At 46.4% G+C, this 72,089-nt stretch overlaps 1 protein-coding gene across 1 annotated transcript; it reads right to left on the bottom strand.

The window, feature by feature from the left end:
• Positions 1–35,095: 35,095 nt before the first annotated feature.
• Positions 35,096–63,707, bottom strand: LOC115461773 (B-cell differentiation antigen CD72-like). Its single transcript, XM_030191818.1, has 5 exons — positions 63,606–63,707; positions 63,381–63,488; positions 48,775–48,873; positions 41,775–42,107; positions 35,096–35,184 (listed from the first exon to the last, which is right to left on the bottom strand). Exons 1-5 carry the CDS (start codon positions 63,682–63,684, stop codon positions 35,096–35,098), a joined length of 708 nt encoding a protein of 235 aa, XP_030047678.1. The 5' UTR covers positions 63,685–63,707.
• Between the last annotated feature and the right edge of the window lie 8,382 nt (positions 63,708–72,089).

Below are 72,089 nucleotides of genomic sequence, written 5' to 3'. Positions count from 1 at the left end.
GGCTTGGCGTATGGGATCAGGGAGTTTATTCCAAGCATAGGGTGAGGCGAGGCAGAAAGGGCGGAGCCTGGAGTTGGCGGTGGTGGAGAAGGGTACTGAGAGGAGGGATTTGTCCTGTGAGCGGAGGTTACGAGTAGGAGCGTAAGGAGACATGAGGGTAGAGAGGTAATGAGGGGCTGCAGATTGAGTGCATTTGTAGGTTAGTAGGAGAAGCTTGAACTGTATGCGGTACCTGATTGGAAGCCAGTGAAGTGACTTGAGGAGAGGGGTGATATGAGCATATCGGTCTAGGTGGAAGATAAGACGGGCAGCAGAGTTCTGAACGGATTGAAGGGGGGTTAAGTGGGAGGCCAATGAGGAGTAGCATACTTCTCAATACCCTGTCCTCACTTGGATTCCAGGGCTCTGTCCTTTCCTGGTTCTCTTCCTACCTCTCCCTCCGCACCTTTAGTGTTCACTCTGGTGGATCCTCTTCTACTTCTACCCCTCTGCCTGTTGGCGTACCTCAGGGTTCTGTTCTTGGTCCCCTCCTCTTTTCTATCTACACTTCTTCCCTTGGCTCATTAATCTCATCCCATGGCTTTTCCTACCATCTCTATGCTGATGACTCCCAAATCTACCTTTCTACCCCTGATATCTCACCTTGCATCCAAACCAAAGTTTCAGCGTGCTTGTCTGACATTGCTGTCTGGATGTCTCAACGCCACCTGAAATTAAATATGACCAAAACCGAGCTTCTCATTTTCCCCCCCAAACCCACCTCCCCGCTCCTCCCGTTTTCTATTTCTGTTGATGGCTCTCTCATTCTCCCTGTCTCCTCAGCTCGAAACCTTGGGGTTATCTTTGACTCTTCTCTCTCCTTCTCTGCTCATATCCAGCAGATCGCCAAGACCTGTTGTTTCTTTCTTTACAAAATCCGTAAAATCTGCCCCTTTCTTTCTGAGCACTCTACCAAAACCCTCATCCACACCTTTGTCACCTCTCGTTTGGACTACTGCAATCTGCTTCTTGCTGGCCTCCCACTTAGTCACCTCTCCCCTCTCCAGTCGGTTCAAAACTCTGCTGCCCATCTCGTCTTCCGCCAGGGTCGCTTTACTCATACTACCCCTCTCCTCAAGTCGCTTCACTGGCTCCCTATCCATTTTCGCATCCTGTTCAAACTTCTTCTACTAACCTATAAATGTACTCACTCTGCTGCTCCCCCCCAGTATCTCTCCACACTCGTCCTTCCCTACACCCCTTCCCGTGCACTCCGTTCCCTGGATAAATCCTTCTTATCTTTTCCCTTCTCTGCTACTGCCAACTCCAGACTTCGCTCCTTCTGTCTTGCTGCGCCCTATGCCTGGAATAGACTTCCTGAGCCCCTACGTCTTGCCCCATCCTTGACCATCTTTGACCATCTTTAAATCTAGATTGAAAGCCCACCTCTTTAACATTGCTTTTGACTCGTAACCACTTGTATCCACTCGCCTCCACCTACCCTCCTCTCCTCTTTCCTCTACACATTATTTATTTATTTATTTTTGTTACATTTGTACCCTGCACTTTCCCACTCATGGCAGGCTCAATGCGGCTTATATGGAGCAATGGAGGGTTTAGTGACTTGCCCAGAGTCACAAGGAGCTGCCTGTGCCGGGAATCGAACTCAGTTCCTCAGTTCCCCAGGACCAAAGTCCACCACCCTAACCACTAGGCCACTCCATTAATTGATTTGTTTGCTTTATTTTTTGTCTACTAGATTGTAAGCTCTTTGAGCAGGGACTGTCTTTCTTCTATGTTTGTGCAGCACTGCGTACGCTTTGTAGCGCTATAGAAATGCTAAATAGTAGTAGTAGTAGTAGTAGGTTGCAGTAGTCAAGGCGAGAGGTGATGAGGGAGTGGATGAGAGTTCGGGTGGTGTGCTCGGAGAGGAAGGGACGAATTTTGCTGATGTTATAGAGAAAGAAGCGACAGGTCTTGGCTGTCTACTGGATATGGGCAGAGAAGGAGAGGGAGGAGTTGAAGATGACTCCGAGGTTGCGGGCAGATGAGCCGGGGAAGATGAGGGTGTTGTCGACTGAAATAGAGAGTGGAGGGAGAGGAGAAGTGGGTTTGGGTGGGAAGACAATGAGCTCGGTCTTGGCCATGTTCAGTTTCAGGTGGCGGTTGGACATCCAGGCAGCTTCACCATAGATATTCTTGTGAACCATTGTGCAGATCTTGAAAGCAATGCGTTCTTTAATTGGGAGCCAATATAGTTTTTTGCGGAGGGTTTTTCTGAAGATAAGTCTGGCTGCCGTATTCTGAGCGGTCTGGAGTCTCTTTAAGGTTTGTTCTTTACATCCCACATAGATTCCATTGCATTAGTCTAAATGGCTTAGTACCATTGATTGTATCAGATTGCGAAATGTGTCCCTCGGGAAGTATTGTTTCACGCGTTTGAGTTTCCATATTGCGTGAAACATTTTGTTCGTTGTGGATGCTGCTTGGTTCTCTAGTGTTAGGTAGCGGTCTATTGTGACGCCAAGGATTTTCAGGCTGTCTGAGATAGGGAGGGTGTGGTCTGGAGTGTTGATATAATGTAATCAGTATTTTACATCATTGGATGCAATCAGATAAATTAAAACTTAATGCAGAAAAAACAAAATACATCCTTATCAGCAATACAGTAGTAAAAGAGTAATATGAGGTGATTATACTTTTTCCTCAACTATTAGAATTCTGGGAGTTTTTTTGTTATGTGTAACCTTCAATGTGTTCCAAAAATATTTTGACCAGGAAAACTTCCAGCTATTAGTGCAATCTCTTGTTTTAAGTCTTCTAGATTATAATATCATTCATCTGGGTTGCCTCAAACAAGTATTTAGAAAGCTTCAAACCATACAAATTATTGCATTACACTTAATCTAGTCCTTGAATAAATATGACAGTTTATCATCTTACTATAGAAAATCTCATTGGTTTCCAATATATGCCAGAGTCTTTTTAAACTGTTACATAAGTATTGCTGTACTGTGACAGTCCGAAGGTCCATCAAGCCCAGCATCCTGTTTCCAACAGAGGCCTATCCAGGTCACAAGTACCTGGCAAGTTCCCCTAAAAGTACAATACATTTTATACTGCTGATCCTAGAAATAAGCAGGGGATTTAAGTCCATTTTAATAATGGTCTATGGACTTTTCGTTTAGAAAGCCATCCAAACTTTTTTTTAACCCCGCTAAGCTAACTGCTTTTACTGCACTCTCTGGCAACGAATTCCAGAGTTTAATTACACATTGACTGAAGAAATATTTTCTCTGATTCATTTTAAATTTACTACTTTGTAGCTTCATTGCATGCCCCCTAATCCTAGTATTTTTGGATCAGTTCACATCTACCCATCCCAGTCCACTCATTATTTTATAGACCTCTACTATATCTCCCCTCAGCCGTTTTTTTCTCCAAGTTGAAGAGCCCTAGCTGATTTAGCCTTTCCTCATAGGAAAGTTGTCCCATCCCCTTTATTTATTTATTTATTTATTGCATTTGTATCCCACCTTATCCCACCTCTTTGCAGGCTCAAAGTGGCTTACAATACATCATGAGTAGTGGAAGAATGTTAGTAGATAAATATTTGGTATTGCAGGATCTTGGTCAGCATGATGTTAATAAAACAAACAAAATAAACTAAGTCATAGTATACAAGCAGATATCATGAAACAGTTCTGAATATAGATGTGCGCGTCAGTGGCGTAGCCAGAATGTAATTTTTGGGTGGGCCAGTGGGTAGGTTGGGTGGGCATGCATTTCTTCTTCCCTTCTCTACCCCCCCCCCCCCCCATGAACTTTAAAAGTTAAATACTATAAATTTGAACCCCTCCCCACCACGACATCCCATCTGAGCCCCCCTGCACGACCCAGTCCCCACCTGCCTACCAGCTCCACGATCGACGAGCAGACGACCCTTGTCTTCCATCCGGCATCGAGTCTTAAAAAAAAAAAGCCCGGAGAAACGCCTCGCGTCTGCTGTGTACTGCTGTAAAGCAAGCAGCAAATTGTCTCGTCGGTCCTTCCTTCACTGTGCCCGCCCTTGCGGAAATAGGAAGTTACATCAGAGGGCGGGACACAGTGAAGGAAGGACCGACGAGACGATTTGCTGCTTGCTTTACAGCAGTGCACAGCAGACACGAGGCGTTTCTCCGGGCTTTTTTTTTTTTTTTTAAGACTCGATGCCGGATGGAAGACGAGGGTCGTCTGCTCGTCAATCGTGGAGCTGGTAGGCAGGTGGGGACTGCAGTGCCAGCAGAGCACCCCCCTCCCCACCTGCTGACACCCGGGGCTGGGCAGGCCTGGAGGGAAACTGGCTGGGCCTGGGCCCGTCCAAGCCCACCCGTGGCTACGCCCCTGGTGCGCGTTGTGCATATTCACATTGGTTGATCTTTGTGGTACGCTTTATTAAAGAGATGTGTCTTCAGTAATATGCGGAAGTTCGTTCTTTCGTATATCGATTTCAAGCTGCGTGGCAGTGCGTTCCATAACTGTGTGTTCAGGTAGGTAAAGTTTGACGCATGCATTATTTTGTATTTCATTCCTTTACAGCTGAGGAAGTGCAGATCAAGGAAAGTGCGGGATGATCTTTTGGCATTCTTGGTGGTAGGTCTATCAGGTCTGACATGTAAGCTGGTGCGTCTCCATGGATAATTTTATGAACTAGAAAGGCATATTTTGAACATGAGGCGTTCATTTTCATCGCCCTTCTCTGTACCTTTTCTAATTCCACTATATCTTGGAGCGATACAAAGGCATTATAATAATGTCCTCATTTTTGTTTTCCATTCCTTTCCTAACATTCCATTTGTTTCTTAGCCACTGCTGCACACTGAGCAGAGAGTTTCAACGTATTATCAACAACGACACCAAGATCCCTTTCCTGGTCAGTAACTCCTAACGTGGAACCTTGCATGACGTAGCTATAATTCGGGTTCCTCTTTCCCACATGCACCACTTTGCACTTGCTCACATTAAACGTCATCTGTCATTTAAATGCCCCAGTGTCTCAGTGGCGTAAGGTCTTCTTGTAATTTTTCAAAATCCTCTTGCGATTTAACAACTTTCAATAACTTTGTGTCATCAGCAAATTTAATTACATCAGTAGTTACTCCCATCTCTAGATCATTTATAACTATGTTACAAAGCAGCGGTCCCAGCACAGACCCCTGGGGAACCCCACTATCTTCAACCCTTCTCCATTGTGAGTACTGACCATTTACCTTCCCTCATTATTTAATACTTCTCTCTGAAATAGTAGTAATGAAAAAAAAGTGCATTTTTATAATATATCACTGCATTCCACCAAACAAAAAGAGTAAGCTGTCATATGCCATCTTTTTCTTTTGATGTATGCACAGAAAAAAAAAGATGTCAAGTGCTCCCAGTTTTCAACCTAATTAATGTTTAAAAAAAAATTGTGCCTATAAATAGTAAGTCCGATTGTGGAGCACCTGATTCTCATAACATGATGATGTCTATTTTGGTGGCTCTTTCCTAGGTGAAAACATCTCTGCATGAATACAGGGAGTCCCTATAACCAGCTCCTCCAAATGACACGATTGCGTTTTAGAACTAATTACTACTCTAACCGACAACTTACATGAATGAGATAGGCAAATGGCTGTCCTATATAATAATTCTCACCTCCAACGTTCGAATGTGCCTGGGACCGTGCCTCCCTCGGAGGTGGTCTGCTAGGCAGGTACACACTGACATCAGTGACAGCTGGTTCCGAGTCAATGGGAGGAGTACCTACTCCTCCCCCTGCCTCGGAATCAGCTGTCACCCCACGTTATGGCCCCCTGGACCCCCCTTCCACGACCCTGTCGACCCCCCCCTTCCCACCGAAAACTGCCCCCGTCTGCCGTTGTCGACTACCTGTGCTGACGGGGGACCCAAACCCCCGACAGCCAAAGTCCTGTTCTACCCTTCGCACCGTTGGTTCCTCAATGATCTTCTCTTCAAGTTTCTGTGCGTGCGACAGAACATCTGACGTCAGATGCACGCACAGAAACTTGAAGAGAAGATCATTGAGGAACCAATGCCGCGAATGGCAGAACAGCACTTCGGCTGTCGGGGGTTTGGGTCCCCCGTCAGGTAGTTGACAACGGCGGCGGGGGGCGGTTTTCGGCGGGAAGGGGGGGTCCATGGGGCCGTAATGCGGGGGCAGGGGGGTTGAAAACGGAGGGAGGGCACACTGTGGAACACCGAGGGATGGTGGGGGATTGCCTGCCTAGCACCCGTTTCATTGGTTACAGAAACGGGCCCTTTTCCTAGTTATCTAATAAATTAGCCCTGAATGTTGATATGACAGAAATTTTGATTGTGGGGAGGGTTATAGATGAATGTTGGCCCCAGAATATTCATGTAGGTGAGACTGATGTGTTTGTGAAGAAGGAAATAAAGTTGTTGGGTGTGATCTTGAATGCTCGACTCACAACGAAGGAACAGATTGCTTATGCAATTCAGTCAGCTTTCCATCAGTTGCGACTGTTTTTTCATTTGAAGCCTATGTTGTGTCTGGCTGATTTTAGGAGTGTGTTACAAGCTATGGTCTTGTAAAAATGTTATTATTATATTCCTCCTCATATTCTGGGATATAGGCTTAGAGCATTACAAACTTTATTTTTTTCTGACTTTAAAATAAAGTCCAAACTTCTCAACTTTCAGGCTAGAGGTTATTTGGACCCCTGCACACTAAAGTAAATTCTGACTTTAAAATAAAGTCCAAACTTCTCAACTTTCAGGCTAGAGGTGAGATACCTGATTCATCTCTTAAATTTAATGCTTATTGCTTAATTAATTAATTAATTAGCCCTGTGAAACCTTTTCTTTCTTTCTATCTTGTCCTGCCAAGCTCTGATTGATAGGAAGAGAGAGGAGAGGCTGTTAAAACAGCATTAAATTCATTTGAGACTCAAAAGTAACATTTTACACAGCTGTAATTATTGGGAATATTTAGATTAAAAAGTTATAATTCTTAGACAATTTTAAAGGTTAATTCAATTGGAAATTCTTTGGTCCTGGTCCCACCCAGCTAGAGAATTCCCTTGATAAAACAGCAGTTAGCTGACACTTGGGGACTTATAATCCCACCCACCCCAGGGTTTTCCACTAATTTATAGCCAAACCAAACCTCATTACCTTTACTCCTCAATCATACACAGGCAGTCTTGCAGGCTGATACTCCAACATAGTACACCTGTTCATACCCATTTCAACCAATCAGGATGACTTTTATTGTCTGCAATAATTGTGCTGCTTTAGTTTCAAGGCAAATCATCTGGAGACTGAAAGCTTGTCCTATCTGTCTTCAGCTATCTACTTTAAAACAAGAGCTCTATAAAGTAATGCAAGAATTAGATACAATTAAAGCAACTTATAGGACTGTGCAGAATCATAACTTCTCACCACTGCCTCAGAGAATAAAACCACAAAGGAACAGATGGTTCACAGTAGGCTCAGGCAGACTTCGTCATGTGACACAAAAGCATCCACCAGCACAAGTGTTACCACTACAAAATTCTTTTGCTCCACTACAGCATTGCGATGTTCCTGAAAATAAAACTGAGGCGGAACAAAAACCAAGGAAGGTGGAACAAAAAGATAAGAAGGTACCCAAAGAGAAAAGACACCCCCAAATCACTAAAACCAAAACACATACTAGGAAATGTAGATGGAAAGCGATGACTGTAGATAGAATGTATTTGGATACAGGCAGCAGATGATGTTTTGTATATTCCTGAGAATCTAGCATGTGATGTTTTTGTTCTTTCCTGAGAAAGTAGCAGAATAGCAGGTGATGTTTGTACATTCCTGAGCAGGTTCACGAGCTGTTCATGTAGAGTTGTTCTTGTAAGCAATGCATGATCATGGTTGTGTAAGCAAAATGTAACCAATAGTAATGATAATACATGTAATATCCATGAATATTCATAGAGTATATAAGAAGGGGATTGACTCCCAAATAAAGAGTTTTTTGCCCAGACACACGAGAGGAGAGTTATTTTGCAACATCTGGTGATCCCCGACGTGATCGGTGAAAACGTGACGTACTTACTACGACTGGAACAGTCAGCGCGCCATTCCTTCTACGGAACACTGTAAGTATGGGGGGAAATTTAACATCATCACATAAACAACATGCACAGGAGCTATATACTATAACGCAAAGATATGGTTCCTCCCGAAATCCAATAACTCTTAAAGATATAGAGCGTTTAATTGAGGAAATAGTTTGTCAATGTCCCTGGTATCCAGAGAAGGGATCATTCGATCCTCAAACATGGGAAAAGATAGGGCAGCAGTTTCGTTTAGAGCCTAGAGTTTCGACTCCTATATTATTGACTTGGAGAGAGATATATTCTACTATAGTAATTCTCTCTTCTGGATTGACAGGCATTACTAACGAAAATATATCCAACAAATTGCCAGGCAAGACCTGGTCTCTTTTACCTCCCGCGACTCTTGGACCTACACCTTCTCCTCCTTCTTGTCGGCTGGCCACCGATATGGGAAGGGAAGAGCAAAACAAACTCCTGACTTTACTACTACTACCCCTAATAAACCAATTGAAAATATCCAAAACAACAACGCTAATGATAGCGTTATTATTACCAAAACACCAAAGAGCGTAGAACGACCTAGTTTAATTCAATTAGGTATACAGCAAGCACGAAAAAATGGTGAATTCATTTGGAACGATGATCTATGGGATAATTCGGAACCTAATCCTAATTTATACCCAGTTACTAGAACTACAACAATAGAGGCAGGGAACGAAACACATCATGCAGAATGGACTGCTCTACCTTATCAAGTTTTGAGAGAATTACGTAGAGCTATCGTAGAATCAGGTTTAAAAAGTTCATTTGTTCAAGGCATGATAGAAGGGATTAGTAACGGTTACTTAATGACTCCAAAAGATTGGAAAGACCTTTTCCGTATGCTGTTAACTCCTGCGCAATATGTAGTGTGGGATAATGAATATAAGCAAGCAGCACAACTTATCACTGGACTAATTTGGTGCCTGATCAAATTTATGGATCGGGACCATTTTCAACCCTTGATATGCAAATTCAACAAAACGATACCTGTTTTCAAGCCATAGGCACTTGTATCTTGCGAGCATTTAAAAGAACACCAGAAGGGAATAAACCAACAAAATCTTTTGCATCAATTAAACAGGGTGCAACCGAATCTTACCTTCAATTTGTTAATCGATTGCAGGAAGCTGTAACTAGGCAAATTGATAATCTTGATGCGCAAACAGAGTTATTGATTAAATTAGCCCAAGAAAATGCAAATTCAGATTGCAAAAAGGCATTGCAGACTGTAGCTCATCGCCCAGGAATTACTTTAGCAGATTTATTGAGCGCATGTGCAGATGTGGGGACTCATGGTTATTCTATGAATTTGTTAGCAGGAGCTATACAAAAAGGTAATAAGCCACAGGGGACGTGTTTTAATTGTAAGAAACCAGGACATTTTCGAGCTCAGTGTAGAGCCCCAGGAGGGGGTGCCAACTTTGCAAAAGGACCTTCTCGACCTTCTCGAAAATGTCCTCGATGTCAAAAAGGATATCATTGGGCCAATCAATGTCGCTCTAATCCAATTAATTCCACACCGCCACCCCCAAAAAACTTTGCTCCGGGTTAACTCCTAACCTCGGTCCAAAGGGAGTGCAAGGGTCTTTTGCTCATAGTACTACTGCTACACAAGGTAGTGCAGGAATTGACCTTATTGCAGCGGAATGTAAAACTGCCATCTTACCTCATGAAGTTTTGGTATATAATACTACCTTTAAAGGACCCATTCCAGCGGCTACTGTAGGTTTAGTATTACCTCGCTCCTCTGCATCGAAGGCAGGTATTCATGTTATCCCTGGAGTTATTGATGCTGATTACACAGGCATTGTTAAAATTCAAGTATGGTCCTCATCACCTTTAACAATTTCTCCCGGGGACTCGTGGGCACAATTAATTATTTTACCATATTTTACAGCACCTATTCCTTCTACTGTCTCTCGTACAGGGGGCTTTGGATCTACGCGACAGGTAAGTGCAGTTTTAAAACCGGTTTCTAATGCACGACCCACTGCTCAATTTTTATTGCAACAAAAGCCCTTTGTTGGTATATTAGATACCGGGGCGGATGTTTCTGTCATAGCTTATAAACAATGGCCTGTGGAATGGCCCATTGAAGATACTTCACATGTGACAGGAATAGGGGGAACTCAGTCAGCCTCCCAAAGTTCTCAATGGTTATCTATTACATATCCTAACGATACCAAGGTTCTAGGACATATTAAGCCCTGTATTTTACAAGTACCCTTTAATTTATGGGGTCGTGACCTTTTGGAACAATTAGATGCATCATTGATCCTACCTGATTAACAGTTCATAAATATGTCTTTTTCTCTTCCTTTGGAATGGAAAACTGACAAACCTGTTTGGGTAGAGCAGTGGCCGATTACCAGAGAAAAACTGTTGATTTTACATCAATTGGTGGAAGAACAATTACAATTAAATCACATTGAGCCTACCAATTCTCCATATAATACTCCGGTATTTGTGATCAAGAAAAAATCCGGAAAATGGAGATTTTTACATGACCTACGAGCTATTAATGCGATTTTAGAACCAATGGGCCCGTTACAATGTGGTATTCCAAATCCTAATTTGATTCCTTATGATTATCAATTAGCTATTATAGATCTGAAGGATTGTTTTTTTTCAATTCCTCTCCAGGAAAAAGATTATAAATACTTTGCTTTTACTGTCCCTGTTTACAATAATGCACACCCTACTACTAGGTATTGTTGGAAAGTTTTGCCCCAGGGAATGTTAAATTCACCCACTATTTGTCAATACTATGTTCATCAAGCCTTGCAACCATTTCGTGCCTATTTCCCTCAACTTTTGGTATATCATTATATGGATGATATACTAATTGCAGGGATAACTCTTCCCCCTTCTTGGAAATCTACTTTAATTTCTATCTTGGCCTCCTCAGGATTAACAATTGCCTCAGAGAAGGTTCAAGAAAAGGAACCCTATTTATATCTAGGTTTCCGTATGACTAAAGCTGCAGCCCAACCTGTCGCTCCTCATCTCAATTTACAGTCTCCCACGACATTACATCAATTACAAGAGATTTTAGGAAATCTCAATTGGTTACGTCCCTACTTGAAACTTCCTACAGAATTTTTACAACCCCTGTTTCTCGCATTAAAAGGTCATAAAACACCTGCTGAATTAATTACACTCACTGCATCGCAACAAACAATTCTGTCACAATTGGATCAAATCTTACAAACAAAATGGACAGATAGACGAGATGCATTTGCCCTTTTTGTTTTTTGCGTTCTCAAAGACCCCACCCACCGACAACCGTTTGGTGTCTTATATCAAGATACAACTCCTCCGAAATTGATAGAATGGGTCTATTTACAGAATACTCTCCATTCTACTATTACACAATGGCCCCAGCAACTAGCCTTGCTGATTACTAAAGCTCGAGAGCGAGCAACATTCATGACTGGTTTCGACATTCTTAAACTCATCATTCCTCATTCTTTGTGGCAGTGGGAAAAAATGATTCAGTTCTCCGACGACTTGCAATTTATTTTAGCCACTTATGTTGGTATTATAGATTGCCACTATCCTAAAGACCCTCGCATACAGGGCACATCCATTTTGCCAATCACTCTTCATGATCCCATTTCTTTACGTCCACTCCCTACTGCTCTCACCGTCTTTACAGATGGTAGTCCCACTCGTGGGGTGGTTACTTGGTACAATCTGAACAAATGGCACGTCAAATTTACCTCTCCACAAACCTCTGCTCAACGTTCAGAGCTTGCTGCCATCATCCTGGCTCTTTCTTTATTTTCAGATCAACCACTGAATCTTATTGTTGACAGTCAATATTGTGCTAATCTTGTCCGTCGCATGCCCGACAGTTATGTATCATTCAAAATGGATGCCTCTTTTTATGCTTTACTGTTAACCCTCCAAGGTTACTTGGAGAATCGCCTTTCTTCTCTCTTTATAGGTCATATCCGCAGTCATCAACCTTTTCCTGGTGGTCTGTCTGAAGGGAATGCTCGAGCGGATCGCCATCTTCATTTTTTCTCCACAGCACACTGCAGTCATGAACTTCATCATCAAAATGCACCTAGCCTAGCTCGCCAGTTTCAAATTTCTTTAGAAGAAGCTAGAGCTATTATCAAAAATTGTCCACAATGTTCCTTTTCAGCTCCTACTACCTTTTTTCCTGGAGTTAATCCTCGTGGTCTGGAAGTTAATAGCCTCTGGCAAATGGACGTTACTCACTTTCCCCCTTTTGGTCAATGGTCTAAGCTTCATGTGGTTGTTGATACTCATTCTGGATTTTTGTGGGTCACTGCACAAAAAGGGGAAACTACATCTCATGTCCGCTCTCATCTTCTCCAAGCTTTTGCGGTCATGGGTGTTCCTAAAACTCTCAAGACAGACAATGCCCCTGCTTATACTTCCACCTCCTTACAGGAGTTCCTGACCCTCTGGCATATTGAGCACCTTTTTGGTATCCCCTATAACTCCACTGGTCAAGCTATTGTTGAACGTGCTAATCGCACACTGAAAACTGCTTTAAGTAATCTGACTACAAAAAAAGACGGTATTCTCCGTCATAGAGTAAGCATTGATGAATGCTTAGCACAAATCCTTTACACACTGAATCATCTCAATCTCATCAATAATCCTGCTACAAAAACTTTTTCTTCCAGATTTGAACAACATTTTCGTACTCCTGCCCCACCTTTATCTCGTCCTTTGGTCATATACCGACAACTACCCTTCTGATCAGTGGAGTTCCCCTGTGCCTCTCCTTACCTGGGGTCGTGGTTACGCTGCTGTTCAAACAGATTCTGGCCCGGTGTGGATTCCAGCAAAGTGGGTGAAACCTCATGTCGTGGCATCAAGGTCTTCACAACCCAATTCCCAATTTCACACTCACCCTTCAAGGACCGCAGATGCAAACACGCAAACGGTCAGTGACTCGTCAACCTAATGCTCCTGTTACTTGGGGACAAATTAAAGCCTTGAGTCAACAAGCTACAGAGACTTTAGAAAAAGCTCATATTGAAAAGACTGATGATAACTTCGTAGTGGCTATTATTGCAGCGCTTAATGCTAATTCCATTACATTGCTTCTACTGTGTTGTTGTTTGTACATACCTTGTGGACAGTCACAATTACTTCCCACAAAAAATATTTGGGAAGCGTTTGCAATTTCACTGAACCAAACTGATTTCTGTCTTTCTCATCAAAAGGCAGTTGGAGAAGTTTTGGCAACTTGCCTGATTCCAGTATGTCATGATCCTAAAGATATGCAAAATGATACTTGGTTTTATTCACAGCTTCCTGTTAATTCATCCTATCGAAATGCTTCTTATGAATACCATAATTGGGGAACACAAACCCTGTTGCCGCCTACTTTGGCAATGCATGTGAGAACCAATCAAATAGCTAGTATCAATATGACATGTGCTCGTATGGTTAATTGTACCCGATCAAATTGTGTTAATTTTGGACCAACTTTGTTAAATTGTAGCTCCTACGAAAATGTTTCATATATTTATAAATTTACTCATTTACCCCCTGGTTGGTTTTGGTCATGTGGAATGTATACCTTTAATTATATTCCAGCTAATATATCTGATGGTACTACATGCTGTCTAAGTCGACTCACTATGGTACTTCCCAGTAAACATATTTTATTTTCTAACTCCTCACATATGCGATCCAAGCGTATGACCCTTGCTGCCAATTGCAATGATAATGTTAAATTTCTGAGTCAAACTGAATATCTGGCACTTGCATTTTCATTAATAGGTGTCCCTGCATTGGCAGCGGCAAATGCAAAAAATATTCGTGAATTAGCCTGTTGGGCAATTAAATCAATCAATGCAACCTCCACTGCTATTAGTTTACTTAATGCTGAGCAACAGCAATTACGTCATGGAGTTTTACAAAATCGAGCAGCCATTGATTATCTTTTATTACTTAACCATCATGGTTGCGAAGAGTTTCAGGACATGTGCTGTTTTAATTTATCTGACAATTCAAAGGCCATTGACAAACAATTAGCTTTCCTACGGAATTTAACTACTCATATTACTATTCATAATAACCTACTCTCTGATGTATGGGATCAATTGTGGCAATGGATCCCTTGGACCTGGCTCCGCCCTATTATCCAGTATTTAGTCATTGGTATTTTTGTTTTCACTATTTTTTGCTGTTGTATACAATGCATTCCTAACCTTTTTTCTTTATGTTTTCCTCGTCCATTCGCTCCAACACGTCACTCTGCTCAATATGTTTATAAGCTATTACAAACATCTCCACCTCCATCTCCAGCTGGCACACCACGGAGATTTCATTAAAAAAAAAAAAAAAAAAAAGGTGGAGATGTAGATAGAATGTATTTGGATACAGGCAGCAGATGATGTTTTGTATATTCCTGAGAATCTAGCATGTGATGTTTTTGTTCTTTCCTGAGAAAGTAGCAGAATAGCAGGTGATGTTTGTACATTCCTGAGCAGGTTCACGAGCTGTTCATGTAGAGTTGTTCTTGTAAGCAATGCATGATCATGGTTGTGTAAGCAAAATGTAACCAATAGTAATGATAATACATGTAATATCCATGAATATTCATAGAGTATATAAGAAGGGGATTGACTCCCAAATAAAGAGTTTTTTGCCCAGACACACGAGAGGAGAGTTATTTTGCAACAGATGACCACAAATGTTCACAGTCTAAGCAATAAAATTCATGACCTTCAAGCCCTGATTTTGGAGGCTGACTTGGACATAGTTGCAGTCACAGAGACATGGCTCAATGGTTCCCATGAATGGGATGTAAACATACCAGGCTATAATCTTTTTAGGAAGGATAGAGAGGGACGTAAAGGTGGAGGAGTAGCTCTGTATGTGAGAAATGATATCCCAGCGACTGAACTGACAGGGAACTGGGGAAAGGAAGAAGCGATATGGATCACCTTAAAAAGAGAGGATAGAACCTTGGTCCACGTGGGTGTTGTCTATAGACCCCCGACACAATTGGAAGAACTAGATAAAGATCTGATCGCTGATATTCAAAAGTTGGGGAAGAAAAGAGAGGTGCTGTTGTTGGGAGATTTTAATCTGCCAGATGTAGATTGGAAGGTTCCTTCTGCAAAATCGGAAAGAAGTAGACAGATTGTGGATGCTTTCCAAAGTGCTCTGCTCAGACAAATGGTGACGGAACCCACGAGGGAGGGAGTCACGTTGGATCTGGTGCTCACGAATGGGGATAGTGTGTCAAATGTCAGAGTGGGTGCACACCTGAAAAGCAGTGACCATCAAACGGTTTGGTTTGATATGATGGCTGAAGTGCAGGGCGGACACTCTAAACTCAGTCCTGGATTTCAAGCGTGCTGACTTTAGTAAAATGGGCGAATACCTGAGAAAGGAGCTGATGGGCTGGGAGGACGTACGAGAAGTGGAAGGACAGTGGTCCAGGCTGAAAGAAGTAATAAATAGGGCCACAGACCTGTATGTAAGGAGAGTAACTAAAAGCAAAAGAAAAAGGAAACCGATATGGTTCTCCAAGCAAGTGGCTGAGAAAATAAAGGCTAAAGAGTTAGCGTTCCAGAAATATAGAAAATCTCAAGAACAGGAACACAGGGAGGAATACCGGATGAAACTGAAAGAAGCCAAGAGAGAGGTACGTCTGGCGAAGGCGCAAGCGGAAGAACAAATGGCTAGAAATGTAAGGAGGGGAGACAAAAACTTCTTCAGGTATATTAGTGAAAGGAGAAAGACTAAAAACGGAATTGTGAGACTAAAAGATACAACAAAACGCTATGTAGAAATGATGAAGAAAAAGCCAATTTGCTAAATAGATACTTTTGCTCTGTTTTCACAGAAGAAAATCCTGGAGAAGGACCGCTAGGGACTGGCAAAAGTACACCTGAGAATGGAGCGGATAGAGCACCATTCACGGAAGAGAGTGTTTATCAACAACTTGGAAAGCTAAAGGTGGACAAAGCCATGGGACCGGACGGGATCCACCCCAGGATATTGAGGGAGCTCAGAGAGGTTCTGGCGGGTCCTCTTAAAGATTTGTTTAATAAATCCTTGGAGACGGGAGAGGTTCCGAGGGACTGGAGAACGGCGGAGGTGGTCCCTCTTCACAAAAGTGGTGATAGGGAAGAGGCTGGAAACTACAGGCCGGTAAGCCTCACTTTGGTTATTGGTAAAGTAATGGAAGCCATGCTGAAGGAAAGGATAGTGAATTTCCTGGAAGCAAATAAGTTGCAAGATCCAAGACAACATGGTTTAAAAACATTTTTGGTGGTTTAATCAGCTCTTTTTGTTTTTGTAGCGGCCGCTGCTGCTCAACAAGAGAAGCAGCAGTGGCCGGAAATGGGAGCTGGCGCCGTGTGTTTCGCGGGAGACTTGGCAGGTCTGTGTTGGGTGGGCGGGCCTGGAGGGAAAGTGGCTGGGCCTGGGCCTGTCCAGGCCTGCCCGTGGCTACGCCCCTGAGTAAGATTCCATGGTATTTCAAGTCAGTGATTGGTTAGTTGTTCTTTGATAGAGTGTTGATGTCTAACTTTACTAAACAATTGGCTGTGGATTTAATTACTACCATTCAGTATACTGTGACAAGAGCTTTAGTGTTTTCCATAGTGGGACCATTGAATGCAATGTGTCACCTGGCCAATTGCGTTATGTGCGAGGTTTCTGCAATTTAAGAAATTGTTAACAACGTAGCTTTTTGTACAGGCTTTCTTACCTGACTACTAGGAGAAAGTATATATGGCAGTATCCTGATGGTGATTTATAATGATGGAGAATGTTTATGGCAGTATTTTTGTTTGATGTGTATGTATGGGTTTTAATATGTATGTTTTATATGGTATCTACTTTGGTTTTTGGGTTCTGCCAGGTTCTTAGGGCCTGGATTGGCCACTGTCAGAGACAGGATGCTGGGCTTGATGGGACCCTTGGTCTTTTCCCAGGATGGCGGTGCTTATGTACTTATGTACTAATTAATCGAGTTGCCAACTGGATCCAGATTCATCCGACAGGGTTGATCTAGTCCTGGGTTTACCCCAATGTATACACGGACTTGTAGCCTTGCTTTTCTTAAGGAATCCAGTGGGGAAATCAGAACCACAAGTTCCTCCATGCAAAGGGATAAGCCCAGGACTGGATCAACCCTGCCAGGCGAATCTGAATCTAGTTGAAAACCCTATGCCTTGACTACTGTTATTTCCTTTATTCTGGCCTTACTCTTCAACTGAAGCACCTCCAGCTCATCCAGTCAACTGCTCTTAAACTCCTGCACAGTGCTACTTGTTTTGATCATGTGACCCCTCGCCTCCACTATGAACATTGGCTCTCGATCGTCACTTGCATCAAATACAAAATCTTCCTTCTTGTCTACAAATCCCATCATAAGTACATAAGTATTGCCATACTGGGAAAGACCAAAGGTCCATCGACCCAGCATCCTGTTTCCAACAGTGGCCAATCCAGGTCACAATATACCTGGCAAGATCCCCAAAAAGTACAAAACATATACTGCTTATCCCATTGACCAGTAGCCTCCTATCTTGCTTCTCTCATAATTCCCTACACCCCTCTCTGCTGTCTCTGCTCTGTAGATCAAAATCTATTGACCCTCGCCCCACCCTCTGTCCTTCATCTTAAAGTCTCAAGGAATTCCACCTTTAGATACATAGGACCCAAACTTTGGAATGACGTGCTCCTCTCCATCAGCATCCTGCTTCCAACAGTGGCCAATCCAGGTCACAAATACCTGGCAAGATCCCAAAAATGTACAAAGCATTTTATACTGCTTATCCCAGAAATAGTGGATTTTCCCCAAGTTCATTTAATAACAGTCTATGGACTTTTCCTTTAGGAAGCCGTCCAAACCTTTTTTAAACTCCGCTAAGCTAACCGCCTTTACCACATTCTCTGGCAACAAATTCCAGATGGAGGCAAGATGGGAAGTACAAAATTAATTGGAATAAACGGGTGGCTAAACTCAAGGCAAGTTATATGTTCAGTTAAACAAAATATGAGGAATTGGTCTAAGTTACAAGGGGGCCCATACGAAAGCTTCACAGTTGAGCGAAATTGCCGCAGCGTGCTATAATCAATGAGCATACACATGACTGACACATTAAAACTGCAGCAGTAATATGCAGGTCATTCTAAATGTCACCTTTCCTGTCAGTGCTTGAGCAGTGATTAGCTCAGTGTCACACCTCGACCTGGCTTTCTGCTTGGCCCCTATCACTGGTAGTTAAGGGCCTCCCTCCCTCTTCCCTTCCCTCTTCCCAACTTCCCAAATTCCCATCCACCAACAGTAAGAAATAAAATACCTGGTAATCTAGTGAGCACCCTGTCTGCCCCACCCCCACCCCCACTCCCAACATCAACACAAAATTCCCTGGTAGTCTAGTGGGCCCCTTCCCTTTCCACACCCTGAGAAGCTCACCACTAACTTAGAAACCTCCCTGGTGTATAGTGGCACCCCCTATAATCCCTGACCCTTTTTTCAAGCCCCCAGACCCAATGCCCACACTTGTTCCTGCCTCTGGAACCACCTGGAGAGTGGAGGAGTGGCCTAGTGGTTAGAGCACCAGTCTTGCAATTGAGAGGTGGCCAGTTCAAATCCCGCTGCTGCTCCTTGTGATCTTGGGCAAGTCACTTAACCCTCCGTTGCCTCAGGTACAAACTTAGATTTTGAGCAGAAGCGTAGCTAGGTGGGGCACAGGGGAAGCAGTCACTCCCCTAAACAGCTGTTTTGAAAAAATGGTGCCTTTGCGCCTCGTGGCAATAAAATATTTTTTTTCTGCTCCCTCCCTCCCGAGTCCTCTTCTGCCCGTCTCTCCCGACCCGTCCGCGTGGTCACTTTTTACATCCCTGAAGCTTTCTACTACTACTACTACTACTACTACTTATTATTTCTATAGCGCTACTAGACGTATGCAGCGCTGTACACTTGAACATGAAGAGACAGTCCCTGCTCGACAGAGCTTACAATCTAATTAGGACAGACAAACAGGAAAAACAAGAGATAAGGGAATATTAAAGTGAGGATGATAAAATAAGGGTTCTGAACAAGTGAACAAGGGTTAGGAGTTAAAAGCAGCATCAAAAAGGTGGGCTTTTAGCTTAGATTTGAAGACGGCCAGAGATGGAGCTTGACGTACCGGCTCAGGAAGTCTATTCCAGGCATATGATGCAGCAAGATAAAAGGAACGGAGTCTGGAGTTAGCAGTGGAGGAGAAGGGTGCAGATAAGAGAGATTTACCCAGTGAACGGAGTTCCCGGGGAGGAATGTAGGGAGAGATGAGAGTGGAGAGGTACTGAGGATCTGCAGAGTGAATGCACTTATAGGTCAATAAGAGGAGTTTGAATTGTATACGGAAACGGATAGGAAGCCAGTGAAGTGACTTGAGGAGAGGGCTAATATGAGCATAACGACACTGGTGGAATATTAGTCGTGTAGCAGAATTTTGAACAGATTGAAGAGGAGAGAGATGGCTAAGTGGGAGACCTTTGAGAAGCAAGTTGCAATAGTCTAAGCAAGAGGTGATAAGAGTGTGGATGAGGGTTCTGGTAGTGTGCTCAGAAAGGAAAGGGCGAATTTTGCTGATATTATAGAGAAAGAAACGACAGGTTTTAGCAGTCTGTTGAATATGTGCAGAGAAGGAGAGGGAGGAGTCGAAGATGACTCTAAGGTTACGAGCTGATGAGACAGGAAGGATGAGAGTGTTATCCACAGAAATAGAGAACGGTGGAGGAGGAGATTACCAAAATTGGCTTCACCCTGTCTTCTGCCCGTCTCTCCTGTCCCGTCCACGTGGTCACTTTTTACATCCCTGAAGCCTTCTCTGTCTCCCTCCTGCGCAGCACCTGCGATTCGATTCACAGTCAGCCTTCTGCCAGCGTCGGGGCCTCTCTCTCCTCAGGTGCGTCCCGCATACTCTATTGCAACTTCCTGTTTTCCGCAGAGCTGGGACGCGCCTGAGGAGAGAGAGGCCCCGAAAGCTGTTTCAGATAATAGAATATACTGAAATTAAATGGAAGTAGAATTAAACTCTCCTTTCATTGGGGCACACGGAATCATATCTTCATCTGTGTTGTAGAAGTTTACCTTTTAGATACACAAATGGATTATTTTGGTTTTTTGAGCATGTTTCAGGGGCATGTGATTTTATAAGTCAAAATAAAAAGAAATATTTTGTTTCATCAGATCTCTTTTTTTTTTAACATAAATGGGCTATAAGCCCCTAATGCAGTCCATTGGTTTTCTTATATTTTTTGCTTGTGAAGACTGTGCCAAAACTGAAAACTCTTATCTCTCTGTCTGGTCGATAATAAAAGGAACACTATCCACCCTAAAAAGTTGTTTTTGTGGCTATGGATGAGGAATTGTGATATTGAATAAATAAATGTATATTTGTGTCCCTAGTCTTGCATCGTACGCTTATATAATCCTTTCAAGAAATCCAGTTAATCATTTAACATTAGTGGAACAAAGCCACAGAGGCATGGTATGGTTGCATTTTTAATAATGGTAATACTAGGGCCCATCTAAGGAACAGGTTATTTTGAGTTAGTCTTCACTGGATCAAACTTGCTTTCCTTGTTCCATCACTATCCAGCAGGATAGCCCCTATCGGACTGACCGTTCACTTGTCTACTAGATTGTAAGCTCTTTGAGCAGGGACTGTCCCTCTATGTTAAATTGTACAGCGCTGCGTAACCCTAGTAGCACTTTAGAAATGTTAAGTAGTAGTAGTAGTAGGATAGGCAATGTCTTAAAAAGTGGAGGATAAAGGATTTTTTTTACACATTTATATCACACATTATCCCAAGCAAAGTCAGATTCAGTGTGGCTTACATATAACACATGCTAGAGTGTCCCTATAACCAGCCCCTCCAGATGACACACTGATTACGATTTATAACAAATTACTACTCTTCCTATGAAAAGTTATTCTGATATTCTCCGAGGACAAGCAGGCTGCTTGTTCTCACTGATGGGTGACGTCCTCGGCAGCCCCTCCAATCGGAATCTTCCTAGCAAAGTCCTTTGCTAGCTCTCGCGCGCCCGCGCGCACCGCGCATGCGCGGCCGTCTTCCCGCCCGAAACCGGCTCGAGCCGGCCAGTCTTCTTTCGTCCGCACTCGGTACGGCTGTGTTTTTGTCGTGTCGAGCCCCGGAGAGTCGACCTCGCGCGTCCGTTATCTAAATTGACGTGTTTTTTCTTCGGAAAAGTTTCATTTTCGTTCGGAAAGTGCTCCGGAAACCCCCTTGGGTTTCGTTTGCCCCTTCCCGTATTTCCAGTTTTGCCCCGGTAAGTTTTCTTTCGTCGTCGGGGTAGGCCTCTTTCGGCCTCGGTCGAGATTTTTTCTCCCTTAAAGTTTGGTGCTCCAAATTCGTCATTTCGGATTTTGACTTCGCCGGCGTGATTTTTCCGCCCATGACATCGAAGCCTTCCAGCGGCTTCAAGAAGTGCACCCAGTGCGCCCGGGTAATCTCGCTCACTGATAGGCACTCTTCGTGTCTTCAGTGTCTGGGGGCCGAGCACCGTCCCCAGAACTGTAGTCTGTGTTCCCTCTTACAAAGGCGGACTCAAGTAGCGAGATTAGCCCAGTGGAACGTTTTGTTCTCGGGCTCTTCGTCGGCATCGGCACCGGGGTCATCGTGTGCATCGACGTCATCAGCGTCCAGACCTTCATCCTTGGCTGCCAGTGCATCGAGTGCATCGAGGCATCGGCCCTCTGCATCGGCGCCGAGACATCGGATAGCTGCATCGACGTCGGTGGTACCGGGACCTCGTCTCCTGATGTCGTCGGACGGTGGTGCATCGAGTGGAGTGCAGGTGAGGGCTGTCCATTCCCCTGCTGGTGGCGGTGAGCCCTCGGGTGGGTCTCCTCCTACCCTGAGGGCTCCTGCGGTACAGCCCCCCCCGAGATCGACCCTCTTCGGTCTCGGCCCCGAGGAAGCGACGGATGGATTCTACGTCCTCCTCGTCGGTGCCGGGGAGCTCCGGTGACATGCTTCGGAAGAAGTCGAAGAAGCATCGACACCGGTCCCCTCCCCGCGTCGGCACCGAGAGCTCTGGGTCGCCGAGGGAGTCGGCACCCAGCAGGCATCGGCACCGAGAGGACCGCTCACCCTCTGTTCAGGAGGTGTCGATGCGCTCCACTCTGGACAGCCCGGAACAGCCTCCACGCCCGGAACAGGTTCTGACGTCGACGCCTGCATCGACCTCCATGCCTTTCTCTGCAGCCGCTCTGAACGAGAGCCTCCGGGCCGTTCTCCCAGAGATTCTGGGAGAGCTGTTGCGCCCTACCCCTCCGGTACCGGCGGTGCTTGCGCCTCCGGTACCGTCGAGCGTGGCGCCGGCTGCCCATCGCCCGGGGTGAGGTCCCCGACGTCGGTACCGCGTGCGGTGCCGACTGCGGCCACCTCCCAGGAGGGCTCCCCGACTACGTCGGCGGAGGGAGCTTCGCCGATGCGGGCGAGGGAGTCTACCTCTCGACGCCCCCATCGTGGACGTGGCTCCACGGAGTCGAGCCGGGCGCGGTTGCAGACGCAGGTCCGCGAACTTGTGTCTGACACCGAGGGTGAGGCCTCGTGGGAAGAAGAAGAAGATCCCAGATATTTCTCTGACGAGGAGTCTGAGGGTCTTCCTTCTGATCCCACTCCCTCTCCTGAAAGACAGCTTTCTCCTCCCGAGAGTCTGTCTTTTGCTTCCTTTGTCCGGGAGATGTCTACGGCCATCCCCTTCCCGGTGGTTGTGGAGGACGAGCCCAGGGCTGAAATGTTTGAGCTCCTGGACTATCCTTCTCCACCATCACTATCCAGCAGGATAGCCCCTATCGGGCAAAAAAGGACTTTGAGAAGAAATTAGCGTTGGAAGCAAAAATACATAGTAAAAATTTTTTTAGATACATTAAAAGCAGGAAACCGGCCAAAGAGTCAGTTGGGCCACTGGACGAAAATGGTGTTAAAGGGGCGATCAATGAGGACAAAGCCGTAGCGGAGAAATTAAATGAATTCTTTGCTTCGGTCTTCACCGAGGAGGATTTGGGGGGGACACCGGTGCCGGAAAGAATATTTGAAGCGGGGGAGTCGGAGAAACTAAACAAATTCTCTGTAACCTTGGAGGATGTAATGGGTCAGTTCAGCAAGCTGAAGAGTAGTAAATCACCGGGACCTGATGGTATTCATCCCAGAGTATTAATAGAACTAAAAAATGAACTTGCGGAGCTACTGTTAGAAATATGCAATCTGTCCCTAAAATCGAGTGTAGTACCGGAAGACTGGAGGGTAGCCAATGTTACTCCGATTTTTAAGAAGGGTTCCAGAGGAGATCCGGGAAATTATAGACCGGTGAGTCTGACGTCGGTGCTGGGCAAGATGGTGGAGGCTATTATTAAGAATAAAATTGCAGAGCATATACAAAAACATGGACTGATGAGACAAAGTCAGCATGGATTTAGTGAAGGGAAGTCTTGCCTCACCAATCTAATGCATTTTTTTGAGGGGGTAAGCAAACATGTGGACAATGGGGAGCCGGTTGATATTGTATATCTGGATTTTCAGAAGGCGTTTGACAAAGTGCCGCACGAAAGACTCCTGAAGAAATTGCAGAGTCATGGAATCGGAGGTAGGGTACTATTATGGATTAAGAACTGGTTGAAAGATAGGAAGCAGAGAGTAGGATTGCGTGGACAGTATTCTCAGTGGAGGAGGGTAGTTAGTGGGGTCCCGCAGGGGTCTGTGCTGGGTCCGTTGCTTTTTAATGTATTTATAAATGACCTAGAGATGGGAATAACTAGTGAGGTAATTAAATTCGCCGATGACACAAAATTATTCAGGGTCGTCAAGTCGCAGGAGGAATGTGAACGATTACAGGAGGACCTTGCGAGACTGGGAGAATGGGCGTGCAAGTGGCAGATGAAGTTCAGTGTTGACAAGTGCAAAGTGATGCATGTGGGTAAGAGGAACCCGAATTATAGCTACGTCTTGCAAGGTTCCACGTTAGGAGTTACGGATCAAGAAAGGGATCTGGGTGTCGTCGTCGATGATACGCTGAAACCTTCTGCTCAGTGTGCTGCTGCGGCTAGGAAAGCGAATAGAATGTTGGGTGTTATTAGGAAGGGTATGGAGTCCAGGTGTGCGGATGTTATAATGCCGTTGTATCGCTCCATGGTGCGACCGCACCTGGAGTATTGTGTTCAGTACTGGTCTCCGTATCTCAAAAAAGATATAGTAGAATTGGAAAAGGTACAGCGAAGGGCGACGAAAATGATAGTGGGGATGGGACGACTTTCCTATGAAGAGAGGCTGAGAAGGCTAGGGCTTTTCAGCTTGGAGAAGAGACGGCTGAGGGGAGATATGATAGAAGTGTATAAAATAATGAGTGGTATGGATCGGGTGGATGTGAAGCGACTGTTCACGCTATCCAAAAATACTAGGACTAGAGGGCATGAGTTGAAGCTACAGTGTGGTAAATTTAAAACGAATCGGAGAAAATTTTTCTTCACCCAACGTGTAATTAGACTCTGGAATTCGTTGCCGGAGCACGTGGTATGGGCGGTTAGCTTGACGGAGTTTAAAAAGGGGTTAGATAGATTCCTAAAGGACAAGTCCATAGACCGCTATTAAATGGACTTGGAAAAATTCCGCATTTTTAGGTATAACTTGTCTGGAATGTTTTTACGTTTAGGGAGCGTGCCAGGTGCCCTTGACCTGGATTGGCCACTGTCGGTGACAGGATCCTGGGCTAGATGGACCTTTGGTCTTTCCCAGTATGGCACTACTTATGTACTTATGTACTTATGTACCTAAGGAAGCGTCCACTGTTCCCTTGCACCATGTCCTAAAAAAGACATTGCTTGCGAACTGGACAAAACCTTTAACTAATCCCCACATCCCCAAGAAGATCGAGTCCCAGTACCGGATCCATGGGGACCCAGAGCTGATGCGCACCCAGTTGCCTCACGACTCTGGAGTTGTGGATCTGGCCCTAAAGAAGGCTAAGAGTTCTAGAGAGCATGCTTCGGCGCCCCCGGGCAAAGACTCTAGAACCTTAGACTCCTTTGGGAGGAAGGCCTACCATTCCTCTATGCTCGTGGCCAAAATTCAGTCTTACCAGCTCTACACGAGCATACACATGCGGAATAATGTGCGGCAGTTGGCGGGCTTGGTTGATGCTCTTCCCCCTGAGCAAGCCAAGCCTTTTCAGGAGGTGGTCAGGCAGCTGGAGGCGTGCAGAAAATTCCTGGCCAGAGGAGTTTATGACACTTTTGATGTTGCGTCCAGGGCCGCTGCTCAAGGTGTGGTGATGCGCAGGCTCTCATGGCTGCGTGCCGCCGACCTGGAGAATAGACTCCAGCAGCGGATTGCGGACTCGCCTTGCCGTGCGGACAACATTTTTGGGGAAAAAGTCGAGCAGGTGGTAGAGTCTCTCCACCAGCGGGACACCGCATTCGACAAGTTCTCCCGCCGGCAGCCTTCAGCTTCTACCTCTACAGGTAGACGATTTTTCGGGGGAAGGAAGACTGTTCCCTATACTTCTGGTAAGCGTAGGTACAATCCTCCTTCCCGACAGCCTGCGGCCCAGGCTAAGCCCCAGCGCGCTCGCTCTCGTCAGCAGCGTGCGCCTCAGCAAGGCCCCGCGGCTCCCCAGCAAAAGCAAGGGGCGAGCTTTTGACTGGCTCCAGCAGAGCATAGCCGACATCCAAGTGTCAGTGCCGGGCGACCTGCCAGTCGGAGGGAGGTTGAAAGCTTTTCACCAAAGGTGGCCTCTCATAACCTCCGATCAGTGGGTTCTCCAAATAGTCCGGCAAGGATACACCCTCAATTTGGCCTCAAAACCTCCAAATTGTCCACCGGGAGCTCAGTCTTACAGCTTCCAGCACAAGCAGGTACTTGCAGAGGAACTCTCCGCCCTTCTCAGCACCAATGCGGTCGAGCCCGTGCCATCCGGGCAAGAAGGGCTGGGATTCTATTCCAGGTACTTCCTTGTGGAAAAGAAAACAGGGGGGATGCGTCCCATCCTAGACCTAAGGGCCCTGAACAAATATCTCGTAAAAGAAAAGTTCAGGATGCTTTCCCTGGGCACCCTTCTCCCCATGATTCAGCAAAACGATTGGCTATGCTCTCTGGACTTGAAGGATGCCTACACACACATCCCGATACTGCCAGCTCACAGACAGTATCTGCGATTTCAGTTGGGCACACGCCACTTCCAGTACTGTGTGCTACCCTTTGGGCTCGCCTCTGCGCCCAGGGTGTTCACAAAGTGCCTAGCTGTGGTAGCAGCGGCGCTTCGCAGGCTGGGGGTGCACGTGTTCCCATACCTCGACGATTGGCTGGTGAAGAACACATCCGAGGCAGGAGCCCTGCAGTCCATGCAGATGACTATTCGCCTCCTGGAGCTACTGGGGTTTGTGATAAATTACCCAAAGTCCCATCCTCTACCAGTGCAGAAACTCGAATTCATAGGAGCTCTGCTGGATTCTCGGACGGCTCGTGCCTATCTCCCAGAGGCGAGAGCCAACAACTTGTTGTCCCTCGTCTCGCGGGTGCGAGCGTCCCAGCAGATCACGGCTCGGCAGATGTTGAGATTGCTGGGCCACATGGCCTCCACAGTTCATGTAACTCCCATGGCCCGTCTTCACATGAGATCTGCTCAATGGACCCTAGCCTCCCAGTGGTATCAGGCCGCTGGGGGTCTAGAGGACGTGATCCACCTGTCCACGAGTTTTCTCGTATCCCTGTATTGGTGGACGATTTGGTCCAATTTGACTCTGGGACGTCCCTTCCAAATTCCTCAGCCACAAAAAGTGCTGACCACGGATGCGTCTCTCCTGGGATGGGGAGCTCATGTCGATGGGCTTCACACCCAAGGAAGTTGGTCCCTCCAAGAACGCGATCTACAGATCAATCTTCTGGAGTTGCGAGCGATCTGGAACGCTCTGAAGGCTTTCAGAGATCGGCTGTCCCACCAAATTATCCAAATTCAGACAGACAATCAGGTTGCCATGTACTATGTCAACAAGCAGGGGGGCACCGGATCTCGCCCCCTGTGTCAGGAAGCCGTCAGCATGTGGCTCTGGGCTCGCCGTCAGGGCATGGTGCTCCAAGCCACATATCTGGCAGGCGTAAACAACAGTCTGGCCGACAGGTTGAGCAGGATTATGCAACCTCACGAGTGGTCGCTCAATTCCCGTGTGGTACGACAGATCTTCCAGGCGTGGGGCACCCCCCTGGTGGATCTCTTCGCATCTCGAGTGAACCACAAAGTCCCTCAGTTCTGTTCCAGGCTTCAGGCCCACGGCAGACTGGCATCGGATGCCTTCCTCCTGGATTGGGGGGAGGGCCTGCTGTATGCTTATCCTCCCATTCCTCTGGTGGGGAAGACTTTGTTGAAACTCAAGCAAGACCGAGGCACCATGATTCTGATTGCTCCTTTTTGGCCGCGTCAGATCTGGTTCCCTCTTCTTCTGGAGTTGTCCTCCGAAGAACCGTGGAGATTGGAGTGTTTTCCGACCCTCATCACGCAGGACGAAGGGGCTCTTCTGCATCCCAGCCTCCGGTCCCTGGCTCTCACGGCCTGGATGTTGAGAGCGTAGACTTTGCCTCTTTGGGTCTGTCAGAGGGTGTCTCCCGCGTCTTGCTTGCTTCCAGGAAAGATTCCACTAAGAGGAGTTACTTCTTTCTGTGGAGGAGGTTTGTCGTCTGGTGTGACAGCAAGGCCCTAGCTCCTCGCTCTTGTCCTACACAGACCCTGCTTGAATACCTTCTGCACTTGTCTGAGTCTGGTCTTAAGACCAACTCTGTAAGAGTTCACCTTAGCGCAATCAGTGCATACCATTACCATGTGGAACGTAAGCCGATCTCAGGACAGCCTTTAGTTGTTCGCTTCATGAGAGGTTTGCTTTTGTCAAAGCCCCCGGTCAAGCCTCCTACAGTGTCATGGGATCTCAATGTCGTTCTCACCCAGCTGATGAAACCTCCTTTGAGCCACTGAATTCCTGCCATCTGAAGTACTTGACCTGGAAGGTCATTTTCTTGGTGGCAGTTACTTCAGCTCGTAGAGTCAGTGAGCTTCAGGCCCTGGTAGCCCAGGCCCCTTACACAAAATTTCATCATAACAGAGTAGTCCTCCGCACTCACCCTAAGTTCTTGCCAAAGGTCGTGTCGGAGTTCCATCTGAACCAGTCAATTGTCTTGCCAACATTCTTTCCCCGTCCTCATTCCTGCCCTGCTGAACGTCAGCTGCACACATTGGACTGCAAGAGAGCATTGGCCTTCTACCTGGAGCGGACACAGCCCCACAGACAGTCCGCCCAATTGTTTGTTTCTTTTGATCCCAATAGGAGGGGAGTGGCTGTAGGGAAACGCACCATATCCAATTGGCTAGCAGATTGCATTTCCTTCACTTACGCCCAGGCGGGGCTGGCTCTTGAGGGTCATGTCACGGCTCATAATGTTAGAGCCATGGCTGCGTCGGTAGCCCACTTGAAGTCAGCCTCTATTGAAGAAATTTGCAAAGCTGCGACGTGGTCATCTGTCCACACATTCACATCTCATTACTGCCTGCAGCAGGATACCCGACGCGACAGTCGGTTCGGGCAGTCAGTTCTTCAGAACCTGTTTGGGCTTTAGGATCCAACTCCACCCCCCGAGGGCCCTGTTTGTTCTGTTCCAGGCTGCACTCTCAGTTAGTTGGTAAATTTTTTAGGTCAATCTCAGTTATGTCCTCGCCGTTGCGAGGCCCAATTGACCATGGTTGTTGTTTTGAGTGAGCCTGGGGGCTAGGGATACCCCATCAGTGAGAACAAGCAGCCTGCTTGTCCTCGGAGAAAGCGAATGCTACATACCTGTAGAAGGTATTCTCCGAGGACAGCAGGCTGATTGTTCTCACAAACCCGCTCGCCTCCCCTTTGGAGTTGTGTCTTCCCTTGAAGTGTATTGTCTTGCTACATACTGGACTGGCCGGCTCGAGCCGGTTTCGGGCGGGAAGACGGCCGCGCATGCGCGGTGCGCGCGGGCGCGCGAGAGCTAGCAAAGGACTTTGCTAGGAAGATTCCGATTGGAGGGGCTGCCGAGGACGTCACCCATCAGTGAGAACAATCAGCCTGCTGTCCTCGGAGAATACCTTCTACAGGTATGTAGCATTCGCTTTATACTTCTGTGTACATCCTTATACTGCACAAATCGACATGTTTGAAAATATAAGTGAGATTAAATACAAATGCTACCAATAATAAAGAGTGACAACGTGGATGCAGCAACTCATAGGTTTGCTTGCTTTCTTTTGAGAATGCAGCGATGACAGCTGCGTGGGGAAGGGGAAACTGAGACTGGCCTGATTGGTTTTTAACATTTTGACGTCACTTGGTCTCCTGTCTACTAAAACCTCCTTGGAGCTGCCAGAGGATGGACCGTGGGAGCAGGCCAGGGAGATATGTGGCCCTAAGGAGGATGGGGAGCACTGAAAGAGACGGGGAAGAAGGTTAACTTGGGGAGAGAGAAGGATATAGTAAATGCTGGACAAGGAGAGAGAAGGACATAGAGTCAATACTGGACAGGGAGAGAGTAGGGACACTGGAACGCAAAGAGGCAATGCTAAAAAAAGAAGAAATGCAGACACAGGACACTATGGAAAAGGGGGAGAGATAGGGGTTCTACTGAAAAGGAGGGGGATAGAGACACAGAGGGGCACCACTGGAAGGGGGATATGGGACAATGTTGGAAAAGGGGTGAGATGGGGGACAAAGAGGTAATGCTGGAAAAGGGGGAAGATGGTAACAGGGGTAATGCTGGGAAAATGGGGACACAGAACAATGTTAGAAAAAGGGAGAGGTGGGGACACCAGATGCTAGAAAGGGGGAGATGAGGAGACCAGATAGGCTTGTGCTGAAAAAGGGGGGAGATGGGGACACAGAAAGGGCAGATGCTGAACTTGGGGGTAGGATAGGGACAAGGGACACAGAAGGGAGATGCTGGACAGGACAAATAGTGGTGCAGAGGAAAAAAGGATGGCGCACTTGGAGACAGATGTAGAGAAGGAAAGGAAGAAGACAAGAGGCGAGAGAAGAAATGGAAAGGCCAACCTGGAAAAGAATTTGTAAGGCTGACTCATGGAACATGGAAAAAGAGACTGGGACCAGCCAAATTCTCAGACAACAAAGGTAGAAAAAATTATTCTTATTTAATACTTTGTAAGGACTGAGATGTACCTGCTTTGTAAAATGTACATTTTTTCTATTTTTATTTTGCAAAGTACAGGAGAAAATGCATGTCTGTCTCTTTTTTTTTTTTTTTACCAGTATTGCACTGTTTAGAGTCTGGCTTCCTTGGGCAGGGAGGGGGTCTCTATTTTAATTTTTGTTGTTATTTTTTTTTTGTGGCTCCCTATTCTGCATTAGATTGGTAGCATGGAATGTTGTTACAATTTGGTTTCTGCCAGGTGCTTGTGACCTGGGTTGGCCACATTGGAAACAGGATACTGGCCTGGACTAGACGGACCATTGGTCTGACCCAGTATGGCTACTCTTATGTTATATAGATGAGGGTCTGTCCATGTTCTGCATGTGTGACTGAGGTGAAGGATTCTGCTAGCATGTAGTATCTGTGTAGGAATGCATAACGGTGCTGCGTACGCTTTGTAGAGCTATAGAAATGCTAAATAGTAGTAGTAGTAGTAGTAGCTTGTTCCAGTTTCCCAATAGTAGGTATATTGGTGCTCCAGACTATATATAGCACTGTCGTCTGATAGGTGGGTTAGGGCTGTTACGGTGTGGTAAGTTTTGTGTTCTAGGGCAGTCCTGGAGTACCCCCCTTGCCAGTCAGGTTTTCAGGCTATCCACAATAAATATGCATGACATTGATTTGCATATACTGCCTCCATTACAAGCAAATCTTTTTCATGCAGATTCATTGTGGACAGCCTGAAAGCCTGAATGGCAAGGGGGTACTCCAGGACCACCTAGGGAAACACTTCTCTAGGTCCCACTGTAATATTTACAGCATTGTCTTTTCATAGGTGGGTTAGGGCTGTTTTGGTGTGGTAAGTTTTCAGTATAGGTTGTGGGTGTCTTTTTGCAGGGGTTTGTGTTATTTCACAAAGTGTCTAGCCCTATTTGAAAGTAGGCTCTGGGGCAAGGGCCACCAAATGTCACCAAAATAAAAATGCTCAAGACTAGTGTTCTTCACATCCTGTAGAGTCGCCACACAAACAAAAGCCCATCTGATTTAAACAAGGTGTCTAGCAGTGGAAGGACTGGGTGTGCTATTCCTGAGGTGATGGTCACAATTTGAATATTTTTATTTGAAGTTAAGAAGACAGGTTGCCTGCTCTGGCCAGTCCAGGGACCTCTTCTGCATCCTGCCTACTGATGTAACTTACTGTTTCCTTGTAGGCAGGACGCAACAGAGACAGCCTGTATTAATCATTGCCCGCCACAGCCCCTGAGCAACAACACAGACACTGCTGTCTAGCTGACACCAACCGGCGCCTATTTTATAAAAGTCTGCTCCCCCTGAGATCAAAACCTGGGACAGAGAAATACCCAGTGTACCTGAATGTAACTCACCTTGAGCTACTACTGAAAAAGGTGTGAGCAAACTCTAAATAAATAAATAAATCCCTCTGCTAATTATCTCTGTGCTGAGGCAAGGATAATTGCCATGAGTTCCCTTATTGAGGATGTGCAGAAGAAGGCTGCAGCACTAATTACTCTCGGACCTGATCAGGTTCTGAATACAAATCCACATACCCTGTGACAACAACTTCATCTCCCATCATAGCTGTTTCACATTCCATCTGAAGGTTCACCACATGCCCCATTTTAAAAAATAGGGACTGAAGAGCACAGCCAGTTACCCTGCCAAAATTAATTCACAAAGAGCTTGATGCTGATAACTCCTAGCCAGTAGCCAAAAGCTTCTCATTCACAATAAATTACAATACAGTAGAAACACAGAACAGCGTACCTTTACTTGTGCATCTTCTTTTGATAGATTACGTAGTACAGAGTTTTTACGTGTACAATCTTTTTGGCTCTCTTCCCTAGTGGCCATGTCTTCTGAAAAGTAGAGACATTTTCCACTAACCAATGTCCATCCTTTTTGACAACATTCTACAGGAAAAATAGTTAAAAAAAAATGTTCTTCATGAGAAAAACCATTCTTAGATAAATTTTTAGAAAAAAAGCTAGTAACGCCATTTTTTACTAAGAACTAAAGGGCCAATATTTGAATGAGGTGGTCAACAGTTGAGTAAAACACCGGCTGCCACAATTTAAAATAAATTCTGACATTAAACACTGGTATCTAGATATCACTTAGTGCTGAATATCCATTTTTGGCACCAGCTCGGAAGTGCTAATTGATTAACAGTGATATTCAGACCACTAAATAAATAGCTGACTGGATAAAGTTGAGGCTGTCCTACATTTATCTGGTAGGTTTTCCAGTTAGTGGTCTGAACATGGCCACTAACCCAATAACCTCCTGCTCCATCCAAGCTTCACCCTTGGACCCCTCCGGCACTATCTGTATAGTTCCAAGGTGGTCGGAGGACATATTGTGGTTGAATATTCCTCTCGCCAGCACTTATCTGGTTAAAGAGCCCTTTTACCAAAGTGTGGTATGATCTAGGCTTACCATGTCCCAAGACAGGACTTTCCCACATTCTACTTTTTAAGGCTTTTCTTTCTTTTTCTTATTTGTAGGTCATGTGGAGCCTGCAAAAACTTAACGTGAGAGCACTTACCGCCTCCTAGTTATCCAGTTCACATTACTACTACTACTACTACTACTTAACATTTCTAAAGTGCTACTAGGGTTACGCAGCGCTGTACAATTTAACATAAAAGGACAGGCCCTGCTCAAAGAGCTTACAATCTAAAGGACAAGTGAGTAGACGATACGATGGGGGCAGTCAATTTGGGGCAGTCCGGATATCCTGAAGGTAAGAGTTAGGTGCCGCAGAGACTTGAAGATGGGCAGGGAGGGGGCTTGACGTAGGGGCTCAGGAAGGTTGTTCCAGGCATAGGGTGAGGTGAGGCAGAATGGGCGGAGCCTGGAGTTGGCAGTGGTGGAGAAGGGTACTGAGAGGAGGGATTTGTCCTGTGAACGGAGGTTTCGGGTGGGAACATAAGGGGAGATGAGGGTAGAGAGGTAGTGAGGGGCAGCAGATTGAGTACATTTGTAGGTAAGAAGGAGGAGCTTGAACTGAATGCGGTATCGGATTGGAAGCCAGTGAAGTGACCTGAGAAGAGGGGTGATACGAGTATATCGGTTCTGGCGGAATATAAGACGTGCAGCAGAGTTCTGAACAGATTGAAGGGGGGATAGATGGCTAAGTGGGAATCCGGTGAGGAGTAAGTTGCAGTAGTCAAGTCGGGAGGTAATGAGAGCGTGGACGAGAGTTCGGGTGGTGTGTTCAGAGAGGAAAGGGCGAAATTTGCTGATGTTGAAGAGGAAGAAGCGACAGGTCTTGGCTATCTGCTGGATGTGTGCCGAGAAGGAGAGGGAGGAGTCCGAGGTTGCGGGCAGATGAGACGGGGAGGATGAGGGTGTTATCCACTGAGATAGAAAGTGGAGGAAGAGGAGAAGTGGGTTTTGGTGGAAAGACGATGAGCTCAGTCTTGGACATGTTCAGTTTCAGGTGGCGGTTGGACATCCATGTAGCAATGTCGGTTAAGCAGGCCGATACCTTTGCCTGGGTCTCCGCGGTGATGTCTGGTGTGGAGAGATACAGCTGGGTGTCGTCCGCATAGAGATGATACTGGAAGCCATGTGATGAGATGAGGGAGCCTAGGGAAGAGTTGTAGATTGAGAAGGGGTCCAAGGACAGATCCCTGGGGAACACCAACAGATAGCGGGATGGGGTGGAGGAGGATCCATGGGAGTGAACTCTGAAGGTGCGGTGGGAGAGATAGGAGGAGAACCAGGAGAGGACAGAGCCCTGGAACCCGAATGAGGACAGTGTGGCAAGGAGTAGATCATGATTGACAGTGTCAAAAGCGGCGGATAGATCGAGGAGGATGAGGATAGAGTAGTGGCCTCTGGATTTGGCAAGGAACAGGTCAGTACAGACTTTAGAGAGTGCTGTTTCTGTCGAGTGTAGAGGGCGAAAACCGGATTGAAGTGGATCAAGGATGGCATGAGAGGAGAGAAAATCAAGGCAGCGGCTGTGAACGGCACGCTCAAGTATTTTGGAGAGGAAGGATAGGAGGGAAATGGGGCGGTAGTTGGAGGGACAGGTAGGGTTAAGTGATGGATTTTTGAGGAGAGGTGTGACTACGGCATGCTTGAAGGTGTCAGGGACAGTTGCAGTGGAGAGAGAGAGGTTGAGGATATGACAGATGGAGGGGGTGACAGTATGAGAGATGGTGTTAAGTAAGTTGGTAGGGATGGGATCAGAGGAACAGGTGGTACTTTTCGAGCAGGAAAGAAGGTGAGCGGTTTCCTCCTCGGTGATGTCCGGAAAGGAGGAGAAAGAGGCCTGGGTTGGTTGGTCGAGGGTTGAAGGGTGAAAAGGAGGAGATGGTTTGGTTCCTCAGGAGGCGAGGAACAAGGGGCGTGTGAGAGCGCTGCAGGCAGCAGCAGTGCGATCTGCTGCTGCCTGTGGCACTTTCACGCGGAGGTGGGAGGTGCTCTCGTGTCAGTGTGGGGGGCCGGCACGGAGTGGGGAGGGAGCAGCGGCGAGGAGGGTAGCTGGACATGGGGGGAGGGCAGGGGGGAGGGTTGCTGGACATGGGGGGAGGGCAGGGGAGAGAGCAGGGTTGCTGGACATGGATCGGGGGAGGGGAGGGCAGGGGAGAGAGGAGGTTTGCTGGACTTGAAGGTGAGAATTACAAACCTCGCCCGTTTTAACGGGCTTAAAGGCTAGTGAACTTATAACAGACCAGTTGTGAAACACTGTCCTTAATAAGCAGGTTTCTGTTTCACTCAGAGCAGGCTGCCATAGCAGTTTACTAGTCTGTGCGGATACGTGTCTACAGGGGTGACCCTATAATGTGTCCAAGTGAGGCGCCAAGGGAGTGACATCGTGCCAAGGAGCGACATCCTGCCACCAGCCAGCGCTCTGAAACAAAATGAACTATAAACAAAATGAACTTTCAACACCCGAATACCTCACCTACATTGTCAATTACTGAACTTTAACGTACTACCCTTGATCTCTTACCCCGGAAAAATCTTTAATGCTTGACTGCTTAATTCACTTTGTTATGTATGAACTTTACTACGATACCACTATGTATTTCTTGATCCGGAACTGGCGATTGCCATTACGGTACAATGTAAGCCACATTGAGCCTGCAAATAGGTGGGAAAATGTGGGATACAAATGCTACAAATAAATAAAATAAATAGTAAAAAGGAAACAGAAATGAAAAGGAAACTTGAGTAACGGAAGAAGAAAACTTAGAGGGTTGATATTCAACAGAAGATAACCGGGTAAGAGAGCATGTGGTCCCTGGATTTTCAGTAGCACAGTACAACAGACTCAAGAAAAATGTCAGGAAGTATTTTTTCACGGAGAGGGTGGTGGATGCTTGGAATGCCCTCCCGCGGGAGGTGGTGGAAATGAAAACGGTAACAGAATTCAAACACGCGTGGGATAAACATAAAGGAATCCTGTTCAGAAGGAATGGATCCTCAGGAGCTTAGCCGAGATTGGGTGGAAGAGTGGGAGGCGGGGATAGTGCTGGGCAGACTTACATGGTCTGTGCCCTGAAAAGGACAGGTACAAATCAAGGTAAAGTTTACACAAAAAGGAGCACAAATGAGTTTATCTTGTTGGGCAGACTGGATGGACCATGCAGGTCTTTTTCTGCCGTCATTTACTAACTACTAGTTATTTCTGAGCACTTCTGCACGAACACATAAGAGAAAGACCCTGCTTCACAGAGCTTACTGGGCATCTAAATGGCAGATGACGTTTAATGTGAGCAAGTGCAAAGTGATGCATGTGGACAGAGGAACCCGAATTATAGCTACGTCATGCAAGGTTCCACGTTAAGAGTCACTGACCAAGAAAGGGATCTAGGTGTCGTCGTTGATGATACGTTGAAACCTTCTGCTCAGTGTGCTGCTGCGGCTAAGAAAGCAAATAGAATGTTAGGTATTTTTAGGAAAGGAATGGAAAACAAAAATGAGGACATTATAATACCTTTGTATTGCTACATGGTGCGACCGCATCTCGAATATTGTGTTCAATTCTGGTCGCCGTATCTTAAAAAAGATATAGTGGAATTAGAAAAGGTGCAGAGAAGGGTGACGAAAATGATAAAGGGGATGGAATGATTTCCCTATGAGGAAAGGCTAAAGCGGCTAGGGCTCTTCAGTTTGGAGAAAAGGCGGCTGAGGGGAGATATGATACAGGTCTATAAAATAATGAGTGGAGTTGAACAGGTAGATGTGAAGCGTCTGTTCACGCTTTCCAAAAATACTAGGACTAGGGGGCATGCGATGAAGCTACAATGTAGTAAATTTAAAACGAATCGGAGAAAATGTTTCTTCACTCAACGTTTGTCAATAGAAATCAAACAAAATAAAACATGGAAAAGAAAATAAGATGATACCTTTTTTATTGGACATAACTTAATACATTTCTTGATTAGCTTTCGAAGGTTGCCCTTCTTCCTCAGATCGGAAATAAGCAAATGTGGTAGCAGATAGTATATATGAGAGAAACATCAAAGCATTACTTTGACAGTCTGACAGAGTGGGAGGGTGGGGGTATGCATGGGGACATCAAAGCATTTCATTGATATTCTAACAGGATGGGTGTTGGTAGGTGAGAGGAGGGTAATAAACAGAGAAATAAACAGAGAAATACAGCTTTATGGTTTATAATGGGTTAGAAAACCCAGATCCTTATTAAGTCCTGTTTGTTGTGTGTCAAAATATTCAATCATTCTTATTTCAAAGATTTGAAATAAGAATGATTGAATATTTTGACACACAACAAACAGGACTTAATAAGGATCTGGGTTTTCTAACTCAATATAAACCATAAAGTTGTATTTCTCTGTTTATTTCTCTGTTTATCACCCTCCTCTCACCTACCAACACCCATTCTGTTAGAATATCAATGAAATGCTTTGATGTCCCCATGCATACCCCCACCCTCCCACTCTGTCAGACTGTCAAAGTAAAGGGCAACCTTCGAAAGCTAATCAAGAAATGTATTAAGTTATGTCCAATAAAAAGGTATCAACTGTACACCACTACAATGGTTGAAGGAGTCACTTATATGTGGATACAGTAGGTTTTTGGTGAGTTTTGAGGGGTTCACAGTTTCCACCACAAGTATGACAGGTAGAGTGAGATGTAGTCCTAGGTCCCCTTCTATACAGTGCACTGCACCCACCACTAGGCCACGGCTGCCAGGAGGGGCGGCAGGGGGCGACAAAATTCCCTGGGCCCGGGCCTCCAAAGGGGGCCCGGCTCCGGGGTTTCTCTCCCTCTCCTGCTCCCAGGCCGCCAGCGCTGTAGTCTCTGGTCTCACCTGCCTGCCCTTGGCTCCATCAACAGCCCCCCTCCGTCTGCCACCGGGACCCCTGCATTCAAATCGGCAGCGCTTCACCTCTGTGTGAAAGTGGCAGATCGCCTCCCTTCGGGCTCTCACTGTGTCCCGCATTCATTTGATGTAACTTCCTGTTTCAACGAGGGTGAGGCGCTGCCGATTTGAATGCAGGGGGCCTGGTGGCGGACGGAGGGGGGCTGTTGATGGGGCTGGGGGTGGAGGACTGGGGACTGCGGCGCAGGCGACCTGAGAGCAGGAGAAAGAGGCGACAGTGGTAGTGAGTAGGTGGGGTGGCACCGGCAGCGGCGGGGGGGGGGGGGGGGGGAGGCCGGGCCAGGGCCCGGCTCAGTCTCTCGGCGGCCCTACACTAGGCTACTCCAGGGACTTGCTTACTGCTCTAATAGAACTGGCTAGAACTTCTGAAGCTGTTATGGAGGCTGGTAAGTACTATTTTTATTCACATTTTGTTTGGGGGGGGTCAGTGACCACTGGGGGAGCAAGGGAAGTCCATCCATGATTCCCTCCAGTGGTCATCTGGTCATTTAGGGCACCTTTTGTTTCCAGCTCCAGCCCTGCCTTGTCTCTAGCTCAATCCCTGCTTTGTCTCAAGTCAAGCCTGGCTTTAGCCCTGCCTTGTTTCCAGCTCAAGCTTTGCATTGTCTCCAGTCATGCCTGCCTCATCCTGTCTCCAGTCTAGCCCGCCTGATCCTGCCTGCCTTACTTGTTTCCAGTCCTTGTCTTGTCCAGTCCAGTCTTATCTATTTCGTTCTTACCTTGCCTTGCCTGCCAGGTCTGACTTTGCCTGGCTTGGTTCTAGTTCTTGCCTTGCTTGCTTTGTCTGGCTTTGCCTTGCCTGGTTCTAGTCTTCCTTGCCTGCCTTTCCCAGCCTTGTCCGTTTCCAGTTCCTGTCTTGTCTTGCCTTTTTTTCCCAATTGTAGCTTGCCCTGTCTTTAGCCAAGCCCTGCCTTGCCTAATACTTTGTCTAGTGCTTTGCCCAGACTGAATGACTTGTCTGCCATTAGCTGGGTCTTGGCTATGGCCCAAGGGCTCACCCTCCATAACAGTCTCTTTCAATTGAAAGTAGGCTAAGAGAACCCAAAACTCCTCTTTGTATTGTCAAGTTGTTTCAGTATGGGATTTGTTGCCTTTATGTATTTGGGTATTTTCAAATTATTGGGAATTCCGGAAAGCACTTAAAATGCTGTTATTCAACATATATGTTTTACTCAAAAATTAGATAGTTTCAGGCTTGGAAATGTGTAATTCCTGGATTATTGTTGCCAGTTGTCTTTGATGCATTGTAATCCGCACTGGATTACAATGGAGGAGTGGCCTAGTGGTTAGGGTGGTGGACTTTGGACCTGAGGAACTGAGTTTGATTCCCACTTCAGGCACAGGCAGCTCCTTGTGACTCTGGGCAAGTCACTTAACCCTCCATTGCCTGCCGCATTGAGCCTGCCATGAGTGGGAAAGCGCGGAGTACAAATGTAACAAACAAACCGAACCAGTTCAGTAGTTGCGGATTAGAAGACCTGTGTAACATAACATAACTTAGAAGTAACTTGAAGAAATACTTCCTCACAGGAAAAGGGTGGTGAATTTGTGTAACGGCCTCCAGGTGGAAGTGGTGAAGAGAAAAACAGGTTCTGAATTTGAGATCTTGGGCTAAGTATATAGTGATAGGGAGGGTAGTTGGCATGGATGAGCAGACTGGATAGGCCATGTGGTCTTTTTCTGCCTACAGTTTTCTTTGTTTCTATTCATTGTATTACGATATGTAGTTTAATAATTTCTGTTGTAATCCACCTTGGACCTCATATGAGGAAAAGTGAAATATAAGTGCCATTATTAAATTAAATTAATGTAACACTTGCTGTCATATCACCAGGGGCTGAATGTTTGAAATTTGAGACAGCCAAGCCACATTAGTCTGTGAAACGTGTGAAACCATTCTTACCGAGGCAAATATTTCGCAACGTGATACAATCAATGGTATTAAGCCACGCAGATTACTGCAATGGAATCTATGCGGGATGCAAAGAACAAATCTTAAAGAAACTTCAGACCGCTGAAAACACGGCAGCCAGGCTTATATTTGGAAAAACACGATTTGAAAGCGCAAAACCCCTACGCGAAAAACTGCACTGGCTCCCAGTCAAAGAACGTATTGCTTTCAAAATCTGTACCCTGGTTCACAAAATTATCTACGGCGAAGCCCCGGGATACATGACAGATCTCATAGACCTACCAACCAGAAACACGTCCAGCTCAACACGAACATATCTCAATCTCCACTATCCAAGTTGCAAAGGACTTAAATACAAATCAACGTATGTATCCAGTTTAAGCACACAACTCTGGAACGCATTACCAAAAGCCGTGAAAACAACGTATGACCATCTAAACTTCCGGAAATCACTAAAAACTAACCTGTTCAAAAAGGCATACCCTACCGACCCAACTTAAATGCCTGAACTCTGCAACACAACGAAACCAAAGCACGTAATGGACAGAACTTAACTCTTCTGCTCTACGATTCCCAATGTGTCTGGTCCACACGAACCTTATCTTATCACGACATCACTTTGTATTTGTTCGTACCGAAGTCGGCGAACGCCTGTCCAGTACTATGTAAGCCACTTTGACCCTGCAAATAGGTGGGAAAATGTGGGATACAAATGTAACAAATAAGATAAATAAATAAGCATCTTTAAGACTTCTGTATCTAAATGCACTTTGCTAACAGGGGTCTAATGTATGTGAATTCTTATATCTGAAATGCAGCCAGCCATGAATACAGGGGCGTATCTGCGTGGGGCCACAGGGGCCTGGGCCCCCGCAGATTTTGCCCTGGACCCCCCCCCCCCTACCGCCGTCAACCCTCCCCCGCTGCCGTTGCTTACCTTTGCTGGCAGGGGACCCCAACCCCCGCCAGCCGAGGTCCGCTTCCACCTGCCGCTGCCTTTAAAAATATTTCTTCAGCTGGATTCAACAGCTTTCTTTTTTTTTTTTTTACTTTTTTTTTTTATTTATTATTTATTATTTTCAATTATACAAACAAATAATCATTTGTAAGGCAATACAGAGAAATTATTTACAAGAAGAAAACTTAGAAAATTCTAACAGAAATTTCCAGGAAACAATTATTTATACTCTACCTCAGACCACAATCTAGGAAGGGGAGGTAGTGGTTTATAAGTACAATTTCAAGGAGAATGTAACTTAAGAGGAAACTATTTTAATACGTTTTGGCAAGTCCTGATCTTTATCCCGATTTATTATTGCTGATAGTTCTTTATGTCATTCAACTGGAAGATCTTTTAGAGTCCAGAAACGTCTTTAGTTGAGATGGTTCAAAAAACACATATTTTGTCCCGGACAAACGAATCAAACATTTACAAGGGTAGGCCAACATGAATGTTGCACCTAATCCCTTGACTTCGTCTCTCATAAGTAAAAATTGTTTTCTCCTTTGTTGTGTAATCTTTGCCACATCCGGGAACATCCACACTTTCTGACCACAAAATGTTTTAGAAGAATATTTAAAATACAGTTTCATCAACATATTTATATCTTGTTCGAAAACTAAAGTTATAATCAAAGTTCCTCTGGATGTGATCTCAGCCATAGATTCTTCCAGAATAGCTGTTAAATTTTGGGTATCAATAGCAGGCATAGTGTTCGCTGCACCTGAAACTTCTCTATTTTTTTGAACATTTGGCAGATAATAAACTTTACTGCAGGGAGGAATATCTGTTAAAGATAAGTTCAGTATTTCTTGAAAATACTTCTTAAGAAAATCACGAGGTGTCATTATTGACGATATAGGAAAATGATTCAACAGCTTTCAACAGCAGCACGGCCACGCAGGAAGAAATATTTTTAAAGGCAGCGGCAGGTGGAAGCGGACCTCAGCTGGTGGGGGTTGGGGTCCCCCGCCAGCAAAGGTAAGCAACAGCAGCAGGGGAGGGTTGGCGGCAGGAGGTGGGGTGGAGAGAGTCGTAGGTGGTGGGGGGTCTGGCAATGGGGGGGGGGGGGTGGGGGGGGGGGTAAAATGTGCCCCCTCCCTCTGGCTCTGGCCCCCCCCTACCGCCGGAGTCCAGATACGCCCCTGCATGAATATATATTAAAAGAAAAAATACCTGGTGTGGCAGCCAGCTCTTGTTTTGTTCTTTCTAATGTTGAACTCAATGTGTCCCGTTCTTTTTTTAATGCTTCCATAGTTTCTATGTTGTTGTTTAGCCTTTTCTCAGTTTCATTCAAATTCCAGCTCATATTATCCAGTTCTCTCTCAGTATCGTTCAGCTTTTGAAGAACTTGTTCCAGGCTGTCCCTGGTTTCCTTTAACTTCAGTTCAGAATGGTGAAGTTCCTCCTCAGTGTCCTTCAAGTCCCTGCCTGTCAGCCTCATGCTCTGGGAGAAGTTACTGTTCAGGATTTCGTAATCTTCAGACATTTGCTGAGAAACCTGCATGACTGCAATTCAGAAGGACACCTGTTAGAATGTCCGAAACGGAACGATAGTTACATATTTTATCTTTAAAACACATTTATATTAAACAGCTGCCTGTTCCTGAAGAGCGATGGCATAAAAAGTCTGAAGGTATTTTTTTATTTTTGTTACATTTGTACCCCTGCGCTTTCCCACTCATGGCAGGCTCAATGCGGCTTACATGGGGCAATGGAGGGTTAAGTGACTTGCCCAGAGTCACAAGGAGCTGCCTGTGCCTGAAGTGGGAATCGAACCCAGTTCCTCAGGACCAAAGTCCACCACCCTAACCACTAGGCCACTCCTCCACTGTTGCTACTATTTGAGATTCTACATTGAATGTTGCTATTCCACTAGCAACATTCCATGTAGAAGTCGGCCCTTGCAGATCACCAATGTGGCCGCGCAGGCTTCTGCTTCTGTGAGTCTGACGTCCGACTCACAGAAGCAGAAGCCTGCGCAGCCTTCTACATGGATTGTTGCTAGTGGAATAGCAACATTCCATGTAGAATCTCCAATAGTATCTATTTTATTTTTGTTACATTTGTACCCTGCGCTTTCCCACTCATGGCAGCCTCAATGCGGCTTACATGGGGCAATGGAGGGTTAAGTGACTTGCCCAGAGTCACAAGGAGCTGCCTGTGCCTGAAGCAGGAATTGCACTCAGTTCCTCAGGACCAAAGTCCACCACCCTAACCACTAGGCCACTCCTCCACTGTTGCTACTATTTGAAGTCGGCCCTTGCATATCACCAATGTGGCAGCGCAGGCTTCTGCTTCTGTGAGTCTGACGTCCTGCAGGACGTCAGACTCACAGAAACAGAAGCCTGCGCAGCCTTCTACATGGAATGTTGCTAGTGGAATAGCAACATTCCATGTAGAATCTCCAATAGTAGCAACATTCCATGTAGAATCTCCAATAGTATCTATTTTATTTTTGTTACATTTGTACCCTGCGCTTTCCCACTCATGGCAGGCTCAATGCGGCTTACATGGGGCAATGGAGGGTTAAGTGACTTGCCCAGAGTCACAAGGAGCTGCCTGTGCCTGAAGTGGGAACGACATACGGTTATTCAAACTTCCTTCTTGAAAGAAGTGAAAAACCTCTCTCTTTATGAAATATCTTTCTGCATAAGTAATTTTTATTGAAAAAATGATTATCCTAAAAATGTTTAGCTTCTCTTCTTTGTGATCTGCATAATGCCATCTTTGGTCATTTACAGAATATGGTTTGTTTGTATTGTATTGCAGGTGTAACGTTAGGCTGTTCCATTCTTTTGCTCCCTGATGTACAAATATGAGAACAAAAAAATCTATTATATCTACACTAGTAAAAAAGCCCCGTTTCTGATGCAAATGAAACGGGGGCTAGCAAGGTTTTCTTCTGTGTGCATGTGGGAGTGTGTGTGTCCCTGCCCTCTGCCCTCTCTCCCTTCCCCTGTGCTGTCTGTCCTCTCTGTCCCCTCCCCCCTTGGAGTCGAGTCCTTTAGTGTTAAGTTTCCTGCTGTGCTGTGTTTGTGTTACAGAGATAGTGAAGGCTTCTGCCCTCTCTCCTCTCCCCCCTCTGAGTCCTTCACTGTTACAGAGAGAGCGATTTGATTTCGTGCTTTGCTGTGTTTTCCTTCACTGTTTGTGTTACAGAGAGAGCGAGGGCGGGGCAGACACTCATGGGGAAACCGGATATCTCTCCCCCTTCACACTTCCGGCTGGAGGCTTCATAGAACGTTGGTGTTGCCTTTTATATAGAGAGATAGTTTTAGGGGATGAAAACTGAAGACCACATCAATTCCTAAACTATAAATTATGATTATGGAAAAGGATCTCAAGTAAATGGGCCATATAACTCAGAAACAGACCAAATATTATCTTATGAATCAGAATGCACAACTTGAAGATGGCTCCTGCCTCTACTAGGAGCCAGTGTAATCTCTGTAACAAGGGAAAATATATCAGGAAGAGCTGGACTAGCTAAAACCTTTGAGCAATGAGGGACCTAAAATACTCCAGTGCTGTCTCTGAGTTCTTTCCCAGCAACTAACCACAGAACTAAACGGTAACGGAATTCAAACACGCGTGGGACAAACATAAAGGAATCCTGTTCAGAAGGAATGGATCCTAAGGAGCTTAGCCGAGATTGGGTGGCAGAGCCGGTGGCAGGAGGCGGGGATGGTGCTGGGCAGACTTATAGGTCTGTGCTAGAGCCGGTGGTGGGATGCGGGACTGGTGGTTGGGAGGTGGGGATAGTGCTGGGCAGACTTATACGGTCTGTGCCAGAGCCGGTGGTGGGATGCGGGACTGGTGGTTGGGAGGTGGGGATAGTGCTGGGCAGACTTATACGGTCTGTGCCAGAGCCGGTGGTGGGATGCGGGACTGGTGGTTGGGAGGTGGGGATAGTGCTGGGCAGACTTATACAGTCTGTGCCAGAGCCGGTGGTGGGAGGCAGGGATAGTGCTGGGCAGACTTATACGGTCTGTGCCAGAGCCGGTGGTGGGAGGCAGGGCTGGTGGTTGGGAGGCGGGGATAGTGCTGGGCAGACTTATACGGTCTGTGCCAGAGCCGGTGGTGGGAGGCGGGGCTGGTGGTTGGGAGGTGGGGATAGTGCTGGGCAGACTTATACAGTCTGTGCCGGGGATGGTGGTTGGGAGGTGGGGATAGTGCTGGGCAGACTTACACGGTCTGTGCCCTGAAGAGGACAGGTACAAATCAAAGTAGGGTATACACAAAAAGTAGCACATATGAGTTTATCTTGTTGGGCAGACTGGATGGACCATGCAGGTCTTTTTCTGCCGCCATCTACTATGTTACTATGTTACTATACAGCCAAAAAGTAATAAATATGCCATCACCACAAATAAATACAGAGCCATCCCGGCAACTAGCCACATAGCCATAGTAAGAGCAAGCCTTCGAGACCAACCGAGAAGGATTCCGCTGCTCAGACACAAAGGTATTCTATTAATCAGTCACACCTGACTATCTCAGAAAACACAACTGACCTATCAGAGCACCAAGTTACAGATTCAAACCAGGAGCCATTCAGAAGTGTCCCGAGCCAACCATCCCAGCATCTATTCACAGTAGCATCGGAGCATAAGAAAGATTTACAGGGCTCTGAAAACATCCTACTACTGAGTCAGCCCAGATGCCAGTCACTAATTCTCACAAGTCTCCCTTAAACGAATCTGGTACAGAATCCCAACACATTTAAGTACATAAGCTTGAACTGAGTGCCTTTCAAGTGAAAGGAAATTAAATCAGACTGTGTTGTAGCCACAGAATCATCTAAGAACTGGCCATGAGTCATTCCATGAACTAGCCACAAAACCATATTAAACTCTAGTCACAGGCCCATTTTAGGAACTAGCATTAATACCATGTTATCGACCAGGTACGGAGTCAACTTAGTAACTCCTCCCCCCTTTCTCTATTTCTGTGGATAACACTCTCATCCTTCCCGTCTCATCAGCACGTAACCTTGGGGGTCATCTTCGACTCCTCCCTCTCCTTCGCTTCACATATTCAACAGACTGCTAAAACCTGTCGTTTCTTCCTCTATAACATCACCAAAATTCGCCCTTTCCTTTCTGAGTATGCAACCAGAACCCTCATCCACACTCTTATCACCTCCCGCTTAGACTACTGCAACTTGCTTCTCACAGGTCTCCCACTGAGCCATCTCTCTCCTCTTCAATCTGTTCAAAATTCTGCCGCACGACTAATATTCCGCCAGTGTCGTTATGCTCATATTAGCCCTCTCCTCAAGTCACTTCATTGGCTCCCTATCCGTTTCCGCATTCAGTTCAAACTCCTCTTACTGACTTACAAATGCATTCACTCTGCAGCTCCTCGGTACCTCTCCACTCTCATCTCTCCCTACACTCCTCCCCGGGAACTCCGCTCACTGGGCAAATCTCTCTTATCTGCACCCTTCTCCTCCACCGCTAACTCCAGACTCCGTTCCTTCTATCTTGCTGCACCGTATGCCTGGAATAAACTTCCTGAGCCAGTACACCAAGCCTCATCTCTGGCCATCTTCAAATCTAGGCTAACTTAATTAACAATCATCTCAGATAGATTCTGTAAATAAAAACGTCTTAAGAGCTTTCCTAAAAACAGTAAGTGGGCTGTAGTGGTAATGTATTCCATGTAGAAGCAGCTTGTTAATAGAGATATCCTGCATTTAATAACATGTCTAACGGAAGGAAAAGTTAGTAACATTAAATTCCTAGTTGTAACTCCGGTTTTCATATGCAACAGTGTGATTCAATCCGTCAGATTACGAGGAGCCTCACATACCAGTTTATTTTCGAAAGAGAATGACGCCTATATTTCGACCCAAATCGGGAGATGGGCGTCCGTTTCCCGTGGGCGCCCAAATCGGTATAATCGAAACCCGATTTTTGGCGTCCTCAACTGCAATCTGTCATGGAGACGAACAAAGATCATGGGGGCATGTCGGAGGCGTGGCGAAAGCGGGACTGGGGCGTGGTTATCGGCCGAAGAGAGATGGGCGTCTTTAGCTGATAATCGAAACAAGAAGGGCGTTTTTGACGAGAATTAGGTATGCTTTATTTGGACCCTTTTTTTTCAGGTCCAAGTCCCAAAAAGGTGCCCCAACTGACCAGATGACCACCGGAGGGAATCAGGGATCGCCTCCCCTGACTCCCCCAGTGGTCACTAACCCCCTCCCACCAAAAAAAAAAAAACACTTTACAAACTTTTTTTCCCAGCCTGTATGCCAGCCTCAAATGCCGTACCCACCTCCATGACAGCAAAATGTGTTCTATCCTCTGACAGCCTTTCCCTGGTTCTGATGTGGCTCTCAGGTGAGTGTGACACCTTTTCTGTTAAGGGCACTGCAGAGTCACATCAGCAATGCATTGTGGTGGGTGTAGGGTATTGGGCTCCGTGATTCCACAAGCTTGTGTTAAATGCTCACTATGTTGGTAGTTGGTAGGCTCTACTCCCATGGTGCTTTTCCCTCTGCTTACTGGGTAAGAGTTTGCCTTGTTTTGTTTCTGGTAGTCCATGAGGTAGTGGCCATTTGTGTAAGACACCTTTAGATCCCTTTCATGTGTTAGCCACGTTACAGCACTTAGTTATTACCTTGAATGTTGCTGAAAGAGGGCATTGTACACCATTCTGCCAGCTCGGACCTACTGCTAATCTCAGTATCAGCGAGACTCGTTGCAAGTGGGGCACAACCTCTGATCTGCAGTTAACTGTGAGTGAACGTGCTTATTCAAATAAAGGGCGTTTTCGGAGAGATTAGTCTTCAGGTGTCAACTGCTGTGCCAAGGTTATACACCAGCAACAAGTCCTGTCCCTGGAGCACTTTTAGTGGGTACTGCAGTGCACTTCGGGCAGGCAGACCCAGGCCCATCCCCTCCCCCACCCATAACACTTGTGGTGGTAAATGGGAGGCCTCTAAAACCCACTGTACACACATGTAGTTGCCCCCTTCACCCCTAAGAGCTATGGTAATGTTGTACATTTGTCCCTCCCACGACCAAATGGCTTGGATTGGGACGTTTCTGAGCTGGGCGTTTATAGTTTCCATTATCGCTAAAAATAAAAAACACCCATCTCAGAAGGGACCAAATCCATGGCATTTGGTCCGTCCAAACCATATTTTCGAAACAAAAGATGGACGCCCATCTTTTTCGATAATACGGTTTGTCCTGCCTCTTCTGCCTCTTCACATACCCGTTTTCGGACATAGACGCCCGTGGAGATGGGCGTTCGCGTTCGATTATGCCCCTCATAGTAACATAGTAGATGACGGCAGAAAAAGACCTGCACGATCCATCCAGTCTGCCCAACAATTTAAACTCATATGTGCTACTTTTTGTGTATACCTGACCTTGATTTGTTTCTGCCATTTTCAGGGCACAGGCCGTAGAAGTCTGCCCAGAACAAGGCCCACCTCCCAACCACCAGCCCCGCCTCCCCCCACCGGCTCTGCCATATATAATCTTAAATGTTAACGTGTAAAGCACGCTGAACATCAACCCCTATATATTTAGCTGCACATATGAAATTGTTCTCAACCAGGGGCGTATCTGGAATCCGGCGGTAGGGGGGGCCAGAGCCAGAGAGGGGGGGCACATTTTTGCCTCCCTCCCCCCCCCCCGCCGCCGCCGCCGCCTCTCTCCACCCCCTCCCCGCCGTCAACCCTCCCCCGCTGCTTACTTTTGCTGGCGGGGGGCCCCAACCCCCGCCAGCCGAGGTCCGACCCGCAATCTGCATAGTTCGTCTTCTTCCTCCGTGGCCATGTGCTTCAAGGAAGTACCGCTGCAGTGCTGATTCGTTGAATCCAGTTCGGCGTCTGACGTGCTGCGACGTCAGACGCCGAACTGGATTCAACGAATCAGCACTGCAGCGTTACTTCCTTGAAGCACATGGCCACGGAGGAAGACGAACTATGCAGATTGCGGGTCGGACCTCGGCTGGCGGGGGTTGGGGCCCCCCGCCAGCAAAAGTAAGCAGCGGGGGAGGGTTGACGACGGGGAGGGGGGCCAGGGCGAAATCTGCGGGGGCCCAGGCCCCTGTGGCCCCACGCAGATACGCCCCTGTTCTCAACTAACTGATAAATGGTTCCTCTCTAACTTAGAGACAGAATTATATCTACAAGATGGGGGGGTTTGTTACTCACATCGTACCCCCAGTGCTATGCTTATTGTCAGCAGACAGACACAGGCCACCAGCAGAACAAGTGCAATGTGTGGTGTCCAGGACCCGAGGAATGAAAATCCTGTAAAGCAGAGGGAAGAGAGAGTCGTCGAGTTATTCAGGAGAATCAATTAGACTTTATCGTCTCATACAGATAGGTGGATATAGAGAGGAAAGGGTCTGCACTGCATCAGCAGGGTAACAGCAAATCACACCAATGCAGAACAAGGAAAGAAGAGGGAGTCCCTGGCTAATTACCACTGGCTGCTAATTCTAGAGAGAAGTGTTTCTTTTTACTCCTTCCAGTCCTTGCCCCAGACGCAAGCCAGTCCAGGTGAGACATGGCCCCGACCGTATTATCGAAACGAAAGATGGACGCCCATCTTGATTCGATAATACAGGTTTCCCCGCCCCTTCGCCGGGACGTCCTGCGAGGACGTCCTCAGGAAAACTTGGGCACCCCTTTCGATTATGCCCCTCCACGTCTACTTCAGGAAGCAGGTGAAAGCTTGGCTCTTCAACCAAGCCTTTAACGGAAGAAGTAACTAACTTGTTAGTCTCACTCACACAAGGAGTGACTCGGGCTGCACATACTGCAAAGGGACATGTTTATCCACTCCTAGCCTAACCGAGATAATATTTAACCATCTCTCTGACCTCACGTGCAACTTTCTTTAAATCAGTCCCCTTATTTTCTAACCCCTCTTACTCTCTTACCTATCTATATGTTCCATCTTTGCTTATACCCTTCACTGTCAATTAAAATGTTCTATTATGTATTGTGTTTGTTGGATTATTTGTAGTAAATAATTAGCAGATTTTATACACACAGCTTCAGCTTTAGAAATGTTAATTTCTTTTCTTCATCTCTCTCACATACACCCCAGAATAATTCACTGCTGAGTCACTTTAAAGTTGAAGTAACAAAACATCTTTTTACTCACAGTTTGTAGTTAGATTGATATTCAGGCAGGCTTATATAAACATAATACTATACATTTGGATTATCAGCTCTTTCCATGTGCTCAGATGGTTAAGGATGCTCACACCATAGATCCTCAGGTTAGGAGAGCTCCATGTGCTGTGCCTAACCACCCCCACAGGAAGCAGGGTTGCCAGGTGGAAAAATTTTTTCCCACCCAAACCAGCCTAAATCCAGCCCAAAACCCGCCCAAACTCAAACCCCGCCCCTGACACCCCCACCCCCGCGTCATCACCCCACCCCCGCCGTCATCAACCCCGCCCCTGCCGTCATCAACCCCGCCCCCGCCGTCATCGGCCCCGCCTCCCCCGTCACGGCCCCGCCTTCCTCATCATCAGCCCCGCCTCCCCGTCATCGGCCCCGCCCAGAACGTCACTAACCCCGCCCCCCGCGGCCAAAAAAACTGCCTGAAAACCACCCAAAAGAAAAAAAAGAAGCCCAAAAAAACGCAACCCGCCGCGGGCAAAAATTTCCCGCGGCGGGTCACGGAAAACCGCCCAATTGGGCGGTAAAACCGCCCACCTGGCAACACTGACAGGAAGTTGCATGGGTGTGACCTCTCTAGGTAATTCACATCAGAGGCAGTGTTGCCAGGTGGGCGGTTTTACCGCCCAATTGGGCGGTTTTCCGCGACCCGCCGCAGGAAATTTTTGCCTGCGGCGGGTTGTGGTTTTTTGGGCTTCTTTTTTGTCTTTTGGGCGGTTTTTTAGGCGGTTTTTTCGGCCGCGGGGGGCGGGGTTAGTGACGTTTTGGGCGGTGTTAGTGACGTTCTGGGCGGGGCCGATGACGGGGGAGGTGAGGCCGATGACGGCGGGGGCGGGGTTGATGACGGCGGGGGCGGGGTGATGACGCGGGGGTGGGGGTGTCAGGGGTGGGGTTTGAGTTTGGGCGGGTTTTGGGCTGGATTTAGGCTGGTTTGGGTGGGAAAAAAATTTTCCACCTGGCAACCCTGATCAGAGGTCACAGTGTAATCACAGAGAAAAAATTGCTGACAGACAATGCATGTAAAATACAATACATTATTCCAACAGTGTTGACATTGTAAGTAGTATACTAGGCCATACTTGCTTGAGGGGCGTTGGGGCTGCTCACCTTTCACCTCATTTGATAGGCAATCCATAGAGGTCAACTTCAACCAGGCCTTTAATGGAAGAAGTAACGAACTTGTTAGTCTCACTCACACACACAAGGAGTGACTCAGGCTGCACATACTGCAGCGGGACATGTTTATCCACCCCTACCCTAGCTGAGATAATATTTAACCATCTCTCTGACCTCACGTGCAACTTTCTTCAAATCAATCGCCTTACTTTCTAATTCTTCCTACTTTCTTACTCATCTATATGTTACAACTTTGCCTTACCCTTCACTACCAATTATAATATTCCATTATTGGCATTGCAAGTAGTATATCATCCCATACTTTGTATTGTTGTTCGAATATTTTTACTGCTGTAATTGCCTATTGCTCATGCTTGATCTATTCTTACACTGCCTTGAACGAATTCCTTCAAAAAGGCGGTAAATAAATCCTAATAAATAAATGGGCCACATCAGGCACAATATCCCCCTTGCTGTAAGAAATATGTAACCTCCTTGTTCTGCGTTTTTGTGATCTGCTGGAGTCCTGCCGGCTCGAGCTGCCCAAGTCAGAGAGCTGTTCACCTCATTTGCTTATTGGATTCAGTGCAGAATCAGGGCCTGGGGACTAGGGTTGTACAGGTAAAGAAATGTTTATTTTGTTTAGTTTTCCAGGTCATTTATTGGACTTTTCATTTTATTCAGGTTTCTTACATTGTGGTTTTTGTCTTGTTTTGGGGGCAGAGTTGTCAACACCACACAATAGCACCTGCCTACCTAGGTGAGCATAGTTAGGACCTGCTTTTTGTACAGTCCTATCTGTCTTCCTAGCTATCTGGGCACCAGCACAATATCGCTGGTACCCACAAAACTACTAGAACCTATCACGGCTTCTGTCATGACCTACCTTCCTCCTCCCCTCGCTCCACTTGGCTGCTCCCGCGCTCAAAGCCCGACATCCTCCAGCACCCAGCTGACAGTCCTGGACGGCAGCGTTCCTGCCTGCCGCATGAGCCAGTGGCATCTTGCTCCACTGTGTGGTCTGGCCAGTCAACAGCATCGGTCCCAGCAGGAGGCGTGGCTAGCACGCACATGCCCGTGAGCCCCTCTTAAAGGAACAGAACCAGGAACTTCTGAGTGGACCACAGGAGACGCCCTCTTTCTGGCGGGGATGTAAACACAGCTTACTTTCAGGAAGTCACCTCAGCAACAAGTTCTTTGGCTTGTCCTCCTGCTGGTGCACTTTTCTGATCCCTGCTGCCTGACCTGACCTGTACCTGGATTTGCCCTGCTCGCTGTCTCGCCTGACCTGTGCCTGTACCAGTGGCATAGCCACAGGTGGGCTTGGGTGGGCCAGGGCCCACCCACTTAGGGCTCAGGCCCACCCAACAGTAGCACATGTTTAGCGGTAGCTGATGGAGATCCCAAGCTCTGCCAGCTGAAGACTTTCCCCTGATAGTAACAAAATTCTACTCTCCACAATACTGGCACCTGCACATGCTCAGTTTTCAGCGCATGCCTGCTGCAGACTGCCAAGGTGGAAAGAAGCATTTTCCTGCCAGCTGAGATATTTTTTTGGTGGTGGTGGGGGGGGGGGGGATAACATTTGGTGCCCACCCACTTCTTAACTAGGCCCACCCAAAATCTGTTGTCTGGCTATGCACCTTGAATTGCCTTGCTCACTGCCTGACCTGACCTGTGCCTGTACCTTGAATTGCCTTGCTTGCTGCCTGACCTGACCTGTGCCTGTACCTGGATTCGCCCTGCTCACTGCCTGACCTAACCTGTGCCTGTACCTGGATTTGCCTAGCTCGCTGTCTAGCCTGACCTGTGCCTGTACCTTGAATTGCCTTGCTCACTGCCTAACCTGACCTGTGCCTGTACCTTGAATTGTCTTCCTCGCTGCCTGACCTGACCTGTGCCTGTACCTGGATTCGCCCTGCTCGCTGCCTGACCTGACCTGTGCCTGTACCTGGATTTGCCTGGCTTGCTGTCTGACCTGACCTTTGCCTGTACCTTGAATTGCCTTGCTCACTGCCTGACCTGACCTGTGCCTGTACCTTGAATTGCCTTGCTTGCTGCCTGACCTAACCTGTGCCTGTACCTGGATTTGCCTAGCTCACTGTCTAGACTGACCTGTGCCTGTACCTTGAATTGCCTTGCTCACTGCCTAACCTGACCTGTGCCTGTACCTTGAATTGTCTTCCTCGCTGCCTGACCTGACCTGTGCCTGTACCTGGATTCGCCCTGCTCGCTGCCTGACCTGACCTGTGCCTGTACCTGGATTTGCCTGGCTTGCTGCCTGACCTGACCCGTTGCCTGATCCTGGACTTGCCCTGCCCACCGCTTATCCTGTTCTTTGCCTGTTGTTTACCCTTCTGAGAACCCAAGTCCTGCTGGCCACCAGAACCTGAGAGCTCAAATTTCAGGGAACGGTGGTTGGTTCAGGTGAAGACCCCTGGGGCTTCATTGGCCGCCTTCATACTACAGCGCCAGGGCTCACTTCCAGTTTCCACCACCAAGTGTGTCACCCCTTCTCAATTCTGCCCCCATAACACCCCTCTCCTGCCAGGATTTAAACTGGCTGGTTAATACTGATATTCAGCGGCACTCCTCTGTTAAGTGCCACTACCAGCAGTAATCACGCTAGCACAATTTTAAGCGTGCAGGAGCCTATTCGCCTGCTTAAATAGTTTTGAATATTGACCCCTTACTGAATGATATTCATTCAAAATGGTTTACAAAATCACAAAAGATATCATCAACATGTAATCAGATAGTAAACCTACAGCTCAAATCTCTGGGATAGTGGTGAAGCGGGAATCCATTTTACTCATTCTCCTTGGCATGAAGAGAAAGGAGAAACTGGGTGTAGTTTTCCAGCTGTGCCATGAAGTGTGGAAAAAACGAACAGTGGGTGAAAATCTGTATATGACCTCCCAGGCTTAACTGGTCTCCACCCTGGTCCCAACCAAGCAAATACTGTTATGTAAGTGGTCCTCCACATGGAGTGGCCTAGTGGTCAGAGTGGTGGACTTTGGTCCTGAGGAACTGAGTTTGATTCCCACTTCAGGCACAGACAGCTCCTTGTGACTCTGGGCAAGTCACTTAACCCTCCATTGCCCCAGGTACAAATAAAATTTAAAAAAAAACAGGTTTACCAAGGGACCCAACTTATACTCCTTAATAATAATTAGAAGATTATCCTCTCTTATCATTTGATACTGTCCATCTCCTTCAGCCAAGCTTAATACCCATAGCATGAGAAATAAGGTTCTGGACCTAGAGGCCGTGATGGAAGAGGCTGACTTCCATTTTTAGTGGTAGTCACAATGGTTCAGAGAGCGCTATAACTGGGATATAGTTGTACCGGGCTATGATCCATTCAGGAAGGGCAGGGTAGGAGGAAATGGAGGGAGTGGTGTTATGTGTTAAAAACAATAATAAAATGACAGAATTGTAGGACTTATGGGATAAAGAAGTGGCAATGTGGATTAATATTGAAAGAGAGAATGGAAAATCTATTTACAATGGTATGAAATACAGTTCTTCAAATGCAGATTTAATTGAAAACATTCACAATATAGCTATCAAAGAGAACATAATAGGTGATTCCAATATGATGTGGTTGGTTGGGGCATCCCTGTTGCAGGGTTATTTTGTGACAGAAAGATCCTTGGTGATCTACAGGGAGAACATTCCAGCAGTTGGTAGTAGAACCCATGCAGGATAGGACCGTCCTGGACCTGCTCTTTATGAATGTGGAGAGTGTTTCTGATGTCATTGGGTTGACCATCTGGCATCTAGCAATCACTGGATGATGTGATTCAGTAACGACAGATGTGGAAAGGGTTGATTCAAAAGTAAAGTTATAGACTTCAAAAGATCTGACTTTGTCAAGATGGAGGAATGCCTCAAGGAATTGTTAACTGGATGGGAGCATCTGGGAGAAGTAGAAAAACTATGGATAAAGCTAAAAGGAGCTATTTTTAGGGCAACAAACCTTTTTGTTAGGAAAGTAAATAAAAACATGAGGACAAGAAAGATGCTTTGGTTCTCAAAAGTAGTAGCTGAAAAGGTAAGGGAAAAGAGGTTAGCCTTCTTACACTGCAAGTGATCACAGAAAGAGGGTGACAGGTGACAATATCTGGAAAAGCTAAGAGAAGCTGGTAGAGTAGTCAGGAAAGCAAAGATGCAAATGGAAGAAAAAAAATACTCGATAAGATAAAATGGGGAACAAGACTTTTTTTTTAGATATGTTAGGAATAAGTCACATTGTAAGGGCTCAAGTTTGAAACATAGATACATAGAAAAATTAAGGCAGACAAAGTCCATGTGGAGGGGCATAATCGAAAGGGGCGCCCAAGTTTTCCTGAGGACGTCCTCGAGGGATGTCCCAGCAAAGTGGCAGGGAAACCCATATTATCTTTCGTTTCGATAATACGGTCGGGGACGCACAAATCGCGAAATTTAGGTTGACCTTAGAGATGGTCGTCCTTAGAGATGGTCGTTCTCGTCCTTTCTAGGCAAACAACCACACTGGTGCAACAAGTGATGTTCTCCTGGGACCAGACCTCCCTGTCTGTTCCCTCTCTAAGTACATAAGTAATGACACACTGGGAAAAGACCAAGGGTCCATCGAACCCAGCATCCTGTCCACGACAAGGGCACCTGGCAAGCTTCCCAAACGTACAAACATTCTATACATGTTATTCCTGGAATTGTGGATTTTTCCCAAGTCCATTTAGCAGTGGTTTATGGACTTGTCCTTTAGGAAACCGTCTAACCCCTTTTTAAACTCTGCCAAGCTAACCGCCTTCACCACGTTCTCTGGCAACGAATTCCAGAGTTTAATTATGCATTGGGTGAAGAAATATTTTCTCCGGGCTACTGCCTTGTACTGAACAGGGTCCTTCCTGTTCCTGCTCTCAGACTGGGATCCCCTGATTCCCACTAGTGCGTGCCACCTCCTCGGTAAAGCCCAATTTAACATACTATGGCCTACTGAAGTATATCCAGCCCTGGCCTGCACCCAAGTTTGAGTAAATAAAACCAGACACTGAGGAGTCCTTTTACTAAAGGGTTGGCGCACACAATCTGGAACGACCACTGGGCTACCGCAAGAGCCCAGTGGTGGTTCCCACCCCTAGCGTGCGCCATTTCTGGTGCTACAAAAAGTTTCTATTTCTGTAGTGCCAGTGCTTATCCAGCGATAATCGCCGGGTTATCTCGGGAGCCCTTACCACCACCTCAGTGGGTGGCGGTAAGAGCTGCCCCCCCCCCCGAAATCGCCACACAGCAAGTGGTTCACTTACGCACGGTCATTTCTTGTCCTCAGAAAGAGATGGCCTTTTACCCACTGCGGTAAAAGGGGGCCTCGGTGCGTGCCAAAAACATGCGCTGATACTAGAGCAGGCCCCCTACCGCAGTTTAGTAAAAGGACCCTTGAGTGAGAGTGTTTGGATTTGTTTGTGGCCCGGGGAAGAGAGAGTGAGCTAGTTGGTCAGACCCAGGGTTACACATGGAATGGGAGATAGCCCTCTAGTGGGGATATCCTGCTAGTGGTGGTTACAGAGTCTTACTAAGAGCTGGAAACTCTGAACCCAAGCAAGGAGAGTGCCCTTAGAGGCTCTCCTGGAGACAAGAAGAGCGGAAGACCTTGGGAGTATCAGCTCAGGGCAGAAGAAGCAGCAGCAGGCCTTGAGAGCAGGCACAAAGCAGCAAAGCTTTTGGGAGCGGCTCAAGACAGAAGAAAGGGGCCTGTGGGGGCACTAACAGAGCTGTGTAGCCCTCTAGAGGGGAACCCTGGGACTGGCAGTTGTAGTGCCCTGATAAGGGCTGGTAATCCTAAACTCCAGCAGGGAGAAACCCCAGATGCTTCTCTTCAAGAGAGGACCAGAGAGGGAAAAGGCCTCCGTGTAACTTCCTTGAGTGTCCCCTAGTCTTTGTACTTTTGGAACAGGTAAATAATCCACTTACTTCTATTCAGGCCCTAAGATCCTCCCAACTCAATCTATATTAGTTCTTTCACATCGCATCATCACGAATATAGTTGACACTCCATGTTCTCCTTTCAGGGTACAAAATTGTGGAATTCTTTACTAGCCCACCTCAGACAGATCACTTCACTTTCCCTTTTTAAAGCAGAGTTGAAGGCCTTCCTCTTTCGTGATGCATATGGATGAACTCCTCATGGTTGTGCTCGGTCGCCTAGCGAACAATCTGCACTTACCAATTGTTTGGCCCTCTCCCCCTCTTTTCTATTTACATTGTAGTTCCCTTTTATTCTCAGGTTTGTCCTATCTTTCTTTTTTTTCTCCTTTTTTCTTTCTAAACTTGTTTTTAGATTGTATGTTGCCCACTTGGGCGGGATAGAAAGTCTCCAATAAACTTGAGACCCCTGTGGAACTCCACAACCAGGGCTCCAACTGAAAGATCTTTCATCCCTTTCCTTAACATCTAAATGCTCTACCAGAAATACCCAATTCATTTAATTTCAGTAGGACTGCATGATCGACAGCATCAAATGCAGCTGAGATATCAAATTGTAACAAAACTTGCACTAAGAATATATCTTATTTTTGTAGTGAGAACAAGAAGCAATGTTTCTGTACCATGCTGTGGTCTAAAACCATTGTGGAAGTGAAAGAAGGTTTTGGAAAGTGAAAGAGGAATCTGTGGGGATGACAAGTGTTAAAAATCTTATGCCTCAAAATTAGAAAAATAATATTCTTTGAAATGAAGCTTATTATAACTGCAGTTCTGGTAATTGCAAATAAGCAAGGCTTGTTTCAAGGACACATTTCCTCCCGAGAAACAACCAGGGAATCCCCACCTCTTGTAATATCTCATTATAGGGACCTGTATAACCTGCCCTAATTCTCAAGGTTATTCATCATTGTAACTTGACAATATTTCAAAAAAAAAAAACCTGTAGTTCTACATATGATAATTAGCAATAGCTAAGATGTTATTTTGTTTAGATTAGATTTTTGAACATTCGCTATATAATGGAGAATTTGCTGACTGTGTACTTTCTTTGTGCCTTGTGATGGCAATTATATATCTTTAAGGTTAAATTGCCAATCATATATCTTTAAAGTCTGGACATCTTGATATGAGCAGAATATCTGTATCCTGTTTTTTTTCCTAGTCTTTGTCTTAAAGCTATTTACCTTCTTAGTTCGCCAACTAGCTAGCCAATATTTTGCGTATAAAAATAGGAGCTTTGCTAATTGTATTTTGAAGAGAATCGGACTTAAAGAGACATTCTCTGTGTCTAGACAAATATCATTGTACTGAAGAGTGAATAAATACATTTTATTAATGACTTGCTAGACTCATTTATTTTTCACGGCATTATCAGAAGGATTTTTCCTCCAGGATCCACACCATGTTGCATTTTGATGATCTTATGCTGACTGGAAGAAAAAGCAATGGCAAAAGACAGAAGGATGCTTGGGTGCATAGGGAGAGTAATGTCAGGAGAAAAAGAAGGTGATAATGTCTTTGGATAAGTCTGGTGAGACCTCATTTAAAGTTCTGAGTGCAATTCTGGAGACCTACATCTTCAAAAAGATATAAGCAGGATGAAGTCAGTTGAGAGGGAGGCTAGTAAACTGGTTAAGAGTCTTCACTATAAAACATACGGGGACAGAATTAAAGATCTCAATATGTACAGTGGTGGAAATAAGTATTTGATCCCTTGCTGATTTTGTAAGTTTGCCCACTGACAAAGACATGAGCAGCCCATAATTGAAGGGTAGGTTATTGGTAACAGTGAGAGATAGCACATCACAAATTAAATCCGGAAAATCACATTGTGGAAAGTATATGAATTTATTTGCATTCTGCAGAGGGAAATAAGTATTTAATCCCTCTGGCAAACAAGACCTAATACTTGGTGGCAAAACCCTTGTTGGCAAGCACAGCGGTCAGACGTCTTCTGTAGTTGATGATGAGGTTTGCACACATGTCAGGAGGAATTTTGGTCCACTCCTCTTTGCAGATCATCTCTAAATCATTAAGAGTTCTGGGCTGTCGCTTGGCAACTCGCAGCTTCAGCTCCCTCCATAAGTTTTCAATGGGATTAAGGTCTGGTGACTGGCTAGGCCACTCCATGACCCTAATGTGCTTCTTCCTGAGCCACTCCTTTGTTGCCTTGGCTGTATGTTTTGGGTCATTGTCGTGCTGGAAGACCCAGCCACGACCCATTTTTAAGGCCCTGGCGGAGGGAAGGAGGTTGTCACTCAGAATTGTACGGTACATGGCCCCATCCATTCTCCCATTGATGCGGTGAAGTAGTCCTGTGCCCTTAGCAGAGAAACACCCCCAAAACATAACATTTCCACCTCCATGCTTGACAGTGGGGACGGTGTTCTTTGGGTCATAGGCAGCATTTCTCTTCCTCCAAACACGGCGAGTTGAGTTCATGCCAAAGAGCTCAATTTTTGTCTCATCTGACCACAGCACCTTCTCCCAATCACTCTCGGCATCATCCAGGTGTTCACTGGCAAACTTCAGACGGGCCATCACATGTGCCTTCCGGAGCAGGGGGACCTTGCGGGCAATGCAGGATTGCAATCCGTTATGTCGTAATGTGTTACCAATGTTTTTCGTGGTGACAGTGGTCCCAGCTGCCTTGAGATCATTGACAAGTTCCCCCCTTGTAGTTGTAGGCTGATTTCTAACCTTCCTCATGATCAAGGATACCCCACGAGGTGAGATTTTGCGTGGAGCCCCAGATCTTTGTCGATTGACAGTCATTTTGTACTTCTTCCATTTTCTTACTATGGCACCAACAGTTGTCTCCTTCTCGCCCAGCGTCTTACTGATGGTTTTGTAGCCCATTCCAGCCTTGTGCAGGTGTATGATCTTGTCCCTGACATCCTTAGACAGCTCCTTGCTCTTGGCCATTTTGTAGAGGTTAGAGTCTGACTGATTCACTGAGTCTGTGGACAGGTGTCTTTCATACAGGTGACCATTGCCGACAGCTGTCTGTCATGCAGGTAACGAGTTGATTTGGAGCATCTACCTGGTCTGTAGGGGCCAGATCTCTTACTGGTTGGTGGGGGATCAAATACTTATTTCCCTCTGCAGAATGCAAATAAATTCATATACTTTCCACAATGTGATTTTCCGGATTTAATTTGTGATGTGCTATCTCTCACTGTTACCAATAACCTACCCTTCAATTATGGGCTGCTCATGTCTTTGTCAGTGGGCAAACTTACAAAATCAGCAAGGGATCAAATACTTATTTCCACCACTGTATATTTTGAAAGACAACCAAGAGAGCGGAGATATGATAGAGACATTTAAATACGTCCATGTTAAAAAGGCACAGGAGGAGAGTCTCTTTCAATTGAAAGGAAGCACTGGAATGAGAAGGTGTAGGGTGAAGGAAATACTCCTTCACGGAAAGGGTAGTGGATGCGTGGAATGGTCTCCCGTTGGAGGTGGTGGAGACAAAGACAGGATTTGAATTCAAGAAAGCATAGGACAAGCATATAGTAACATAGTAACATAGTAGATGACGGCAGAAAAAGACCTGCATGGTCCATCCAGTCTGCCCAACAAGATAAACTCATATGTGCTACTTTTTGTGTATACCTTACCTTGATTTGTACCTGTCCTTTTCAGGGCACAGACCGTGTAAGTCTGCCCAGCACTATCCCCGCCTCCCAACCACCAGCCCCTCCTCCCACCACCGGCTCTGGCACAGACCATATAAGTCTGCCCAGCACTGTCCCCGCCTCCCAACCGCCAGCCCCGCCTCCCACCACCGGCTGGCACAGACTGTAAAAGTCTGCCCAGCATTATCCCTGCCTCCCAACTACGAGTCCTGCCTCCCACCATCGGCTCTGGCACAGACCGTATAAGTCTACCCAGCAGCATCCCTGCCTCCTGCAACCGGCTCTGCCACCCAATCTTGGCTAAGCTCCTTAGGATCCATTTCTTCTGAACAGGATTCGTTTATGTTTATCCCATGCATGTTTGAATTCCGTTACCGTTTTCATTTCCACCACCTCCCGCGGGAGGGCATTCCAAGCATCCACTACTCTCTCCGTGAAAAAATACTTCCTGACATTTTTCTTGAGTCTGCCCCCCTTCAATCTCATTTAATGTCCTCTCGTTCTACCGCCATCGCATCTCTGGAAAAGGTTCGTTTGCGGATTAATACCTTTCAAATATTTGAACGTCTGTATCATATCACCCCTGTTCCTCCTTTCCTCCAGGGTATACATGTTCAGGTCAACAAGTCTCTCCTCATACGTCTTGTAACGCAAATCCCATGCCATTCTCGTAGCTTTTCTTTGCACCGCTTCAATTCTTTTTACATCCTTCGCAAGATACGGCCTCCAAAACTGAACACTAGGTGGGGCCTCACCAACGACTTATACAGGGGCATCAACACCTCCTTTCTTCTGCTGGTCACACCTCTCTCTATACAGCCTAACAACCTTCTAGCTACGGCCACCGCCTTGTCACACTGTTTCCTGTATGGGAGAGGAAGGGGTAGTAGAGAGTATGGATGGGCAGACTTAATAGGCGATATGGTTTAATAAGTACGTCCAGCATGCATCAACTCAGCCTTACTGCCCAGCTACTGTGTGCCCTGAGCGGTAATTCTGAATTTGGCATGCGCTGAAAACACGCGGTAGAAAATATTTTCTATTTTCTACCGCTTGGCGCTTACCTGGCGGTAAATGGCAGTGGGCGTGCGCTGCATGCCTACTGCTCAGGTAGCACATGAGACCAGTAAGTCAAGGTCTCTGGGTGAAAATGGATGCGTGCAGGTTGTTACTTTGCCGCACGGCCATTTTCCAGCCCCCCCCCCTTTAAAAAAGGCTCTTTTTGCAGTATACAGTAAACTGGACCGGCTCGCACTGCCGCAGGCCACTTTTTGCCGCGGCTTAGTAAAAAGGGCCCCCAAATTACCTTTAGATTATTCGTGTTTGCCTTCAAGCGCACATGTGGTCTAGCTCCATGCCGCCTTCCCATTCCTACTCTCATTAATCCATTTTTCACAACTCTTATCCTCTCTCAGCCTCTTCGTTATTCCTCGCACTGAAGAAACCCCTTCACCAGTCCTAGCTGGAAGGAGGGAAGCAAGGTGGCCAGGGTCCCTAGGCATTGACCTAAGAGGAGCACTGGAAACACAGGGGTGACAGGTGAGTGACACAGGCTTGGAAGACCTGTTCCTCCCTCCTCCCCTGTTGGGCAATATCATTGGAATAAGCAGTAGTATTAGGAAGAAAATAAGCCCAGTGGAACCTTTACACCCTGGCATTCTCAAAAACCTGACCAATGCCCAAACCCCAAAATGCTGCATTCCTAAGAGCATACGAACTGCAGTACTGGGTCACACCAGCAGTCTATCAAGCCCAGTGCCCTGTTACCAAAGGCGGGCGATGGAGGAGTAGCCTAGTGATTAGTGCAGTGGACATTGATTCTGGGGGGATCCAGGTTCAATTCCCTCTATAGCATCTTGTGACCCTGGGCAAGTCACTTAACCCTCCATTGCCCCAGGTACAAATAAGTACCTGTATATACTATGTAAACTGCTTTGAATGTAGTTGCAAAAAAAAAAAAAAAAACAACACAGAAAGGAAGTAGATCAAGTCCCATTTCCCTGTCATATTTGAGATTCTACATGAAATGCTGCTAGTGGAGGAGTAGCCTAGTGGTTAGTCCGGTGGACTTCAATCCTGGGGACCTGGGTTCAGTTCCCACTGCAGCTCCTTGTGACTCTGGGCAAGTCACTTAACCCTCCATTGCCCCTGATACAAAATAAGTACCTGAATATATGTAAACCGCTTTGAATGTAGTTGCAAAAACCACAGAAAGGTGGTATATCAAGTCCCATTTCCCTTTCCCTATTTGAGATTCTACATGGAATGTTCCTAGTGGAGGAGTGGTTAGTGGTTAGGACCTTGATCCTGGGGGAACCAGGTTGTGGTCACTGCAGCTCCCTGTGACACTGGACAAGTCACTTAACCCTCCATCACCCCAGGTGCAAATCAGAACCTGTATATACTATGTAAACTGCTTTGAATGTAGTTGCAAAAACCACAGAAAGGCAGTAGATCAAGTCCCTTTCCCTTTTGCACTGGGCTTGAACGACTATTGGTATCACCCAGTATCTGGAAAGACCCCACAAAGTAACTAGATTCGATGCTGCCTACTCCTAAGGATAAGCAATGGCTTCCCCAAGTCCTACCTGTTCTGCAGGAATGATTCATACCTAACGCACAATCACAGGGCACAAAACACGCACATCTGCTGTCATTAAAAGAGTCAGAAGGCACTAAGGGCACCAGCCAGGGAGATCCCCTGTGAGGTTAAGATCTGTAACGGGCAGCCACAATGCAAATAATTACCTTCATATTGAGCAGAAGGGAGACCACAGCATGCCAGACATACCCTAAAGGATGACCACATGGGAAGGTTACTGAGCGGCAATGCCCAGTATGGACACAAGCTCCCAATCGGATATCACTATAAGAGTAAACGAAGGGCCTTACCTTCTTTCCCCGTCCTAGCTGCTTCGGGGGTTGCCTTTGATTCTTTAATCCGTGGCCCCTGTATATTTTCATAGGTGATCTCTCCATCCTCATCCTCCTGTTTAGAGCCTGCAGTAAGACCAAGGAGACAGGAGAGCAGTGTTATCTGTAGATACCATGGAAATAACTGGAATGAGTGTCTCTCCATCCATTGAAGGGGAAGAAGGGAGAGGAAGAACCCTTTACCCGTCTGCTGAGGCTCAGGACATTTGGATTTTTTAGCATTGGGTACAAATTTCAGATCGGCGTAAGTAACATCAGCCATGCCTGACACGAGCTGCTGCTAAACACAACCTCACCTTAATGCCCTGAGAAAGAGGAAGTTAACGTGGTTTTATCACACATAAAGGAAGTTTGTTCTCATTTATTAATTTTTATTTTTGTTACGTAAAGTCCCCGAGAACAGATGCATGTAGTGAAGCAGAAATGAAGAGACATGTCCAGCAAATCTGCTGATTTCAGACTGCTGCATGGTTTGGTTTTTTTTGTGCGCTGCTAACTAATAAAAATTACCAGTAGCCCCCCAACCCCCGGCACCTAGCCCTGAACACCCCAGGTTAAACTCTCTAGGTTTAACAGAGACAGTGATCAGGTGAATGTGAGCAGACAAGAGGGGGTTTGACTCGGGGTATGGAGAATTGTAGCCTTGGTAAGACGTCATTTTTATTTGATTTATATTTATTAGGATTTATTTACCGCCTTTTTGAAGGAATTCACTCAGGGCGGTGTACAGTAAGAATAGATCAAACATGAGCAATAGTCCAGTGAAGTGGTTAGCATAGCAGGGTTTTAAAAAGGTGTGGAGGAGTGGCCTAGTGGTTAGGGTGGTGGACTTTGGTCCTGGGGAACTGAGGAACTGAGTTGGATTCCCACTTCAGGCACAGGCAGCTCCTTGTGACTCTGGGCAAGTCACATAACCCTCCATTGCCCCATGTAAGCCGCATTGAGCCTGCCATGAGTGGGAAAGCGCAGGGTACAAATGTAACAAAAATAAAATATATACTATTGGAGATTCTACATGGAATGTTGCTACTATTGGAGATGCTACATGGAATGTTGCTATTCCACTAGCAACATTCCATGTAGAAGGCTGCGCAGGCTTCTGTTTCTGTGAGTCTGACGTCCTGCACGTACATGCAGGACGTCAGACTCACAGAAGCAGAAGCCTGAGCGGCCACATTGGTGATCTGCAAGGGCCGACTTCTAGTGGAATAGCAACATTCCATGTAGAATCTCAAATAGTAGCAACAGTGGAGGAGTGGCCTAGTGGTTAGGGTGGTGGACTTTGGTCCTGGGGAACTGAAGAACTGAGTTTGATTCCCACTTCAGGCACAGGCAGCTCCTTGTGACTCTGGGCAAGTCACTTAACCCTCCATTGCCCCATGTAAGCCGCATTGAGCCTACCATGAGTGGGAAAGCGCAGGGTACAAATGTAACAAAAATAAATCTTCCTAGAGGAAAAGTCCATAAGCCATTATTAATATGGACACGGGAAAATCCACTGCTTATTTCTAGGATAAGCAGCATAAAATATATTGTAGCGTTTTGGGATCTTGCCAGGTATTTGTGACCTGAATTGGCCACTGTTGGACACAGGATGCTGGGCTTGATGGACCTTCAGTCTGTCTCAGTATGGCAACACTTATGTAGATGCATGAAATTATATCCCCACTCGATGGCCCTGCTGGGGCAGATGTCCTAATTGCTCTATGTGCAGGATAATTCCTACTGGGGGGAGTTCTGGTCAGCTAGCATCCACAGGTTCTTAGACTCCCCCCCCCCCCCCCCCCCCTCAGCAGCCATTTGGTATGGAAGAGCAGTGAATAAATCACACACTCTCAGTTGATCCTTCATTCCCTGCTTTATAAGGTATAGGCAAATTAAACACATGCCTAGGGCCCAAATGTTTAGGAGAAGCTTTCTCAGATATATTGATTCATTGGCTTCCAAAGCAGAATTTTTCTCTGGCTAGTCAACTGCTGGCAGAAGGAAGCAGGGGGGAAAGGGGGACAGAGCCATGTCTGCACATAGAAGGTCTGTCTACTTTCCCATCCTCATGTGCGTTATCTTCCAAATGGCAGGAATCTGTGATCAGTGCTTCTATCACTTCCACCTCTGTCAATTTCCATCTGCAGTCAAAAGCACATGGGGATCCATCTGCAAGAGTTTTATCATGGATTTATATTACGATGGGGAGGCCCAAGGCACATTTGCCTGGCACCTGCCAAATAAGTACATAAGTATTGCCATACTGAGAAAGACCAAAGGTCCATCAAGCCCAGCATCCTGTTTCCAACAGTGGCCAATCCAGGTCACAAGTACCTGGCAGAAACTCAAATAGTAGCAACATTCCATGTAGAACCCCAAAGAGTAGCCAAATTCTATGTAGAACTGCAAAGAATAGCAAGATTCCGGAATCCTAAAGAGTAACAAGATTCCATGTAGAACCCCAAAGAGTAGCAACATTCCATTCAGAATCCCAAGTACATAACTACATAAGTATTGCCACACTGGGACAGACCAAAGGTCCATCAAGTCCAGCATCCTGTTTCCAACAGTGGCCAATCCAGGTCACAAATACCTGGCAAGATCCCCAAAGAGTAGCAACTTTCCATGTAGAACCCCAAAGAGTAGCAAGATTCTTGGTAGAACTGCAAAGAATAGGAAGAGTAACAAGATTCCATGTAGAACCCCAAAGAGTAGCAAGACTCTGGAATCCTAAAGAGTGACAAGATTCCATGTAGAACCCCAAAGAGTAGCAAGATTCTATGTAGAACTGCAAAGAATAGCAAGATTCCGGAATCCTAAAGAGTAACAAGATTCCATTCAGAATCCCAAGTACATAACTACATAAGTATTACACTGGGACAGACCAAAGGTCCATCAAGCCCAGCATCCTGTTTCCAACAGTGGCTAATCCAGGTCACATATACCCGGCAAGATCCCAGAAATAGTGGATTTTCCCCAAGTCCATTTAATAATGGTCTATGGACTTTTCCTTTAGGAAGCCGTCCAAACCTTTTTAAAACTCCGCTAAGCTAACCGCCTTTACCACATTTTCTGGCAACGAATTCCAGAGTTTAATTACACGTTGAGTGAAGAAAACGTTTCTCCGATTCGTTTTAAATTTACTACATTGTAGCTTCATCGCATGCCCCCTAGTCCCAGTATTTTTGGAAAGCGTGAACAGATGCTTCACATCTACCCGTTCAACTCCACTCATTATTTTATAGACCTCTATCATATCTCCCCTCAGCCACCTTTTCTCCAAACTGAAGAGCCTATCACTCATGGCTCAACTAGCCTCTTCATCGGATCAGCAAATGCTTTGGTTTGCTCGTACAAAAAAGATCTTCCATAATAAACATAATAACAAAGAGCACTTATCTCAAATTGCAGACCAAACGACATTAGCCACGTTTGGAAGTCCTGCAACGAACCACAATATAATATCATAAAATCGATAAACATACTAAAGTGGAGTGGAGGAGTGGCCTAGTGGTTAGGGTGGTGGACTTTGGTCCTGAGGAACTGAGTTCGATTCCCACTTCAGGCACAGGCAGCTCCTTGTGACTCTGGGCAAGTCACTTAACCCTCCATTGCCCCATGTAAGCCGCATTGAGCCTGCTATGAGTGTAACCCATGGTTGTTTAAGGATCATGATAGAGTGAGCCCTGGGTAGCAGGTCATTAAAGGAGTGACCGGAGGGACCCAGGAGGAGCTCAGAGTTTGTAAAAGGGAAACCCAGAGGAAAGAGAATTGTCCCTAATTCTTGGTTGACTGAGTTCTGTGTTACTTATAGCCCCCCCCCTTCCAGGTGACCCATTGCAAATAAAGGGGGTCCTGCAATGCTGTAACTGATGAATTGAAGCCATAGACGGTGAACTGTTACATTGCATCAGCCATTTGAGGAGCTAGAAACTCTGCGGATTGGGGTGTCCAGCCGTAACTGGGGGCTCAGGTGGAGTGTGGTCTACCCCTGGCTGAGACGAGACCTTTGGGGGTGCAGAGCCCAAAGGGAAAAGACAGTTTCATTGAGTCTAGCCCGCATGGTATTGAAGTATATCCAAAGAGTGAAATCTGTTCTGGGTTCCAATTAAGACTGCAGGACACTAGGACAGGCATGAAGGTTATACACATGAGTAAACCCGGTAATGTACTATTGCTGTGATCATCTTGAGAGCAATTATTATTTACATCTGAACTGTATGAAGATCAATGCAGTGAAACCATCAGTTAAATACAGTGATACCTCGGTTTTCGTAGATAATCCGTTCGAAAACAATCGCCGAAATCCAAAACCGTCGAAAACCAAGGCAATTATTTCCATATGCATCAACACTGGAATTGTTTGGCTAGACGCGTGGGGTGATGCTCACACAACGAGAAACAACGCCACACTGAGCATGAGAACGCGTGGGTCGCCCTTTGTTTTCGCGAAATTAACAGCGAGGTCACGTGGGCACACCGACGAAATCCTAGGCAACCGACGAAATCCGAGACAAATCTTTTGCAGAAAAAAATCGACGAAACTCGAAACCGACGATAACCAAAGTCAACGAAAACCAAGGTACTACTGTAGTTTATTTATTTATTTATTGCATTTGTATCCCACATTTTCCCACCTATTTGCAGGCTCAATGTGGCTTACAGAGGTCTGTTATGGCATTGCCATTCCAGGATGTCAGATACAATTGGTGCTGCAAAGAAATTAAGGATGGAAAAAAGTACTAAGAAAATAGATATAGAAAGATGACTTTCGGATAGGGGTGGATTGGTGAGGCGGTATAGTTATTATTATTATTATTTATTACATTTGTACCCCACATTATCCCACCTATTTGCAGGCTCAATGTGGCTTACAGAGTGTAGTTATGACATAGTTAAGCTATGGGTCCTCTTTGTAGACCTTATTGAAGAGGTACGTTTTCAGGGATTTACGGAAGTTGGATATTTCGTCGATTGTTTTCAGGCCAGCTGGTAGTGCGTTCCACAACTGCGTACTCATGTAGGAGAAGGAGGTCGCGTGTATAAGTTTGTATTTTAGTCCTTTACAGCTGGGGAAGTGTAAGTTAAGAAATTTTCGGGATGATCTTTTGGCATTTCTGGGAGGCAGGTCCACGAGGTTTAGCATGTAGGTCGGGGCGTCTCCATGGATGATTTTGTGTACGATCGTGAAGATCTTGAATGTGGTCCGTTCCTTAAGTGGGAGCCAGTGGAGTTTCTCTCTTAAGGGTTTTGCGCTTTCATATTTTTGTTATCCGAATATGAGTCTGGTGGCGGTGTTTTGGGCTGTTTGGAGTTTCTTGATGGTCTGTTCTTTGCAGCCAGCATACAGTGCATTGCAGTAATCCAGTTGACTTAGTACCATTGACTCTATCAGGATACGAAAGATGGATCTCGGGAAGAAAGGTTTTACTCTTTTGAGTTTCCACATGGAGTGGAACATCTTTTTCGTAGTATTCTTCACGTGGGTTTCGAGTGTGAGGTTTCGATCAATGGTGACTCCAAGAATTTTCAGATTGTTTGAGACAGGAAGAGAAAAGTTTGGAATGGTTATAGTGGTGAAGTTGCTTGTATTATGCTGTGAGGTGAGTACAAGACATTGTGTTTTAATTGGAATGCATCCACCCAGGGGTGCATGATTTGTAGGCTTTGGTTGATCTTGTTGGTGATTTCGTTTAGATCATGTTTAAACGGGATATAGATCATGACATCATCTGCATATATGTAAGGGTTAAGGTTTTGATTAGCTAGTAATTTAGCTAAGGGTAGCATCATCAGGTTGAAGAGGGTGGGTGAAAGGAGGGGATCCTTGGGGGACTCCACATTCGGGTGTCCATGCGGCTGATGTACCCGCGTTCGTTGTTACTTGGTATGATCTTGTTAAATAAATGCTCCAGTTACTTTAAATCATCTGAGTGTTGTGTGGTTCCTGGGTGGATGAGCTGACAGGAGCAGAGTGAGTAAGTGACTTGCAGCACCTCTCGAGCCCCTTCTAACCCCGGATAGCAGGACTGGGTTACAAAAGCACATCTCAAACAAAAACTCTTAATACTACTTACAAAACATATGGCGTTCCTACGGGGGCTGACACCCAGGGTGGATCGCCGATGCGCCCCGCCCCCCGGGTGCAGCGCCCCCCCCCCCCCCCCGGAACAGCACGACGTCCCCCCCGGCGAAAGAACCCCCGATCCCCCCGCTGGGGGGGTGCCGCGCACCTGCCAGCTCTTTGTTTTCATGCTTCCTCTGCCCCGGAACAGGAAGTAACCTGTTCCGGGGCAGAGGGAGCATGAAAACGAAGAGCCGACAGGCGCGCGGCACCCCCCCAGCGGCGTGCACCCGGGACGGACCGCCCCCCCCCCTTGGTATGCCACTGGCTCACACCGTCTAGAATCTTCAAAAAGTGTGAAAGCACAGGGTGTGACATACACTTAAAAACCTCTCCAGCAGACCTAACCAATCAGAATAGCCCTTCACACTGTCCAAAATCTAGCCCTGAGCTGTGCGAGGAGTGAAAAAGGAAGCCAGGACTCAGTAGCTGGAACAAGAGGGAAGCCAAACCAAGAAACACATATGGTTTGGATGCAGTGTACCCCTTGTCCCCTTCCAAACTCCACCTATTACTACTACTACTTATCATTTCTATAGCACTACAAGGCATATGCAGTGCTGTACACCATACACAAAAAGACAGTCCCTGCTCAAAGAGCTCACAATCTAGATAAGACAGGTAAACAGACAGAGCAATAAGGGTAAGGAAATAAAGAGGTGAGGATAAAAAGGACAGGGCAAGTGAGGGTTAGGAGTCAAAAGCAGTGGTGAAGAGGTGGGCTTTAAGTTTGGACTTGAAAACGGCCAGAGATGGGGCTAGACGTACAGGCTCGGGTAGTCTATTCCAGGCGAGAGGTGCAGTAGAGGAGAAGGGGACAGATAAGAGATTGTAAGCTCTTTGAGCAGGGACTGTCTTTCTTCTATGTTTGTGCAGCGCTGCGTACGCCTTGTAGCGCTATAGAAATGCTAAATAGTAGTAGTATAAGAGTGGCGAGGTACTGGGGAGTGGCAGAGTGAATGCTCTTACAGGTGAACAAGAGAAGCTTGAATTGAATGCGGAAACGGATAGGGAGCCGGTGAAGTGATTTAAGGAGACTCCTGTCACCTCTTCCTGCTGTGCCATGCTATTTCTTTGGGCAGATGCACCAGAATGAGTCCACACATGGACTGTAACAGGGGGATAAATTTTCTCTGTTTGCGAAAAAGGAAAATGATGTTCCTCTTTCGATTTGAGACTTGACTCCGCTACAAAGCTGCCAAAGAGGAGCAAGTTTTAAGAGACTTTTCAGGCCACAGCATCGCATAAGTCACAGTTCCTTCATGCTCCCCCATGTGCCCTCCAGTACATTAACGCACTTGTCCTGGTGACTGTAGGGCTGAAGGAGAAGGGCAAAATACAAGCTACTCCCCACCCTTGACTCAACCCAGCTGACAGAAATCTTGCCAGTTTTCCGGCCTTTGTGTCTATAATTTTCTATCCTGTCTCTGTTTATTCTTGGTCTTCTTTCATGTTTCCTCCCAGCCTTCATGTTTCTTCTTCTCTTCTTGTCCAGTCCTCCTCTCATTTCGTTCGTTTCTTTTTCTACTCTCATCTCATTCTTAAACATAGTAACATAGTAGATGACGGCAGAAAAAGACCTGCACGGTCCATCCAGTCTGCCCATCAAGATAAACTCATATGTGCTACTTTTTGTGTATACTTTGATTTGTATCCGTCATTTTCAGGGCACAGACCGTAGAAGTCTGCCCAGCACTATCCCCGCTTCCCAACCACCAGCCCTGCCTCCCACCACCGGTTCTGGCACAGACCGTATAAGTCTGCCCAGCACTATCCCCGCCTCCCAACCACCAGCCCCGCCTCCCACCACCGGTTCTGGCACAGACCGTATAAGTCTGCCCAGCACTATCCCCGCCTCCCAACCACCAGCCCCGCCTCCCACCACCGGCTCTGGCACAGACCGTATAAGTCTGCCCAGCACTATCCCCGCCTCCAAACCACCAGTCCCGCCTCCCACCACCGGCTCTGGCACAGACCGTATAAATCTGCCCAGCACCATCCCCGCCTCCCAACCACCAGCCCTGCCTCCCACCACCGGCTCTGGCACAGACCGTATAAATCTGCCCAGCACCATCCCCGCCTCCCAACCACCAGCCCTGCCTCCCACCACCGGCTCTGGCACAGACCGTATAAGTCTGCCCAGCACCATCCCCGCCTCCCAACCACCAGCCCTGCCTCCCACCACCGGTTCTGGCACAGACCGTATAAGTCTGCCCAGCACTATCCCCGCCTCCCAACCACCGGCTCTGGCACAGACCATATAAGTCTGCCCAGCACTATCCCCGCCTCCCAACCACCAGCCCCGCCTCCCACCACCGGCTCTGCCACCTAATCTCAGCTAAGCTTCTGAGCTTCTAGTCTCATTTCCCTCATGCCACTTCTTATCCTGTTTTCACCTTCAGGACTGTTCCTCTATTATCACCTCTCCTCTCACCTTTTTCTCAGCCCCTCTTTTCCCAGTCCCACACAGCTGCTCTCCATTTTTCAGCTGCTCTTCCCTCTGTTGCCTCTCCCAGCTCCCTTTCCCATCACAGCCCATGCTCCCTCTGACAGTTCCT

This window comes from Microcaecilia unicolor, chromosome 2 (genome assembly GCF_901765095.1).
Source record: "Microcaecilia unicolor chromosome 2, aMicUni1.1, whole genome shotgun sequence".
Lineage (NCBI taxonomy): Eukaryota > Metazoa > Chordata > Amphibia > Gymnophiona > Siphonopidae > Microcaecilia > Microcaecilia unicolor.
Note: the sequence above shows the minus strand (reverse complement) of the source record. Positions and strands in the feature narration are given on the sequence as shown.

Coding starts and splice junctions, on each gene's coding strand:
- LOC115461773 (XM_030191818.1), bottom strand. CDS start 63,684: ATGGCTGATGTTACTTACGCCGATCTGAAATTTGTACCCAATGCTAAA. Junction 48,874..63,380: donor AGCTAGGACGGGGAAAGAAG/GTAAGGCCCTTC, acceptor TCTGCTTTACAG/GATTTTCATTCCTCGGGTCC. Junction 35,185..41,774: donor AGAGCTGGCTGCCACACCAG/GTATTTTTTCTT, acceptor ATTTTGTTTCAG/AGCGCTGGCTGGTGGCAGGA.